The sequence below is a fragment of the Kryptolebias marmoratus genome, linkage group LG3, assembly GCF_001649575.2.
Source record: "Kryptolebias marmoratus isolate JLee-2015 linkage group LG3, ASM164957v2, whole genome shotgun sequence".
NCBI classification, from domain to species: domain Eukaryota; kingdom Metazoa; phylum Chordata; class Actinopteri; order Cyprinodontiformes; family Rivulidae; genus Kryptolebias; species Kryptolebias marmoratus.
Window position 1 is genome coordinate 20,260,668 of NC_051432.1, and position 69,489 is coordinate 20,330,156.

General features: G+C 40.8%; 5 protein-coding genes, 1 long non-coding RNA gene and 1 other non-coding gene across 12 annotated transcripts in view; 3 read left to right on the forward strand and 4 right to left on the reverse strand.

Moving 5' to 3' along the window:
* Nucleotides 1-899: 899 nt before the first annotated feature.
* LOC108247225 (nucleosome-remodeling factor subunit BPTF) lies at nt 900-37,718 on the reverse strand. Of its 5 annotated transcripts, none has more exons than XM_017435187.3 (36): nt 37,125-37,718; nt 34,802-35,624; nt 31,608-31,659; nt 31,314-31,482; nt 29,666-29,911; nt 29,247-29,441; nt 28,212-28,388; nt 27,944-28,119; nt 27,584-27,763; nt 27,089-27,270; nt 26,874-27,005; nt 25,893-26,022; nt 25,343-25,478; nt 24,596-24,880; nt 22,439-24,419; nt 20,759-20,883; nt 20,253-20,405; nt 19,932-20,082; nt 19,218-19,257; nt 18,756-18,981; nt 18,436-18,585; nt 16,388-16,518; nt 15,103-15,217; nt 14,639-14,856; nt 14,156-14,390; nt 13,746-14,029; nt 13,478-13,591; nt 13,008-13,169; nt 12,450-12,532; nt 10,062-10,287; nt 9,623-9,948; nt 9,180-9,353; nt 8,656-8,848; nt 7,956-8,040; nt 6,140-6,326; nt 900-3,385 (listed from the first exon to the last, which is right to left on the reverse strand). In XM_017435187.3, exons 1-36 carry the CDS (start codon nt 37,684-37,686, stop codon nt 3,349-3,351), a joined length of 8,841 nt encoding a protein of 2,946 aa, XP_017290676.1. In that variant the 5' UTR covers nt 37,687-37,718; the 3' UTR covers nt 900-3,348. The 5 variants fall into 5 exon arrangements, with proteins under 5 accessions (XP_017290676.1, XP_017290677.1, XP_024866100.1 ...); XM_017435188.3 differs by having other exon boundaries at nt 20,253-20,381; nt 29,660-29,911; XM_025010332.2 differs by having other exon boundaries at nt 13,752-14,029; nt 29,660-29,911.
* Nucleotides 37,719-37,937: 219 nt separating this feature from the next.
* On the forward strand, nt 37,938-44,540 carry LOC112451353. Its single transcript, XR_003040158.2, has 3 exons — nt 37,938-38,340; nt 39,231-39,432; nt 44,405-44,540. It is a non-coding gene; the product is annotated as an uncharacterized LOC112451353 (long non-coding RNA).
* Nucleotides 38,793-38,874, forward strand: trnas-aga. The gene has a single exon. It is a non-coding gene; the product is annotated as a tRNA-Ser (tRNA).
* nol11 (nucleolar protein 11) lies at nt 40,201-46,779 on the reverse strand. The gene is made up of 18 exons (XM_017435190.3): nt 46,612-46,779; nt 46,104-46,217; nt 45,806-45,862; nt 45,337-45,485; nt 45,102-45,159; nt 44,745-44,886; nt 44,396-44,602; nt 43,778-43,854; nt 43,233-43,356; nt 42,937-43,028; nt 42,539-42,604; nt 42,228-42,412; nt 41,988-42,113; nt 41,591-41,830; nt 41,397-41,475; nt 41,211-41,303; nt 40,926-41,033; nt 40,201-40,783 (listed from the first exon to the last, which is right to left on the reverse strand). The coding sequence occupies exons 1-18, from the start codon at nt 46,756-46,758 to the stop codon at nt 40,670-40,672; spliced, it is 2,178 nt and encodes a 725-aa protein (XP_017290679.1). The 5' UTR covers nt 46,759-46,779; the 3' UTR covers nt 40,201-40,669.
* A 366-nt stretch (nt 46,780-47,145) lies between these two features.
* LOC108247220 (beta-2-glycoprotein 1) lies at nt 47,146-51,380 on the reverse strand. The gene is made up of 8 exons (XM_017435180.3): nt 51,237-51,380; nt 50,774-50,950; nt 50,269-50,365; nt 50,030-50,106; nt 49,150-49,338; nt 48,311-48,490; nt 47,783-47,980; nt 47,146-47,412 (listed from the first exon to the last, which is right to left on the reverse strand). The coding sequence occupies exons 1-8, from the start codon at nt 51,310-51,312 to the stop codon at nt 47,348-47,350; spliced, it is 1,059 nt and encodes a 352-aa protein (XP_017290669.1). The 5' UTR covers nt 51,313-51,380; the 3' UTR covers nt 47,146-47,347.
* A 1,359-nt stretch (nt 51,381-52,739) lies between these two features.
* LOC108247204 (beta-2-glycoprotein 1) lies at nt 52,740-56,664 on the reverse strand. Its single transcript, XM_017435152.2, has 8 exons — nt 56,538-56,664; nt 56,236-56,415; nt 55,579-55,675; nt 55,396-55,472; nt 55,054-55,239; nt 54,774-54,953; nt 53,224-53,421; nt 52,740-52,991 (listed from the first exon to the last, which is right to left on the reverse strand). Exons 1-8 carry the CDS (start codon nt 56,605-56,607, stop codon nt 52,882-52,884), a joined length of 1,098 nt encoding a protein of 365 aa, XP_017290641.1. The 5' UTR covers nt 56,608-56,664; the 3' UTR covers nt 52,740-52,881.
* A 3,929-nt stretch (nt 56,665-60,593) lies between these two features.
* Nucleotides 60,594-69,489, forward strand: part of prkcaa (protein kinase C, alpha, a) — a 123,360-nt gene continuing 114,464 nt past the window's right edge. The window contains exons 1-2 of one of the 2 annotated variants that reach the window (XM_017435192.3): nt 60,594-60,952; nt 63,181-63,212. In XM_017435192.3, coding sequence (XP_017290681.1) covers nt 60,786-60,952; nt 63,181-63,212 — 199 coding nt within the window. In that variant the 5' untranslated portion in view covers nt 60,594-60,785. The remainder of the gene's footprint in view (nt 60,953-63,180; nt 63,213-69,489) is intronic. The other variant, XM_017435193.3, reaches the window with a different exon arrangement.

Below are 69,489 nucleotides of genomic sequence, written 5' to 3' on the forward strand. Positions count from 1 at the left end.
ATTTTACCTAAATGTAAAGTCCATTTCAAATTAAAATAATAGGTTCAATTTACAGGAGGACTTCTTTGCTGGTTCAAATAGTGAAAAATAAAAGTTTCTACTCCTCTAAAAGTCTACATATTTGGACAGCAGTAATGTACAAACAGTGAGTAAAGCATATCATCACCATCATCATCATCATCTGGTAACGAAGAGAGAAACATTCAGTCGATATACGAAGAGAAGAAGACAGAAGCGCCATCGTCTCCCAACTTTGCTTTCACAGACAAAATATAAAAGAAAATAACGGGATTGCTTTTCCATTTTTCAACAAAACAACCCGGAGGCGACTCCGTAATGTTGCTGCTCTCCTTGAGAAATTACAAAAATGTTCCCACATACGCTTGGAGAGAGAGAGAGAGAGAGGGGGGGAATAAAAAAATGCAGCTATAAAATTTTCATACAAACCCCAAAGACACAAAGAATCCAAAGTCCCCGCTCGGAAGTTTAACTCCTGCCACAGACCGCAAAATAACCGCGTTGATAATGTTCATTATCCAATTACTTAAGCATGCCTCTGGGATGGAGCGGAGAGACGGGTGCGAGCCAACCTGTCAGCCTCGGGGTTGGAGGAGGAGGCCGAGCCATGAGGAGGACTAATAAAAATAAACACAGGACGCCTCGATGAGACGAAGGGAGCTGCAGTAGGGGAGACCGGGTATAGTTGTAACATAGGGAGAGTTGTAACACCACCAGTTCCACCAATCAGGGATAAGATAGGAGTTACATGATCATTTCAGTGTTTACCCGCTTCCTCCCCAATCCCATATTGTGATTGTCAAGGCTGTAAACAGGCACATGCAGATACTAAGGAGAAAAAACGGAATTTGAGGTAAGAAAGTAAATTTTTTGACCATGACTATATTTTGTTTAGTACTTATACTGTTGCAGATAAAACCATATGACTTACATTAGATGAAAATGTAATTTCTCAGGCAAAATGTGATGCATTTTCCTGTGCTAATTTCAAACCGCTATGCTACTACAGCTAGCTAAACATGGCAGACAGGGTTGGGGTGGGTTGTAACACATCTTTAAAAAGTGTTACAACCATCCCCTTACATACAACTAAGAACATTTTGATTTTAATAATTTTACAGAATGCCAAGGCAGTGGATACGAAAGACTGATAGGCGTGTGCCTGCAGATGTTTTAAAAAAGGCATCTGATGAGGTCATAAAGAAGAGCAAGTCAGTCAGATCAGTTGCGAAGGCGCATGGGATCTGCCATGTAACACTGAGCAGATACTGCAAATCACTGCAGAAGCTGAGAGAACAGGGGTCCAGTGATCTTCCCAGTGTAGGTTATGAGGTGCAGGAGGAAGTATTGGCTGACTATTTGACTCAGGCAGCAGACCTGTATTATGGCCTGACTCCAAGTGAGGTAAGCATATGACAGGTTAGTCACTGGAGACAAGAGAAGAATTGAATACCAGCGTAGGTGTTTTCTATTCCTCTTTCTTTTTGGTCAGAAAATTTGCATATCGACTGGCAGTAACATATAATATCAAACACCCACAAACATGGGATGAGAAGCAGATGGCAGGGCCTGACTGGTTCACATTATTTATGAAGCGGAACCCTAGCCTGTCAATAAGGAGTCCTGAGGCAACCAGCCTTACACGGGCCACAAGTTTTAACCGCCAAAATGTGGAACGTTTCTTCAACAGCCTTGGACAGGTCATTGAGAGATACAACTTCGACAGGAGCGATATATGGAATGTAGATGAAACTGGCGTAACAACAGTTCAATCACCAGACCGTGTTGTTGCTCGTCGTGGTGTCAAGCAGGTGGGTGCGATGACATCAGGTAAGAGAGGTGTGCTCGTGTCAGTAGCATGCGCTGTGCAAGCGCTGGGAAATGCAATTCCTCCCTTCTTTGTATTCCCCCGTAAAGGTTACAAGGAACTCTTCATTCAGAGTGGGCCAACAGAGAGTGCAGGAAGTGGTAATGCCTCAGGATGGATGCAAGAGGAAGACTTCCTCTTATTCCTTGCTCATTTTGCAAAACACACAAAGGTCAGCCCAGAGAAGAAGGTTTTACTTTTGCTGGATAATCACTGTTCACATATATCTGTTAAAGCTATTGATTTCTGCAAAGAAAAGGGAATAGTGCTACTTACCTTCCCCCCCACTGTAGCCATAAACTTCAGCCACTGGACCGCAGTGTCTACGGCCCATTTAAGAAAATGGTGAACGCTGCAAGTGATGCCTGGATGTTCTTGTATTGTTCTTTTAATTCACTAAACCTCTTTTTGAAGCATATCACATGGTGTGGCCTCTGTTTTTGCTTCTTTTGTCTAATTGTTACAACTTACCCCAGCAGGTGTTACAACCTACCCCGGTAGCGGGGTAGGTTGTAACAAAGGAACACCGTGTATTTGACATGAACTCATGAGGTCTGTGATATTCTTGCAGAGGTTTGAATTGATGCCATTTGTAGTAAACAAATGTGGGTATTTTGTATAAAAGTTTGAGAACTCTAGCTTAAAAATTCTGTGAGTTAAAGGTGCTGGAGCAAAAAGTGTTACAACCATACCCGGTCTCCCCTACTTCAAATCGCTCTCCTTCAATAATCACCTTCTCCAAAACCACATGGGTCTCTCTTTTTTTTTTTTTCCTCCTTCAGAAACATCAAGCAGAGCTCTACATGGAAAAGGTAAAAAATACAGAAATAAAAAAGATGCAGTGGGTGGGATGATCTGTGATGTTGCTTCCCCGCTGGAAATAAACATGAAAGCAACTCTGCCTTCATGAAATGAATCGTCCATGTATGTTTTTATGTCGTTTCGTTTTCTAAGTGCGAGACACGGCGTGACCTCTGACACGAAGCTGCTTGACCACGAGAAGCTGCACGTTCCTGAATAACAAATCCTTCCACATGTGAAGCAGAAGCCGAAGCTCGACTCTGATGGAGACGTGACCGGATGAGGCTACAGAGCAGAGGAATAAAGAGAATAAAGGAAATAAAGAGTCGAACGCTGAGAGGTTAACCAGTGACGCTTCTTCTTTCATGTCGTCTCCAGCTTTCTTCTCGTGGTGGAGCTACATTTGTAGGACTGGCTGGTTGGGATGATTGAGGCCACGATTAAAAAAAAAAAAAAAAAAAAGGAGAAGTCTGCAGCTTCCCAGTTCCTGGTCTGAAGGGAGAAAAGGAGGCCTTTCGGTCCCTGGCAGAAGGTGGGGGACGTGCAGGAGGAGGGCCCGCTTTCCTCCAGACAGACCCAGACGACAGGTCCTAATAAATCAGAGGCGCGTCTTTAGTCTACGACACTCGCTTTTTTTTTTTTTTTTTTTTTTAGGGAGGGAGCTAAGATGCTGCTGACTGTAGCTTGTTGTTATGTGACCTAAAGAGAGGGGCAAAAAAAGAGGAGGAAGAAAAACTGTTGGAAAAAATCTTGTTGTTTCTGTTTGTTTGTTTTTTTTTCTTTTTTTTATTAAAAGCTTTACAATATGTGACAAAAATATAACTAAGGAAAAAATACAAAAAACAAGTATCGGATGCCAGTGGGTCGGACATTTAAATGCAGACAGAGCAGCCATGTTGGGAAATGGGATGTCGGTCCAACAACGTTTATACAACTTTTTTTATTATTTAAACACGTTTCAAACCCCGAGGCGGACGAAGCTTACCATATTTAGAACAGGAAAGCTAAACTAGATTCTTCTCCAATCTATGTTTACACTTTCTATCATTATTTTCTTCAGAACAAGAATAGTCCTTCACAGAAAATAGAATATGAACATAATAACATTATACATAGGTACAGGAAAAAAAAAAAAAAAAAGAAAAAAAAATCTAATGTTGAAAGCTTTTTATTTTATTTATTTTTTGTTAAACTGAGGTAAATATGTCAGCATGTTACGACCAAGAACAAGAAACAGTTCTATCAAATTAGCATATAAATTATGTGTGGAAAGCTTACGTTTACAACCGAAATCAACAGCTTTTTGTCCTGAAGTCAAGTCTAAAGAAAAGAACGAGAAGCCAAGCAAAACTTTGTTTCACTTCATATCCAACCCACACATAATTCAAACGTCATCTAGTGTGAGAGCGTAAAAAAATAGTTTTTTTCCTTCCAACATGGCTGCAGTTATTAAACAGTAGAAACCTCTTTTTTTCCTTTTGTTGGGTTTTTAAAATAATAATAATAATAACAATAATATTAATAAAAAAATCCTCACACCTAATGTGTGGCCTAATATATGCACTTTCTTACAAAGTTTTTGACGCCGTTTCAAACAAGTAAAAACAGCAACGTTCCGGGATAGAAAATTAAGTTTTTGTTTAAGAGTGACCCCGGCACCCTGGAGTTAGACATCACAATCTGCAAGAGAGAGAAAGAGTGGATGGGAGTCAATACATGCGGGTGACGTACATCGCCGCTTAAAGCACAGAAAAGGCGCAAGATATCACATGTTGCCGATGGAGATGAGCTCAGCAGCCGCCGCGCTGAGCCAGGAGACGTTTAATGCAACATGAAATGTGCTACAAATAAAATTAAAGCACAGCAAAACAAAACAAACAGCATCACTAATGGAATAAATGAATAAATTAATACTATATATAAAAACACACAGGTGAAGGTAAACAAGTGGGGAAATGTGTTAAGAATACAGATGTTTTTATTTTAAGTTTTAAGTGATTAAAGCAGTAGGTTTAGATGTCATTTCTACATATTTTTCTTACATAATTACATTTTAACTGGAGTGAAAAGTAGCTGAAATTGCCCCTTTATGGTTTTTTTTCTTGCGGGATTCGTTCTCAGCTGCTCAGAGAAGCTCAAAGGAAATAAAGCTCTAGGAGTCATTAAAGCAATAAATACTGAGAGAACAGTCAGCATTCTTACAGAGTTAAAGGTAAAAATGGATGCAGGTTGTTAGAAATGAAAAGAATTGTGAGAAATAATCCCACAAAACAGGCAAAGTGGACTTTAAACACAGGCCTTGCAGAAAAAGACCTTTTATTACTTTAGAAATAAAAAAACAAAACAAAATATTACTCTTAAATCCAATACCTGATGAAGTTTGGTTGCATGTTTAGGGTTTTACAGAAACGACCATAATTTAAAAAAAACTCAGAGGAAGCAGAAGGAGGTGACAAAAATCCAAGAGATGAAGGAATTAAGAGCCTATGTTGTTTTATTAGGATTGTTCTTTATTAGAAAAAAAAGAAAGGTGTGTATTTGGTTTAATGTCACCACAGCTGATGACTTTTAGGGCTGCAAGGGGCAGAAAATGTCCGACAAACATGGGAAGGTAAGCCAGGGAATTTAGGAAATATTCCAAACTGGAAGCTTTTCATGGGAATTGCAGCAATTTTTGGGAACTACCTGGAAATTTGGGGTAATTTAAACAAACTGTCATATCCAAACAAAAGCAGATACTTTGTTTGACACTTAGTTTTTGAAATCCAATGACCTAATCTGCATGAGCACGACTTTTAGAAATTCATGGATTTTGAACATTTTTATTTCAGTTTTTGTTGCTGCAATCATTTGTAAATTCATTTACACAACTTTGAATCAAAATAATTATATTATATGATGATTTTTATGTGCTTTGTCATTGCGTTCACATAAAAACAAAACAAATATTAGTTAATTGTATATCCCGGAACAAAAGAATTATTGAAATATCTACATTTTTGTTCAGAAAATCTAAAATTTTGTTCAAAGAGCACCGAACAAAACTATTTGCATGTTAATTGATCGTTATTTTGGCTTCTTTATGTCATTTTATCTAAATAAAAACAGACTGAGTTACAGTAAATTGCATTTCACCACATAACTGTGAACAAAACTCTTTACGTTTTATTATTTTTTCATTATTTTTTATGGTGTGGTCCCTCTCACAGCAAGAAAATCTGGTTGTTTTAGTCAAGATTATGCTAGAATATATTTTCTGTTAACCTTTAATATTTTTAATAACCAGCTTAATTACCAAAGAAGGTTTCCAACTTTTAAGATTTCCCAGAATTTAGCAACCCTAATGACTTTATTTGTCAGTTTTTGCTCTTCCTTAATTCTGGAAGTTAAGTTGTGTCCCCTTTCTTTTTTTTTGTCTTTCTCGTCAGCGGTTTATAATCGCCACCGTCTTACCTGCTGGCTTTGAAGCCTTTGAGCTTCTGGACAAAGAAGTTCTCCAGAACCTCGGCACACTGGTAGAAGGGCGAGTCGCTGGGATTGTAGTAACGGCAGTTGTCGAAGATTTTGGTCATGTCTGCTACAAATTCTGTCAGCTTGACGTACTCCCGCTTGTGTAACCTCTCCTCCATGGTGGACAGGTCTGAGAGGAGAGAATCATTCATTTAGTGGGTTTGTTTAACTGCCTGTTTTGTCAAAGAAAAATGGCGTAATGTGTGCGGACGCACCGGACACAATTTGGGGTTTTCTGACCGACTGTTTTGCAAATCAGCGAGCTAGCTTTGAAACACCCTCAGTTTATGTGGTGTCCACTGGACAGACAGGAAAATACTGCATCACTTTAAATGTGACAGCAAAAATCCAAAAGCCCTGCCAGAGCTGACCTCGATCTTCTCACACTTCCAGACAAGTTACTGAGTTGTGACCTATTTATCATTCCTGAGGAGAGCATCATTTCTCCACAGGAATGTTTGAAAACAAGGCAAACATCAGAGCTTTTATTTCCAGGTTTCCCCCCACGAAAAGCAGCTCTCAGCGTCGGCAGCCATGTTAAATCAAATTACAGACCCCACCAAAGAATTTACGAGTGCGTTAGCCGAGGCTTCAGATAATCAGCTGGTGTTTGTGGGTCGCACCGCTCGGCTTCCCAGGGCCGCGTTTCAAGCAAACATATCTGACTCTTATCCTCTTTGGCCCCCCCACCCAACAGGCTAACAAACCTCACAGTCGATATCAAAGACCTCCTTCTTCTCTCGTCACCAGATTTCATCGCAGAACCCTCCATAAACTACCAGCGGCTGCAGCCACACCAATCAAACGCTCCTTTTATTTTTGATTTTTCTGCAAACCAACAGGGTCCTGCTTTTTGGGCGGTGTTGGGGGGAGGACTAGAGTTTCCAGGGTCGGGCCAACACATAGCGAAGTGTGGGGCAGGTTTCTTTCCACAGGGAGCCCGGCGGGCCCCCGAGCAGCTCATTAACGGTTTGTTTGTATGGAAGTTCAAAAAGGCCCTGTTGACGCAAGTCGCCGTTTACATGGTCGGTTTGATCTGAGTCGGAGGGCTTCCTCCCAGTCGGCCTTCTGTGTTTTAATGTTTGAGATATAAAGCATGGGAGTTGCTTCAAAAGTTTCAAGCAATTACGAAATGAAAACAGTATTCTCCGAAACGGAATACTCCCAATTAAATCTGAAATAAACTCAATATTGGTTAGTTGCTTACCTTACGATCCACACAGTGCACAGGCAAAGGTATGTTGGTGTTTTAAACAGTAAAACAGTATTATATAAACTGAACTGAGTCAATTAGCGGACCAAAATGAAAACACAATTAAAAAGAGAAAAGATAAACACACCGAATAAAACCTCAGTGCTGAAAATGTTTGGCTTCAGAACAGCCAGCTATGATTGATCAGTGGAGGAATCATTCTCATTTTTACTTTTTAATGTATTTTTATTGCATCACCTTGCAGCTCAACATATTAAAGCCACTTTTTTTCAATTTAAAAACCTATAATGGGCTTTTCCTGTTTTTTTTTTTTTTTTTTGGGGGGGGAGTATTTTTACCCAATACATACGTATTATTTTAGAATACAGCCTTAAATATGCTAACAATTTCAGCTTTTTTTCCCACAAAAATGTAGTAGTTAAAAAAAGTAGTTAAGTAAAAAAAAAAAAAAACGAGGAATTGAAATTTGTACAAATTCAAACGTGAACCTGTAATAAGAGCACAAACAGAAGGTGTATACACTAATATCAGTGTTATGTGACTCACCCATTGGTTCCTTGATTACCCTGTAATAATCAGGGGCGTCGTTCGTATCCACTGGCTCCAGGAATGGCCATGCCATTTTATGTGCCTGCAGAGAGCGAGCGAGGGACAGGGGGAACAAAAAAAAAAGAGACAAATTCTTGAGAAAGTTGAAACCAAAGAAAAACAAACAGCGCCATGAAAATTACACTGAAAGCAGGTGGGTCAACACAGATGTTCTACTCTAGTGTCCCTCCCGTTTCACCCTCACACACACACCGCTGGATGACGGAGAGGAGCGAGAAGAAGAGAGGGAAGTTCGAGACGAAGAAAAGAAAACACTCGGCTCAGGCAGATGTCCAAGTAGGAAAGGCCGACCCATCAGATAAGACGGACACAGAGGACTTTTGTTTGCTGCTCTTGCACTGAACTGGGGTTTCAAGAAGCAGTGTTAGTGTTGGGCCGACCGCAGATGGTAAAACTACTGCAGTGCCGCTGCCTCTTTAGCTGCCGCTCCACTGGTTTGTGTATTTGCTTAGTGTGTGTGCAGGGATGTAGTGAAAGAGCAAATCTACCCAGGAAAACACTTTATGGTTTGCAGAGCTAACTTTCACCTTCCTCATTTTATGCACTTGGACCAAATTGGAGCTTAAACGTTGGGTCTCTCGCCTCCGGTTTGCAGCTTTAATTCGCCGCCCACAGCAGCTGCAGCCCTTCTGCTCACCTGTAAGGAGCGCAGGATCCTCCGCAGGCCTTCGTGGTCCTTATCCGTGAGTGGAGTGAAGACGGTCATGGCATCCTCTGTGGACTGACACTGCGGGCACACGTACTCGTCGATGTGGTTGGCCTCGCTCTGCAGGATTCCCACACAGCGACCGTGGTACCAGTTCTGACAACGGTCACAGCCGATGTAAAACCTGGGAAAATAAAAAAAAACAACAAATATTTACTTCAACATTTGGCTTGAAAATCACCAACAAGGTACTAGCGTAGAAAAAAAGCAATAAAGTAGTTTTACTGTGATTTTGTTTTTCATATTTAACTAGTATTTGTTGATTTTCAGATGAACTGGAAACATTTTATTCTGACTTTTGACCTAAAAATCACTTTTTTTTGACAACAAAGTGTAAAATACCACATTGTGTTTGCTACTCCAGGTAGCTTGTTCTGTCTCTTTCAAAAGGACCCAAACTTGCAGGAACAGAAGAAATATGATGTGTGTGTACAAACACACACACACACACTCACTGAGACTCATCGTATGGAGTCTGACAGATGCAGTACAGCTCCTCCGGGCTGCTCTCCTGACCCCGTTTACACTCCACGCAGATGTAGTCGTCCATCTTCTTCGCCTCCTTCTCCGTGATGCCCACACAGTCGCCGTGGTACCAGTTAGTGCAAAGGTCGCAGCCAATATAAAACCTGCACACAGGACCAGAATGATGACGACAGCTACAAATTCCTTCAGATTATTAAAACGATTAAAATGAACATTTAATACAACTGTGCTCTTTGTTCTGATGTGGATGAACATGCTTCACAAAACGTCATAGAGGAGGTTTATTTCTAAGGTTATTAGTTAAATTGTTCTTGAGAGTTTCTCTATTGCAAGGGTGCTTTTAATCCGACCAGTACTTCCATGTTTACCAACACAGTTTTGTCATGATTTACTTGACAGAGCATTAGCATACTTTGTCTCATCGTAGGGCGTCTTGCAGATGCAGTAGAGCTTTGTATCCTTCTTGCTCTCCTTTGTGCTTGTCGTCGAGATCATCTTCTTCTTCTTGGACTTGGCTGCTGCTGCCATCTCCCTCTCGTCTTCCCGTTTCCTCTTGTGCGAGGAGGTGACGGTGGCGGTGAGGTGGTGCTGTGAAGAAATGCTGTGTTTGTGGACCAGAGTTTGCTGTTTCTGGCTGTGGGCTGCGGCGGCTGCGGCCACCTGAGCTGCCTGCAGGGCTGCTGCTTGAGCCTTTTCCTTCTCCCTCCGCATCCGCAGCAGGTCCCTCTTTAACTCCTCCTGAGGAGGAGCGACGCAAGGACAAATCAGGGTATGAGCCAGGGTTAATTTTATTAGACGTTTTGAATAAACATCCAGGGTTCTCCTACTATCTAAGTACCACGTTTTATCACCTGAGCTTCGAGCTGCAGCTCCTTGTCGAGAAGCGCCCGCTTCTTCAGGATCTCCATCTTGAGGCTTTCTTTGTGTTTGTAAAGGAGCGTCGAGAGCTTGCTAGCGTTAGCCAGCCTCCTCTTGGCCTCCACAACCTCCTCCTTCTTTCTTCTCTTGGCTGCCTGCCTCTCATCTTTGTCTATTCGGTCCAGGATGTACTTCATCACTTGGTTGCATACAATCATCCTGTGCAGATTTGGAATTAAGGAGTTGGGAGAGAAAGAGACAGGAATTAAACTTTGTGATATATTCTCTTCATTTGTTGAAATATGCACTTTAGTCCAACTTGTGCTTAAAATATGTTTGTGCTATAAATAAACAGACACCGACACTGCAGTACAGCAGAAAAACACTTCACATATAATGATAAAGTTGTGTATACATCAGTAAACTGTTCTGCTTGAAGCAAACAACAACAAAGAATCACCTAAAAATAATAAAATCTTATGTGAAAAACTGACCCATTAGATATACCTTTTCAGACATGTAGGCATAACAGGCCTAATAAGAGAAAAGAAACTAACAAAAGGAAACTATTATCACATAACTGATGATAAAATTTAGTACGATCAAGTCACAAACACTGACACACAAACAATGCTTCCATCTGTCAACAACATACAATCTGAATGACCACATAAATACAAAAACAGACAATTTTTCACAAGTAAGAACTGGCAGTCTGTGTTCATGTACAAAAGGACTTTTGTAATTATGAAGCCTTGGGCTTGATTGTGGTTCTGACCTCATATTTTATTCCTATCTGGCTCAAAATTATTGCTTTCTTCTCCATAAACCAATTAAAATTAACATGTAAAAACTACAGAAAAAAAAGTTAAATTGATTAAAAGGCAAAAACAGTAATTGACAATAAAAAAAAAAAAAAAGTTTTTTTTTCTTCTGTAAAGATTCGTGATTTAGAAAAATCAAGTGTAAAAGCAATACTAATGTAATGTTTTGGGTCTTTATGGGTTAAAATGCAGAAGGATAAAAAGTTATGCGCAGGGTTCTTAAGTCTGTCGTGATTTATACTACTGCAAATTAAATAAAGGCTAACAAAATATTAGTGATAAAGAAGAGGGGAAAAAAAGAAGATCATTCACAGATAAAATCTCCACTGTGAACAATTTCATAAGCGCAAATGTCAGCTTATGACAATAAATCCACATAATTTATGGGCCTCCGTTCCCAGCGTGTTCACTTGTGTTTGCTAATATTCACAAATAAGATCAAAAGTTGGTGCCCCGTCGAAGCGTGCTTCGGTGCGAATAACACGAAGACGTACGCGGCTGCCGAGGTCAAAAACAGGCCAACACACCGAGGTAAACACAGCAAATGCAGCATGAAAGCAGAGGGGAAAAAAAATTGAAACTGCGCACGGAAAAAACACAAGCTGATGTCAACGTTCTGCATTATTCCAAACAGAGATGTTTTGAAGGAAAAGAGGGAAGAAACGGTTGACATGAAGACATGGAAAAAAGCATGAAAAAACAAGCAGAAAGGAACTACAGACAGCTGCTTTAGTGATGTAAAGGTATTCAGGATTCAGTGTTTCAGGTCTGTGTGAATGAATCCAGTGTTGACACAAAGTCTGTGGACATAAACATATGGCTGTCAAGGTCACCCATTGGTCAGATTTAACTCTATCTGCTGCACATAACACAGGCAGGTAAAACACAAGTTTATTTTAAACATCCCACTTCAGTCCATCCTTTCTGCATTTTATAGGTGTCAAATTTATCCTCAAACAAGAGAATAATATCTTTAAAAAATTTGTAGTACTTTTCAGAATAAAAAGTTACAAAGTACAACACAAAGAGCAAAAACCTTCAAGTTAAAATACAAATAGATACAGAAAAAGTATCTCCACACAGAGATACAAACGTCTTTTTATTCAGTCTTTCACCAGGATTCAAAGATTTCTAGCTGAATTATTAGTCAATAAGTTTTTGTTTTGCTTTAAAGTTACAGCATGCTAACAATTTAGCTGAAGTTGTTTTTACAGAAGTGTTTGTACTGAAGGTTTATATTTTAGGGACACAAACAGGACACAAAGCCACCAGGGTTATAAACGTAAAGCAGGACAGGACTGACAGGGCACAGGAGAAGAACGTGGACACACGTAGAGGTTTGACTTCAAAATAAATAAATAAATAAAAAAAGGACTTTCCCTCACATGGATGAAACACATTTTCTGTGTTGGTACAAACTTGCTGCCACCAGACAGGCGGCTGACTCACCTTCTCAACGATCCACAACATAAACTTCTTGACTTCCTAAATGACACCTTGACATAAACACCCCTCCAACATTTTCACACACGCAGGAGGAAAACTCTGGATACAAACCTCTGATTTTCTTCTCTCTCTGCAGGAGTCATGGTCTTCTTCTGCTTAAGGTGCTCGATCACAGCGTTTTGTTTCATAACCACCTAAAACAAACACAGGAAGATAATAAGCACAAAACGCATGTTTTTAATAACAGGTGGAACATTTAAGGTTTGAGATAAAATGGTTGAACTGTGGACAATTAGACAGTGTCCAAGAAGAAGCAAAAAGAGACACACTTGTTCCTATAGATGGTAAGAGGTAGCTTAAAGGGAATTGGTGTTTTAAAGAATATACGGTTTCAAACAAAACATAAAAGAGCTCTTGGGTGACATTAATTAAAATTTGTCACTAAATAAATAACAAGACGGCAATGGTGTTTAGATCAACTACTATTAGTAACTAAATATATAGAAATAAAATATATATTGAAAACAAAGAGGCCGTACAAATATACAAAGATAAATTAAATCACATATGCACAGTGGTGTTGGGAGAGATAAATGAAGAGAGTGAGTGGACTGAGATGACAGGCTGGCTTTGACAGCTTTCTACACACACACACACACACACACACACCTGTTTCTGAATAATGTCGCTCTGGTTGGTCGCGTTGAGGGCGAGCTCTCTCTTCGCCTCGGCGGCCTGTCTCTTCCTCTGCTGCTGCTGCTCTCTGAGCTGCTGGATCCGCTGCAGTTGCTCCTGGACAGACGCTGCCTGGATGGTAACTACATTTCCGATCTGGACAGAGATTCGGATGTGGAAATCAACCTGTGCGCTTTTATAGTGAGTTGGAATCTTGTTTAATTTCAATTCAGTTTGGTTTGGGTTAGCGTGCTGCAGAGGCTGGGCTCAACAAGAGTCTTGGTATTGGAGGAAAAAAAACCTGGTCACATTTAGTACCATAAAACATATTTAAGGTAAATTACTTTGTTATATAGAAAAGCACATTTAAAATTGATCTGTTCTTACTTTACAAAGATCAAAGCTCCTTAGAAAGGTCCTAGAAAGATAGGATCTGTTAAGCAAAGCAGGTTTTGATCCAGTACCTGTCCACCCTGAGCTGAGGTGGTCCCACTCTGTTGTATCTGGATGGGAAGCTGTAGTTTGATGTGCTGCGGCAGAGAACCTCCACCCTGCTGGGTTTGTAGCTGGGCCAGAACCTAAATACACCAGAAGGTATTATATTTAACAAAATAAACTAGAAAAAAAAGGGTAATCTGCTCTATTTATACACTCAAAGTGGCTGAGTTGCAGAACAGCAGCTCATCGTAACAACTTTAGGTGAGAGCCCGGTTAAAGTCCCTGCAGTCGTACCTGTACCTGCGGCTGCAGTCCAGGCATGCTGATGATCTGGGGCGTCTGCTGCAGCTGCAGCTGGGAGGCTCCCCCCTGAGCTTTGACCTGCAGCGAAGTGGGAGACTGGATGGGCAAATGGGCCTGCGTCTGCGTGGGTAACTGGTCCTGAGGAGTAGCCGATGGCAGGGCGCTGGCAGCGGACAGCGGGGATGCCCCTGCCTGGACCGGAGCAACGGTCTGCTGCCCAGGCTGGGTCGGGGTTTTGTTGGGGGTGGAGGTGGACTGGCTGGAAGCTGTAGTGGCTGGACAAAGATTAGGCGAAGGGAAATGTCAGGAAACTACCAAGAACATTTAAACTATGGTTGCTCTAAATGTTGGAAAAATTCAAATAAATAAATAAAATTTAAAATTCGTCTTTTCTCCCTTACCTGTGCTTGATGCGGGCGTAGCTGCGGAGGCTAGCGGGGTGAAGAGGAAGCGTTGCACCTGGCCGTTGGGCAGTGCTGCCTGCATGAGCTGTTGGCCGGGTCCTGGAATGATGGTGACGCCGTGAGGTATAAGCTGCAGCTGGCCGGTGGTCTGACCCTGGCCTTGAACCATCACAGTCAGAGCCTGAGCAGAACCACCAACACCAGCCTGTCGGTCCGAACCAGCCTGCTGCTTCTGTCCGAAAAGGAGCACAGACAAAAGGCTTGTCAGTCACAGCTGAAGTGCCTCAGAAAGTTTGATCAGATCCTCTGACGTTCTAATCCTTTTTTTTTCTTTCTCATTAAATCTCACATCTCATAACTGATGCACATATACTAAATATAATATTACATACCCCAATGACCTTTATAAAAGATTTCTTCAATCAATATTCCCTAAATATCGGGGTAACAAGCACCATTTTGAGCTTCTCCATCACCAACCTGAGTGAGCTGTGTCAGCTGGGCCATGGTGAGTTTAACCTGGCCTTGGCCTGGTGTCCGCGGGGCGCCGGGCGCCGTTTGGCCCGCTGCCTGTCCTGCCGCGTTGGGGCTGGCCACTCCCTGACCAGTTCCTGTGGCGACAGAGCTGGCAGCAGATATTGCCGTGGAAACTGGCTGGCCCCGGATGATCTGTGTCACTACTTGTTGTCCGCCCTGACCTGTGGGAGAAAAATAAGACAAAATTAGAAACCAGGCAGCTGCCGTGCGCACACGGTGGGTGATTTTTCCACTGATAACAAGGCTGTCGTATCTTTATGCACAAACTCACACAGAGAAATTGTGTCTTACAGAAAGAAAATGAAACAGACTATCAAATATACAAACACTGTTTATTTATTTTTACACAGTATTTGTTGAACTAAGCAATCCGAAATGAATATCAAAACACAATAAGGGTTTACTACCTTGCTGGACAACGAGGGGCGTTCGAAGAATCGTCTTTCCAACAGCTCCCGTCTGCTGGATTGGGGTTCGGATCATTGTCATTCCTGGACGAATCTGACCAGTACCTGACAGAACCTGGAGGATATTTTCATAAAAGAAAATAAAGACGAATGTTTAAAAGGCACCAAGTGCTTTTCAAGTTGTCAGAGTTAATAAATAAAAGGACTATTTAGATTAAGAATTATATAAAAAAATCATTTGCTTAGAAAACAAACAGTTATGGCTATCATCATCTTTGATGTCTAAATAGAAGAGGTGTATCGGTTCACCCGAGGTATGAAGGTGACAGTTCAGTGCAACAAGGAAAAAAAAAACAAACGCCAAATGCTACTATTTTATTTTTAAGAAACAGACTAAAACTCTCCCAGAAGCAGAGACAAATAAACAAACCACCCTTGTTAGTAGGAAGGGTCTAAGTCATGTACAGTAATGCAGGACATGAAAGGTATCCAGAATGGCATCTCTTAAGAAATTATTATTATCTAAAAAATAAAATACAACAAAGACCAAGGACCAATTGACCTAGAATTCATCAAGAATAAAAAGCAACAGAGAACTGAAAAAGATCTTCAAACCTAAAAATAAAAAAACAAACAAAAATAAGTGAAACACTCAAACTTCTCAGCAGGCTGAGTGCTGGTGTGAGAAAATGATGCTTGATATCAGGGATTCTGAATAAATCTACTAATGGCTTTCCACAGTACTTTTCAAAGCATTGTTTACGTGACACATTTGCTTGCCATACATGGACCTCTCGCCTCCCTCCTCTGCAGCTGTCTGCGATCAGTGGCACCGTGAAGCAGATTTGAATTAAACATGCAGGTCTTTGCTCCTGCATGTCATTTTGAACCAGCCACGTTTTGTCTGGTGCAGAGTGTTTAAACAGCATCTTTCTCAGCTGCTTTCTTGTCGCGGCTGTTAGCAAAATGCGGGTAAATAAAATGCAGTGACTGGCGTTTTCTGCATCAGTACCTGTCCGAAATGTTTGTACCGAACCGTCACAGCATGGATACATGCAATGTTACACCCCTATTGAATGCAAATGTTATTATTTTAATACATTTATACTGAAAATGTGTAAAGAGAGAGCATGCACAAGCTGCACAATAATTTGAAAATGTGTTAGTGGTATTTGGTTTACAAAACTCAAAAGGACCAAAAGCAGTAATGTGAACACAATGAAAGTACCAACAAAAACAGAAAAACAAAAACAAAGGTTTTGACTCTAAAAACCCGGAGTTGTACCTGCTGTTGGGAGCCGGGAGTATTGGGCTTGATATTAAGCATGGTAGTGCGTGGCTGGAATGTTGTGAAGGTTTGGGAACCACCTGCTGTACTGGACGGGATGATGCCCAACACTTTCTGCTGAACCACACCTGCAGGAAAAAGGGGGGGACCAGAAAGACACCTGGATGTTCAACTCGAACTATGACAGAATTAAAGACAAATATTAGTGAAAAGCATCTGAAGCCTAAATTAGTCAAGAATAAATCAAAACTGGGTAACAGTTCGATGAGAGAACATGAACTTATCAATGAAAACTGCTTGAAACCTATTTTTCCACCAAATATGGGTTACATTTACACGTCTGCCACAAGAAACCTAAATATCAAAAGCACACTTATTTACACACAGAAACACTAAATATTCAAAGAGCTGTAATACAATTACAGACGCTACAAGCAAGTAGTTGTTCAGATGTTCTGTCAAAACCCGACTCCATCAGTTATTTGTAGGCGTCTCACTCTGCTGAAGGGCCAGCGTTAAATCACAGTATTTGTAAATATTAGTTGAGCAGGTAAAAGAAAACTCTTCAAAGGCCGACTGAAAGCTTAGTTGGGTTTCCCCCAACATGCCTGAACTCCCACATAAATTATGCATGAATTGCCATTCTACATCTTAATGCTTGAATCTGACAAAGAGGGCATTTCAGATTCGCTCTCTGCCTTCGTGAGCTCACGTGAAACTGATGAAGGAGCTGGAAACCACCAGTGTGATTTTTTTTTTTTCTTTCTACCTCCTTTCTGAGGTCCTGCGGCCGTAACCAAGCAGGTATACCTATACATCAAGGGCTTCCCCTCTTCAAACGGAGATGTTAAGCCCGCTTGTAAGGCCAGAGAGTTGCTGCTCTGGTCACACATCAAACACACTTTTCTATGAACTGGTTGTTTGAAAAGCTCGAGGAGTCGGGGGTTTTAGTGAGTGGAGAGGTATGCTTTTATTGAAAAGGATGGAGAGAGGGGGGAAATAGAGAGAGAGACCTACTATAGAGGGCTACCTGTCTGGGAAGCAGACCTCAGGGTAAACTTGTTTTCCTACCTAACTTCCTTAAGCCATTCCAAAACAAACAGAGCACCAAGCAGTCATGCTGGATAAATACACACGTCTATTAAATGGTTACACTCCACCTGAACTTAGATTCTCCTTCATGGTGACTTCAGAAGAAAGAAAAATAACTTCCTTTGTATCCCAGGTTTAGTATGGCCCTCTTTATTTATTGATTGCAGCTTTCTCTTGAAATAATTTAAAATCTGTGTTATATCCTAACCCCTAACCACATACTTACATCTTGTTAAAAAAATTAAGATTTCCTGTTCATTTCTTGACGTTTTCTAAACTCAAACGAAGTTAAACTGACGTTAGCGGCAGTAGAAAACGGCCCACACAGCTTCCACGTGATAAATTACATTAAATAAGTGTTGAGCAACATTTTTCCTCCAGTAATTTCACAAGCTGTCCTTTAAACAAACCCTTTGTCTATTCAAGCTAAATAATGTGCATGTAAGTTCAAACAGGTTAAAGAATATATGGTTGAAACACAACCATAATAAAGCTGCAGCATCTGTGAGACTGACTGAAATTATGTGTTGAATGGAGTCTGTATCCTTAAATCAGAGTACCAAAGTTTTCTAATTTGTTGGGTTTTTAGACGGGCTAAAAAAAAAAAAACACATTTACTTTGAGAAAGTGGCAATAAAGTGCAAAAGGAATGCCTAAATGTGCCAAATGTGTGGACTTTTAAAATAACTAACTAAAGCTATGCCAAGTCATGTGTATGTGTGTATTTCTGGCACACCTAATTGCTTTCAGTGGCTTTTAGGTAACGAGCCGGACCTAACGAGACCTCACCGACACGTCTTAAACATCTCAGGTGTGGGCCTGAAGCGATGCAAGCAAAACAAAAGTACACGCATCCTGAGATGCTTATGGAAAGAAAGAAATATCCACACAGACTAAATGCAACTTGTATCCTCCGTCTCTCTTTGAGGTGTGCCTAATAAATCCGGTCATACCTCCTTGCGTCGATGGCACGTTAACCGTGACGATCTTGCTGTTGGCAGGTAGCGGCAGCTTGGTGGTCACCACCTTTCCACTGGCCGAAGTTCCTGTTATGTGTAATGTGTGTCCACCAGATGTGGCTACGGTGGTCTCTGCACCTGCTCCTAATAAGGTGAGCAAACACACAGAGTAATGAAATATATTGTTACCACTGTGAATCCGATGCGGTCACGATTAAGTTTCCAATTAAAACCATCGTGGAACACAACAGTGTGTACAAAACATTTTAAAATGACCTGAGACGGTTTGTTAGGTCAGCCCTTCCCTGATTTACCTTGTGAGCTTTGACCCTGTTTGACCCAGGTGGCAAACGACTGCTGGAAGTTTTTGTTCTGCTGGAATGTGACGGGGGTGCCCATCTTGGTGGACAACACCACTTTGGCGCTGGGGGTGCCCTGGCCTGAAATGGAGCCGACGATGACCTTCGGCGTGGCGGCAGGCGTTGCAGCAGCTCCTGCTGGTGTAGCTGTGACTGACCCTGATTTCTGCTCGAGACGTTTCTGAGACGAAAAAGAGTTTCATCAGCACAGAAACACAGAATGACACAGACTTCAAAGAAAAGTTAACACATTAATTATCAACTACTATAAACACAATTACTTATCTTTTTAAAATGAATTTCAGCAGAAAAACATTAATTCCACCCACAAACGTTCAGCTCAAATTAATCTAGAGCTCATTTATGTAATTTGTAAAAAAATCAACACATATCAGCTGAAAAAACAAACAAACTTACTTTTGCCTGCTCTGCTGCCTGAGCTTTCTCTTTCTCCACCCTGGAAAATGAACAAAAAACACGTAATATTTGCAAAACATCAGAAAACTTTAAAATCGGTTTTAATTTGTATGTAAAGAAAGCTATTTTCAGGTCATCTAAAGCAACGATTCCCAAAGTTGGGGTCAGGACCCCAACGTGGGTCACCCAACACCAAGTAGGGGTGCTTAGATAATCTCCAGATATAAACTTACCATCAAAATCCTAGTTTTTATGATATATTTGCACCATAATTGTTACAGAGACCCTTATTTAACAGGGTCAGTAGCATTTCTGGATATTTAAACAGCCAACAGATGGGCTCACACACTTTTGTCACTAATATTTTATGGGTCGGAAGCTGAAATGTTTGGGAACCACAGATCTAAAGTACCCAATTCAGACATTTCCAGAATGAAATTTAAATGAATTTGAGCATCGTTATGAAGCTGCTTTAAGAAAGACTTTAGCAAATATAAGTTTGACACGAGGAGGTGATTTATCACGAGCAGAGACAGAGAATCACACTTCTGTGGATATTTTTTTACTCTCAGTGTCTCCTGTTTAACTCCTGTTTCCCTCAGGGGATCAATAAATTATCTTTCTATTTGACACTTTTCTGTTCATTAACTGCTCGAACATTAACACCAAAGCAGGTGTGAGGTTGTCGCACACACTTCCCTGAGACCCACTGACCTTTCTGAGAAGGCTCGTATCTCCCAAAGGTCCAGCTCCTCTTCGGGAACCCAAGTCTCTATCACCACCGGGCCCGTCTGTTTGGCGGGCTCGGGCTTCTTGGGGCGCAAGGCACTGGAGCGCAGACCTTTCCTCTGAGGAGTGTGCGTTTCTGAGATATTTAGACGAGTGGGCGGGAAAGTGAACTGATGAGAACAGGTTTACATAAACAATCATCCGTAGCTGCTTTTATATTACACAACCTCCAGCAGACGCTTTCCAGTGGAGCAATGAAATACATCTTCATTTAGGACTGAAGAAAATGCTTAACTGCATTTTTACCTTTCGGAGTCTCAGGAACCCCCAGGGGGCAGATGATTTTCCGGATGCAATATTCGGAGCGAATGCCATAGGGTCCCACATCCCGCCGCTTTATGATCTCGGTGGTGGTGATTTCAGTATCTGACGTTTCTGTAGCAATGAGTGGGGATAGGGCTGGGTTGGTACGGTGATGAGAAGGAAAGCCCGGAAAAAAAAAAAAATGGAGGAGATGCACTCCAACTTATGAAACGTGACACCCAAATGAGACTGGGAATAATCATTTTGTTCTGCATTAATCTCTGAGTCAAAACAGGGACAAGGATAAAAATTAAAGTATATACTGGAACAAAACAAGTTTAAAAAGCTTTCTTCTCTTTTTGCCACATTGCGAAGACACTAATGTGTCAGTTTTTAACATTATATGATGCAATTTATAAATCAAAATCCAGCATCTTTATGACTTTGTTTCTTTTTCCTCCAGCAGGAACAACATTTTTATTGTATGCTTTGGAGGGGTGGAGTTCTACCTGTTCGCGTCGTGCCAACAGCAGCAGACGGTTTCACGGCCATGTCGTCCCATCGCAGACAAGCCCACAAAAGCCTCAGCATGAGGCTCACGCCAGCCAGAGACTTCACCGTCTGCAGCCGGTACCTGGAGGAAGTATTAGTCATAAATAGGAGCAGGTAAACATTTCCAGATCTCCAAATTACTAATGTAATGGTTTCTGCTCTTCGCCAGCGTAGAAATGACTCCCTTTGGAGTTACAGAAAACAAACTGGAGCACAATCATGGAACAGGAAGAGGTAGCTCAAAACAGACTGAGGTTGTTGGCCAAGTTGTTCTGTCCCTACGTGACCATTTCCAGGAAACCAACAGAAAAAAAGCTGCTTTAATTTTGAAATAAATCACTTTATGCTTTGGTCTGGGTGTGGGAACAATATCTTTGCTCGCTAAAAAAGAAAATGAAACAACCTTTATTTCACAAAGTTCATGTGGTCATTTTTAAATTTACAGTGACTGGAGGTCATGTCAGTGAATACTTTCTAAAAGAAGGCACATATATATCTTGTCTGCGTCGTTAAAAACGGGAATGCTTTTCCGACAATGAATTTGGCCCCGAAACACGATCATTTAGCACATCTTGAACATCTAAAAAAAAAAAAAAGGTTTATTGTTGAGCTGCGAGCGCGAGTTGGTAGATATTCACTTTCCCATGAATAACCACAGACGGAAAAATATGAACAGGCTGCAGGGCTTGGTCAGTACACAAAGTGAACATCGTGACACCTCGCCGACCACCGAATGATTCATGTCTGCTGCGGGACTCTGAGGTCTGGTCAAAATAACCAGAAGTCCCTGTGTGACACCAGCCTGGGAGCTGCAGCATCACTCTGGGCCAAAGCCACAAATGGCAGAGCAGAGGGAGAAGACAAATTATAAATTAACACAGGATGTGTTGCTGTGACAAAAACAGGAGAGGATTAAAAGCTGAATGACAAAGAAAAAAATATAACAAATGTTGCTCTTAAGACAATGTAGGACGATTAAATGTTCTACATACAGAAACTAAATGTAGTTAAAGAGGGACATATTGTATATTGGAGAACTCCTGTGGTAAAAAGAAATTTTGTCTCTGAGAAAACAGCCTCAATTCTCAGCTGAATGTATTTCCCACTGCATTATGTTTTCAGTCATTATTTTTTAAACACGAGACATCTTGCCAGAACTAAAACCAAAGATGGTTTCTAATTATGGACAAATCCTGGTTTTACCATCATGCTTTAATTTCTTTTTCCACCAGGACACACTTCTGCTGACTGTTTTTTTTCTGCTCCAAAATGTCATAAAATCACAATATGTCTATTACAAATATTAGCTCTTGATTGATCAATTATAAAACAAAGGCACAAGTAAATTAATCTTCATTTAAAAGCACCAAGAAATCATTTTTATTAGGCCATTAAACACTGATTTAGACTTATCCCAAAATCCCAAAACCAACTTGAAATGTTTAAAAATTTATCCAGAAATTTGAAAGTTATCCATTAAAATATTGTACATCCAACTTTGTCTAAACCTTACCCTTTATATGACATGAAGGGGATGTTTTCAGTATTTTGAATGGCTCGACACGCCACAAGAAAAGTACAACAAATAATGTTCAAACAGAGAACATGAGACATGTGAAACAGGACTGGGAATTTACCTCCACGTGATGCCGAATGTGGGTCTGGGTGAAGGGTACGGCCAGATGTCCTGGGCAGGTTTGGCATTGTAACTAAACACGGGAACCTCCCGGAACCCGCCTCGCCTCGCCAGCACTTTCAGGTCGTCATGGGGCAGCACGAAGATACTCCTCCGGACGCTCTTGGTGACAAACTTGCGGTACGAAGGAAGAGCCGAGTCGGAGCGCATTTTCTTTGTGCGGGAGAATTTGAGGAGCCGCACGCGGCCCTTCGTCGACGAAGAGTCTTCCTGGCTCACAGCGATAGAAGATACGGTGGTTTTACCACCAGTGTCAGTTCTTGACTCGGAAATGCATGCCGACTGAGTTGTTTTCTGCTCCTGCATCACCACTTCGCTCTGGCTGTCTTCTGACTGATCGTCGAGTCCGGAGGAAGACATTTTGGTCACTGTTGTTTTGGTCATGGTGGAAAGGGTAGACACTGTGCTGCTCTCCGTCGTCACCACAGATTTCGCAGAGCCTCCGGAGGCTTTCAGCGGCCCCTTGGGTATCCCCATCTCAGTGGAGACAACTGTTGTGGTGGAGGTGGAGGTTGTGGTTACCTGGGTAATGATGGTCTTGAACTGTTCTGTTGACCCACTGTTACTATTTTCCTCTGCAAAGTCGTCGCTCAGACTGGACTCCTCTGCTGAAGGAACAGGAGAGGGAGGCATTCTTATGATCTTGACCACAGCCGTGGGTTTGGTGCTCTTGTTCTGCAGAAGGCTCAGAGTATTAGCTCCCACCGGGTCCATGTTGTTTTCAAGCCTCGTCATCTTAAGCGGAGGTTTGTAATCCTGGTCTGACATCGTTACCCGTTCCTCGACCATAGAGTCCAAACATGGATCTTTGTCTTTAATCACTACTCTGTTATTTATGGGGGTCAAATCGCCATTTACTAAAGGCTTTTGCTGGCTGCAGTCTTTCAGTGAGACAGACAGTTTCTGCTCCTCAACTTTACCAATGCTGTTCAACTTGGGCCTGTCCGTGAGCACACCGTTATTTAAGCTCATTACAGAGTTGCTCACTATGCTTTCACTCCCCAAACCATCATTACCATTTACCTGAGGCAGAGGAGAAACTGGCTTGGAAGTGCCGTCTGATACAGTTCCGTTGTGTCCAATGCTCTGCATACTGTCTTGGTTCTCCTCTGGCCCCAAGCCATTCTCCTCCGTGCCAGAAAGCGCAGAGCTTACACCTTCTGGATTTTGCTCCGTGGGCTTCGAATGAGATGTGTTTGGACTGTTTTTTTGGTCAAAAATACTACAAAGCGTCCTTACAGAGTCAGACCCTGCATTTTCAGTGTGTTCAGCCTTGGTTACATTTGATGCAACGCAGGCTGCTTGTTGCTCGAAGGAGCTCTGAATCCCCCCAGCTTCTGTCTCTTTCACATCACCCTCTTGTCCCGAACTTTCTGCACTGGTTTCCTTTGGCCCCGTAGTCCTTTCCTCCGTTTCTTGGTGCACGAAGGGGGTTTGATTTAGCAGTGAATCTGAATTTTCACCTGTACCTGTGTTGCAATCGTCTTTGGGAGTTGAGTCTGAAACCGGGGAGGGAGGGGCGTTGGAGAGCTCAGCTGCACTCTCTCCTTCTTCTCTCAGAGATTTCTCCTCCACCTTCACAGCTTCCACCAGTGTGCACTGAGTCTGAGTGAGAGCGTGAGGCCGGAGCGGCGACCGCGGCCGAACCGGGGTGCTCAAAGCGGGGGCTGTATAGGATGAAACTGGCGCAGACACCAGTGGTTTGGACGCAGAAAGCTGCTGTCTTTGCCTCTCTTCAATCATATGCTGCTTGACTCTGCGCTCCAGCAGGCTGTCCAGCTTGCAGGTCTTCACCTTCTTCTTGTAGGCGACCCGGGTAAGGAAGCCCTTGCTGACATCAACGACATCGTAGTTGAAAGGTCGCTGAGAGCCATCTATTGCCTCCGCCTTAAGGAGAACCTTATTCTCTTGAATATTGGACACTAGAGAGAAAATGAATATAGATTTTGACTCACATTAATGTGGAATTAGAACAATTAATATACAAATCTACAAATGTTCACTTAAAGGAAAGTAATCCCTTCTATATTATTGTCCTTTTTAAGTTTTTAACATTGTATTCAGTAATATTTATAGTAATTTGAAGGTAATCTTATACCTTGCTTTTCTTCTGATGACGTCTTTTTGAGATCCACTTCCATATTTGCAGGAGACTCATCTGCAGACGGCTCTTTCTTGGTCTCCTTATCATCCAGTTCTTCTTTCTGCGTTTCCTCCGTCTTCACCGTGGACTCCGCCTCTTTAGCAAGCGGCTTGGGGAGACATGTGGAGTTTTGATCTTTTGCTTCACTGCTTAAGGCAGCACTGTCCTGAGTTCCTGCTGCAATTATACTGGGCCGTCGGCTCAAGTCCAGCAGAGAACATTTCTTGCCCAGTTTAGCAGCTTTAGAGAAACAGGAGTAGAGTAAAATGTTATTTTAAGAACTGTTTATTAAAAAAAAACACAAGTACATAAATAATTTAGCAGCACAATCCGTATGTTACTGAATGATGAAACCTTTGAAATCATTAGTAGGACTTGAAAGATGACAAATCACAAAACGGAAAAAGAAAAAGAAAAACCTGTCCTGTCTTTGGCTGCTGTCAAAATGACTGAAAGCTTTTTAAAGTTTGGACATTCCTGACAATAATTTGATTTCCTCTTCAAAAAACCTAATATCCTAAATAACTCTGACAACTAAAGACATCAATAGAGAATTTTCAGCCAGCCAACACCAACAATATTATCATTACGAGAACTGAATGAGTTATATATTTATTTATTTTGTTCTGAATTGCTAAAAAGAATAGGAAGAAGGAAGGAAAAAAAAAACATTTTATATGGTCAAAGACTTTTGTTCTAGACCTTCCAGTTCTTTGCGGTAGTTGGTGTTGGTGTTGCCAGGAAGCTTGGGCACAAAGTGCGGCACGTAGGTCTTACTGATCCAACTCCAGCCTCCATAACCTGTAACACGATACTCCTCCCCTTTCTGCTTCCACACCTTTATACAGGACAAGACGTGCGGAAAAAGAAGAACACGGAAAAAAATAAGAAGGTCTAACACTTTGATGTAGAATATAAACAAAACTCTTGATTTAAATCCCCCCATGCTTTAAGAAAACACCTAAATGTTCAGATTACTAAGATAAATGACTCTCGGCAGTGGACAGTATCAAAAAGCTGTGATTCATTTTCAAGTAATCTCAGTTTTATTGTAGATATAATGAATTATTACTACCTCCATCTTATTACCTATTATGATTAAACAAAGTTACAGATGTTGGCTTATTATTAATCTGATTTTACGTCCATCAGCATTAGATGTGAGAATCTAAACATGCTCAGCTGTAAATGTATTACTTTAAAAGCAGGCATATTAAAAGTCTGCGTGGTTTAAAAGGATTGTTGAACCTACCTGGTGCTTGATTGGAAAGGTGTATTTGACCCAGGTTGCCTGTTGCATTGTCTCCTCATCTTCCAGCTTCTTCTCTCTCTTCTTCACTTTCTCTTTCTCTTCACGCTCCATCGATGTCATGCGGTTTAACCTAAAAACATTTTTTTTTTTAAATTCTCATTATTGGGGGAAATCTAAAATGGTCTAAAACATCAAATAATAACTGATGAAATGTTTATGAGCGAAAGACAAAAACACGAGTGGGTACTGGAGGATGATCTGTGAAAATTTCTCGTCATCGTTTGCTGCAAACAAACTTCTTGGGGAAAGTGAGCAAACACTTAGATGAGACCACAGAGCCTCAATAATGATCTGTCGCTGCTGCTGTTTTCATTTGCTCTTAAAACAGCCAAAATAAACCAAACTTGCAGTCTTTTCAAACAAGTTTTTTTTTTCATTGCTTGCTTTGATGGTTAAAATTCGCGCGCACACACACACACACACACAAACCCTTATTCTAACCTTGTGAAATCCTGGACAATCACCTCTTTAGAAAGGCCTTGAGGTGCTGAAGCATTCGTAGTGGCAGAGGTGGGTGGTGCTGGGCTGCTTGTGGACCTGCAGTCCAAATATTTTGCCTGACATCTAGGGTGGGCTTTCCGAGCCGATTTGGTTGTGATCGTCCCTTCCCCTCTAAACTGAGCGCACATTCTTATGGATCTGCACTGAATGCCTGCTTAGGTCAAAAGTATCTGAATGTTTTATATTTAAACTGTCAAATGAGTGCCATAGAAGGAGGATGGAACTTGATTAATCTAGAAGTTTATCTAATTTGGGGATATTTTTGTGTAGATAACTAACATGCATAATCATCAGAGTGGTAATTTCTTTTTTTTTTGGTCAAAACACTGTTTACCACTTTTTAAAAGTGAAGATCGACACACATACAGTTTGCATACAGTACACACCCACCCATGCCCACCGTGTGCAGTATTCATCTACCTCGTATGACCCAGTGAGTCTTTCCAGACAGGCAGCAGAGCCACAGGTTTGATGGCACACTCCAGGATGGCCAAAGCCAGAGCAAACTCTCTGGCCTTACTGCACATCTGAACGGCTTTGATCCAGTTGGTCCTACAAACAAATATATATAAATAGATATTTAGACTATATTTACACAGTTTTTAAAGCTGTTCAGTTCTCTGTTCTCGTTCTACCTGTGTGAGGCCCAGTTAGGGTGCATGAACGGTGCTGGAACATTGTTCTCGAGCTGGATGATGGTGAGTCTCAGTGTGGAGATGGTCAGAACCTTAGAGCCGTGAATAGACCCGTTCCACTTGAACTCTCCCGCTGTCGTCATACAGAACTTGTGGGAGAGATGTCGCCTCTTGTCGTGGTCCTAGAAAAAGAGAAGAAATGTGGATTTCAGCCAAAAATCAGGTCTAAAAATGAAAGGTTGTTCCTTTATACTATATAACTGGTTAAGAACTGCTACACGTAGAAGTTCAAGCCTGTCAGACATGTTTGAATGATTTCTGAGGTTAAAAATCATTTGTTCATCTACTTGGACGTCTTGGCGAAAATGATAAAACAAACCTTAGAGAAAAGGTAAAAGCCTTGAGCGGTCTCTCAGCTACTGAGCAACAATACAGGGTACATTTTGTGATTTGATTAAGAGACAATTATTGAGAAAAATGAAACCAGCTACTTGCCTCTCGGTGCTGGTGCTTGTTGAGGGCCAAGAGATTGGAGCTGAACTGGTTGTGGTAGACGCGGTACTTGCCCTCCTGACCAAGCTTGAAGTACTGGCTGAGGGTCCCCTTCATCACCACCTCCTTGCTGCTGCGTGTGCTGACCCGGGTGATGTCGCCTTGTGCATTGACTACCAGCACCTACAGAAATAATCAAATAAATCTGAACTCCGTACTGAATGACGACTGAATAAGACCTTGATAACTCTATAATTATTACTTTGTGGTCATTCATTCATATGCTTTCAATTTTTATGGCGAGCCGGTTAGGCTCTATGATGTGTTGTTTTTTTGAGGAGAATAATATTTTTTAATCCTCACCTCTTTGCCCTCCTTGAAGCCCCTGTTGGCTTCGTGAACAGCAGCTGCAACCTGTTGATTTTTCAGCTGACTCAGCTTGCTGTCTGGATTCCTCAGTCGGGTCACCATGCGAGTGGCCGAAGACCTTTTACTGCTGAGATTTGTCGTTTCCCCACTGGTCGAGTCTTTGCTGTCCCCTGAAAGGGCAGTGATCGGTTCAGTCAAACGACAAAGAGCATAAAAGTTTGGTCTGATTTTTTTTTAACAGAGATGGAAAACCAAAAAGGACCTGCGTCATCGAGGCTTGCCAGAGACGACTGAGAGGACCTGTCTGCTAAGTCTGGGGGTTCGGGGACCCTGGGTGGGACACCGGTTCCTAAACTGCTGTTACTATTCTCCTCAGAGGGATGGCTCAGGGTGGGGACGCCATCTCCACAAACGGGGACGGAAACTGACGATGGGTTTTCTGCCAAACATTCAGAAAATGAGCATCAACGCTACAGTCCATTAGATGCAGAAGGTTTGCATGTTTTATCAGTGCTGGTTTTACTTTCTTGAGTTAGAAAAGCAAGTTGTTGTTTTTTTCAGAATTGCTTTAACCAGTAAGTTACTGAGCACAGAGTAAAATCACTGAATTATAAAACCACACAAAAAGTAATCAACAAAAAGTAAAAACTGGTGCTTGACGAAGAAAAATAACTGTGTAAATAAAAATAATATGGCTGTAGCTCCCCCTGCTGATAAGTCTCAAGTAATGCATGACCAAATAGGGTAAATCACTTTACAGCAAATATATGCAAAAAAACCCAACAAACTTGTGCACATTTGCTCCCACTGAACACAAAACTAAACGAAAAAAATCTAACATTTTTAAAGAAACATAAATTAGGAATCTTTATTTTGAAAGCTATAGCTAAGAAGAAAATTATCCGATCGAAGACGCTCACAAGCAGCCACAGAAATGCTTTTTGTTGGTGAATGTTGTTGTTCTGAGCCCAGTTTTGGCTCTGCAGATTGTTGAATGATTACAAATTTGTTAAACAAGACGAGCTTTGCAGCTATTTAGAGGAAGATGGAGTGATAATTAACACTTTTAAGGGCACAGGAGCTGTAAAGGCTCCAAGGCTGATGCCAAATTTCCAGAAATAACAATTAGATACAACAGATGGAATAGGAGCCGCATGCAAAAAAAAAAGAAAAAAAAAAGAGAAAAGGAAAACGCAAATGAAATTTGTTGAAATACAGCAGATTAATCCTTGTTTGGTAAACTCACAGGCTGTGGCAGTAAAAAGCTGATAAGGTGTAATTTTACTAGTAAACGTACCTTCGGTTTTGTTGGACGCCTCCACGCTGGAACATCCTTCTGACCGAACCTCTACAGAGGAAGTTACGGGCTTTGGAGCCACGGTGGCCAGACCGGAGCTTACAGTAGAGGTTTGCGTTGGAAAAGAGGCTGGTGGAGGTACGGGTCTGTCTGGGATGCTGTTGCCTTCCTGGCCAGCTGGGGATGCTTCACCGACTGCAAAACAGCAGCATCAGTGGGAATGTTGAACGTAATCCATGAATGAGTTTGGAGAAAATAAAGAATCTCTGAATGTATCTTAACTTCTATGGTCATTCTTATAATTGCTTCTTTTATAACATCATCCTGTTCATTTACCTCAAGGCTCAAAAACATTACTTTATGCTAATACATTTTGTAAGAATATATTTCTTTTTAAATATAAGCATAATTGCCTCTACTTTTGACACAATCCGGTTTTTCCTGTGCGACCCCTTCTTTAGTTCCTGGTTCTTCCTTGATCTGATCTTTGACCCCTCCATCCTGCTGTCCCTCGTTCTTCAGGTTGGCCTCCTCGTCTTCCTTCCCTAGTTCTCCCTCCTTCTTCTCCTTCTCCAGCCGTGCTCGCTGAGCCTCCTCAGCAGCTCGTCTCTTCACCTCCTCCAGCTCTTCCTCCTTTTTAGCGCGCAGTCGCTCCAGGATCTCCTCTGAATGCGAAACGAGTGAAGGAAAAACAAAGAAAACAAAAAAAAAACCCAACACTTTAGTTAACCCGTTTTGTTTCGTGAAATTTTTAGGAAAAAGAACACTAAAATAAGAGCAAATGAGACAAATCGGCTTTTATTGTTGAGTCAAACATAACTGAGTGTTGCTAAACCTCATTGTTTCATATGTTCTGTATATGAATGAATGAATGAATGAATGAATGGATGGATGGTTGTGTTCGACATCATGCTGAGTAATTTGTGTTCCCTTTGCTTTCTTCCAAATAGGAAGATTTTCATCTGGCATAACGAGCAGCTCAGTATGCCAAAAAGAAGGCAATTTGCTTTATTACTAAACACAGAAAAAACAGCTTATTGTTACATCTTTTCTCTTTTTATTATTATAGTAAAATTATTCTGTTTTTCATAGAAAACAGCAAAAAACAAATACTGATTTGCAAATTCAGAGGAAGATCTCCTAACAAATGCCAAGTCACTATGTCCTAAACTTGTGTGAAAAGTGTATAAAGAAGAGATTTTTAATTGATAATTAATTCAAAGCCTCAGCCACCTAAAGTTTGCTTTTAGTCTTTTGGGGATTTTAATTCATTTTTATGAGTTGCTGACAAAAATCAGGAAAGGCTCAACAATCCACAAAGTAATCCACTTTTTTTTGTCAACTTAAACATTTGCCTATCTTTGTTGTTGTTTAACTGAGATTGCTAAAGACATCTTTATTTACTTCTAATGATGTAAGATAGTGAGTAATGTTGAGAACAAAAGAAAAATAAACACTGAAATGAAATAATAATCTTCCAGGTTTAAAACACTGTTTGTATTGTCTGCTTTAGAGGGAATTCTGCTTTCAAAAAGCACCTTTAACATATCTACACACATCTGATGCTTGTTAAAGTGCTAGTTTCCACTCGTGCTGTGGCTTCATCGAGTTACCACTGCATAAAACAACACTGCGTAAACTCCAGTGTTATTTTCCTAAACATAATCGTTACGATCAGTCGCTTCAAAGGAAACCACACACTATAAGAATGATGTGCTGATGATTTGTACAATACACAAGGTTTTGGTGATTGTGCATGCAGAACAGGAAAGATGAGAGGCTGAAGCATCAAGTGGAGGAACTGGGTAAGATTGAAACCAGAATAAGGTTTCATAGAAGCCAAGCCGATTCCTATGGCGAGCCCAGCTATGAGGGGTGGCATTCAGGACTGCTGGCAAGAAAGCAAGCAGAAGTGTGCGAGATGAAAAACCAGAAGGGAACGAAACAAAAATCTCTTGGATTAAACAGATCCCTGTCCACCCTGTCAGCAATAATTAAACTCAATCACAGAAGCGGCTCAGATTCCCGGGATCTATAAAAGAAATAAATAAATAAAGAGTTCTTTACCGTTGGCAGCAGTGAGGAAACACTTGTTGCTGCCACGAGCCTTGTTGGTTAGATCCTCGGTGATATCCATGTGAGAGTGCACCTCATCTCTTATCTCCTCGAGCGCTGCGTAAAGGTCGGCCTCCCAGAACTCCTTATCCACGCGATCTATCAGCTCTGCTAGCTGGACCTGGGAGAGAAGGGAGCTTATGAAGCTTTTAACAAATACAGGCCATCTCCACGCAGTTATCCCGATGTTATAACAAGCTCACTGGATCAAAAACTACTATTAAAAGAAAAAAAAAAACTCCTTACCTTGGTGCTGTAGTACCAGATGGTTTTATCCTCCTGCTCACCTTCCTCTTCACTGCGGGTGACAAAAAACATTAAGGGAAGGGCAAACAAAAGTCTAAGAAGAGCATCGAAAACTGGAAAATTCTTCTTCTACGTCTGCTCTGTAAATGCTGCGGTACAGTTGTATGTAATCTATTTATTAGTTTATTGTTTTTACTTCCTTATTATTTTCATTTTAACGTCAGACTTTGGAAGCTCCTAAGCGGTCAAAAAGTGAGGACTTGTTCTTGAGGCTAAACACTGAGAAAACCTGAGTGTTGCATATTATGCAGCATAACACCACTGGATGCCACAACAGTACTACTTAGTTCACGTTGGCTGAGGCCGCTCTGACAGGTTTCTGCATCTGTATTTTAGAGCTACAGACATTTAAGTAAAGCAGAAGCAAAAAAAAAAAAGTGCAACGCATTAAAAGAACAACGCTTCTGGAAAACATCTTGTAAGTCATTAGACTCTTGTCATGTAGAATATGAAATGTAGTTATAATTACAAAGGGAGATAAGCTGATCCTCACTTTGAATTGGGCTTCACTGTTGGGTTAAATTGCCGTTGTTTTAATAATAAAAGTATAAGTTAAGCTACGAAGACAAAAGCAAACAGACAAAAACTACAACTTAAGATATTTTGATAAATATTTTTAAACAATCCCTTCTTTGTTGTGTAAAAGAAAGCATCACATCTTCAGGTGACAATAAATAAGAAACAAATCAAAGTGCAGGACATAATCACCCTGTGTCTGAAAAAACAGGGTCCATGTTCCCATTTAACTGTCAAGCAAGTCTGAGGTGAGATTTTAAAAGATTTTCCGTTTACTAGTTTGAAGAATATGGTCTGAGCCGCAAAGTGCCACAGTAAATAGACAGGCAGCATGTTTACTATTTTAACACTTGTCACCTAACTAAACTTATTTTAAGATCAGTCACATCCACCATAAGGCAGCAGCATCATCCCCAGGCAAGTCTGCCATAGATGGTCAGAAACAAAAAAGGACTTCTGCTTAAATTTAAGTAGGAGGTCATAATGCTATGGCTGATCAGTGTAGGTGTGCACCATGCAGAAAAGGTAGCACAGGTTCAGAAACTTCTGCAGTGTGCCAGTAACACACTTGTCACTGCAGACTGCAGATAAACTGTTTAAATCCTGGACGCTTTATTTATATCCACGTCACTCTGAATTCAACCACAAATTGAGATAAAGTCTCTGCAATAATCATGTTTAGAGCCAATGTTTCAACCCTTCACACCCAAATAAAACAGATAGAGATGTGCTAACAACATGTGGCAATGCACTGTCAAAAGTTTGTTCTTTTATAATCTAATGACCACAAAGTGCAACATCTCTTGTTTTTGTAGCATCTGCAGAGCATCCATGACATTATGTTGTGTTATGGTAAAAAAAAACTGAGTTGACAAAAAGTCCAAGTTGGATGGATAAATGGCAAAAATTATATGACACCCTGAGAATAATCCAGAAAAGAGAAATCACCTAACATAAAGATTAACTGGGACATTTATAAGTCTTTACTAAGTTGTCTCTGAACGCTCACACATTCATTAAAGGCTATCAAATGAGTACAATTTAGCATCACAAGTCTGAACAGCAATTTCCCGATAATAAATAATCTCAGGGTCTAGTACGTGCATCAATTTTCTTCAACTTCAGTTTCCTCTGAAACGCCTCACTTTTAGAAACAATTTGGAAAGAATAGATTCAAGATGTCGAAATGATCCAGAGCTCCATAAAATTCCACATCACAGTACTGTGATAAGCTTGCCAAAGATGGTGAATCTTGTCTGATATAAAACTATTTTGTTAACTGTCACACTTTACACATATGACAATGAAAATCAGAGGCAACAAAGATGGATTTCCGCTGAAATCTATTTATAAAAAAAAAAATCGATGCACCTGTTTTTCACCAAGAGACGCTGGTGTTTCGTAGCAGCAGCTCCAGGCCGGACAACTTTTTGTTTGGCACAGTCCACAGCACAAAACTTTGAAGCCTGAGGCCATATAACAGTAGTGTCTATTCAGCAGGCTTCCTTAAGGCCATGCACACGCACACACACACACTCATTCAATCACACAAGCTTTTTCTTTACACGTTAGTTGTGAGCAGACAGCTTCTTAAGGGGGACTGAAAATCTGCTTTGAGCCAATAAAGTGAGCAAAACACAACCAAACTCAAAAGTGAGAGAGAAAAACCTCAAGCCACATACAGTAATTTAATAAATCTTATTTTTTTTAAGTGATCTCTACTTCTTCACGGTTTATACAGCAAGGCTAACTGCTGCTGCTGACCCAGCACCCATGCCATCTGTGACTGCTCGGTACCAACGTGAGAACATATGGGGTCTGTAACTCCCAACCAGAACCAGAAATGCTGGAGGTTGGAGGAGGAGGAGGAGGGTGCCTCCAAGGTAAAAAAGGGGCATTATTACATGAACAAGAAAAACAGAACAATCACAAAGAGCTTTATAGGTACTATATGTGATGTATCACAATGTTACAAACCACTTCTAATCAGTAAAGAAGGAGCTGCACTGAAATAGAAGCCTGTACGTAAACACGTGGGTGACGATTCTGGAGACTCTGACCTAAACTCTAGTAATATGCCACTCTTGTCACCGCATGCTTCCTCTAATCTTAGCACACAGCGAAACATCACAGAACCTAACAACCGCTTGTGTTACGAGCCCATTAACTCAGGTTATGACAAAAGAACTGCAAACTGAGAGACCAAAGCGACGGAGTAAATCTCAAATAAAAAAAACAAGCAAAAAAGTCAAACAAAGTTCTTCACTTTTGTGTAAGTATTTTTGAGATTGTTTTTGTATTTTAGCAACTCAGATTAACATTTTTGTTTCAACTGAAGCTGCATCTTTTCACTGCAGTATAAAGATGCAAAATATTAATGCTGCAAGACTCTGGATGGCTGTAATATTTTTGGGCAACCAGAAGGACTGCCCTGCACGCCCACATTTGATTTTGATATAGTAGCAGAGATGCAAAAATCCACAGAATGTTATGTCAATATTGCGAAGTTGAGTTATTAAATCACTAAATGTATGTTTGATGAGCATTGCGTTGCTCTGTTTTAAGTACAAAAATGTTGAATATTACACAATAATCCTTACGAAACGCCGCAAACTTACATAACAATTCGTCGATTCAGGAACCAGTATTTACGGTGGTGTCGGTCATACCCAACCGGCAGCTGACGAAGAAACGGTTTGGTCTTTTGCACTTCGGGGATACAGTCTGCCACACCGGGTACCTTGTGTGCCACGCACACCTCGCACTGCCACTCGTCCTCTGGCACTTCCTGCAGTGGAGGCTTCACACACTCCAAATGGTAAACGGCAGAACAAGTCTCACAGCACAGCAGGTCGCCAAGGCGATGGCACACCCTGCAGTGGTCGTCGTAGGCAACTACCCCTTCGGACATGAGCTCCTCCCGGGCGATATTTGTTGCCAAGAACTGGTCCACCAGAAACTGGAGGACTTTAATTTTGTTCTTTAATGGTTCGTATGGGTAATCCTCATTCTCCAGGAAAGGCAGAATATGCCGGTATTCCGAGTCACTCTCACAGTATGCGCGCACCACCTCCGGCCAGGTCATGCCGTCCACAAAATACAGAGTGGAATTAACGGAGTCCTTCACGTCAGCGGGACCAAATGTGGTGTTGGAAGTGTCCTCCTCTCTGAGAATAGCTTTGAGCAGGGAGATGTGGGTCTCTGCCAGCAGCGTGCACTGTTCTTGGCTGGCCAGGGCCGCACAGAAATCCTCAAAACGGAACGGCGAGAGACGCAAGACGGTGCCAAAGTTGCGCAGAACCTCGTAGACGGCCGACACATTGAGCAGCTGAGCGGTAGGAACCAGGAGATCCTCGGATGTCTTGGGAAGCTCCAACGGAGGAATGTCCTTTGCCTCGAGAATAGGAGAGCGCGGCCGCATGGCCCGACTCCGTTTCCGGCCTGCAATGAGTAAAAAGAGACGAGTTTGTCTTTGTTTTGGCATATAAAATAAAGGAAAATGCACAGTACTCGAGTAGTAGTTGTGAAAAACATGTGCATGTGTACACAGCATTTAGTAAAATGCACATTTTTGAATACAGTCATGGACAATGGATAAACAAACTTCTGTTTGTTTCAATAAACCTAGTCTTTCAGTATAAAAATGTATTGTTTAATACAGTTTGGTTTAAACTTTGTGTTTTCTTCTCATTGTGAGACTGCAATATCTCCCCTGAGGCAAAAAATAAGTCCCATACACCCCACAACCTTAAATACAAGCAACATCATAACAACTCAGAAAGTGGAGGTAGTTTATTTTTAAATAGACATAATTAGCTTGCATTTATAATACTCTGTGGTTTAACAGTGATGCATAAATGAGACAATGATAATAATAAGGGTGTAGTAGTGTAACCAGCTTTCCACAATAAATAAAATATTGAAATGTGATGAGCAAAAACAAAAGTTGATTATAGCTTTAGATTCAGACAGGCAAAGCCAAGAAATAAAACCTTATATACAACAGAGAAAAGCTTTAATTTATAAACTTATAGGTCTGCAAATTCAAGTTTATACTTTTTTTCCCCCATTTATCGTATCACTTAAAGTAGCTGCCTTACTCAGTACAATCCACTAAATTAAATGAAAGTATTAATGTACTAACATTATTATCCATAACTGTGAGCTACAGATTTAATTTCAGCACCTGATAAACACGGTGTGGTTACTATGGTAACCGTGCCCCAGGTACCTCAGGTGATGTTCGCAACAAGTCAAATAAATAAATAATTAAATAAAAAAAATCATCACCTCTCTTCAAAAACGTGTCTGCCATTGCGCAAAAGTATGAAACTTAAATATGTTATTTGATTTTGAGTTGAATAGGACTATGAACGTAAATGAGGGAGAAACAAGTGCACTATTTTGTTGATTAAATATAAAGTGAGGCCGAAATAATAATAAAAAAACGCAGTTCACATGCTGTATTTTGATGCACCGACACGTTAGTGCCAGAACTGCACTAATGTGCAAAAAAAAAGTAATAAAAAAAGTTTAAACCAAAGAAAATAAAACAAAGCAGCAAAAAAACAGTGAATGCATCCGGTCTGTGCATGCTTATGTAAACAGTTAAAGACAACGCTCGGGTAAAAAAAAAAAAAATATATATATATATATATATATATATATTTTTTTTAAACACGCGCAAATTCCCACTTTTTAAAATAAAACCAGGAAAAGTGCTGATCCGACAAAAAGTCCAAAACATAAGAGCCGGGTGTTGCATGGAGCAGATCTGCGAGCTACAGCCGTCAGGAGGGCACACGGTAAACAAAGGCCTGTTTCTGAGCTCCATTTTGAACAATGCGGCTTGGATTTTGTAGTGAGCTAAAAATAAAAATTGCACTTCAAGTAACGCGGACGTGCTTTGCCAAACTGCGCGCACTTGCAGGCGAGACGTACCTGGAGTGCTCTCCAGCGTGCTGTGGCTCCTAAAACTACTCTCCGTACAGTAGCTGGCATCCTCATCATCCGGTAGGTCCTCCAGATAGTCAGAGTCGTTTCCCAAGGCCTCCTCATCTTCAAGATCCGACGACGGGTTGTCGTTCAGCTCGTCTTCGTCGGAGCGGTAACTTAAATTTTCATCCTCCTCGTCGCTGTTGTCGTCGTAGACCACCTTGGTTTGAGGCCGCCTCACTCCGCCTCTGCCGCCGCGGCCGCCTCTCGACCCCCTGCCTCTGCCTCTGCCCCGTGATGTCGCCGTAGCCGCCGCGGCGGAGGCTCCAACTTTCTTGCGGCCGCGAGACGAATTAAAGTTCTCTCGCCCGGAGACGTCCGTATCCACCTCCAGGGAGCCAATGCTGCAAGCCCCGCCACCTCCTCCCCGCCCCCGGCCCCTTCCTCTGCCTCTTCCCCGTCCACGCATCCCTCTAATCCTGCCGCCTCGAGAGCCCCGGACTGGCCCGGGTGAACCTTCCCGCATCACGGCTGCTTGTTTGGGCGGCCTTCCTCTTCTCCCTCTCATTGTAGGAGAGAGGCTCCTGTGTTCCGCTTCAATCTCGGTGCTCGAACGAGCCACGCACACGGGAGAAAAACGGGGGGGCAGAAAATACCGGGTCTTGGGACGGTTCCCGATTGGTCCAGACCCAAGCCCCGGTCTCAGTTTGAAGGTGGAAAGCTCAAACTGAATGGCCGGTGTCCCGCTCTGGGTCGCCTGCAGACGCCATTTTTCTTCTCGACTCTCCCTCCGTTGAAAACACAGCAGGCCTCAAAGCTCTGTAAAGTTACACTCAAAGCAGTAACAATCAGACCGGAAGTCGCGCTTTTTTTCTTCAAAATAAAAGTGACAAAAAAACTATATGTAACGAGAACCACACGTCGCCTCAAGTACACAGTGAACCACATTCGACACGATTTTTTCAGGGAGTTAACTTGAAATGAATTAAACATTCCACTAAGACGCTTTGAGCAGTTTAATTTTAACAATTTTTTGTAGCACTTCCGGAACAGGGGCTATCAGTTCTAACTTGATGCTCGCAGGCCTGAGTTAATGTTAGGTCACGTGACTCTTTTCTACTACAGACGCAATAACCGTAGTTCATAAATTTGGTTATCCCTGCAAACGCTAAGCGTATTTAACTAGCGTTTTGCTGATTCTGGTGCGTGGACTCAATTGCAGGTATATTGTAGTAGAGTGCTGTAGTCCATGTTCATCGTGCGTTTTCGGCCGCGTCGCCAATGTCGTCACTAGCAAAGCGAAGAAGATACATCCGACATTAAGCTCCGGACTTCAATAAGTTGGGAAAAGTTCTTGCCACTCACGTTATCAATAATCAACACGAGAATAATTTTCTAACTGTGTTATTTTAATTTTCACGTCATGAAAGCAACTCAATGTGCCTCCGTGGACTGTCAAGAAATCACGTATGATGCTGAGGCGTTAATATGCGCAAAGGGCTCGGACTGCAGCATTTGGTTGAACTTTATTGTTTAAATCTGATAAACGTTTTTATTCAACCGAGTTTTTCAGCCTTATTTTTTATTTTGTCCACAGTGCTCTCGAAGACAGAAACATAGCTAGATTTGAATAGTTTCGCTTTTAACACCTACGGGTGGTAACATGGGATATATGTTGTTGTGGCCGAGTGGTTAAGGCGATGGACTAGAAATCCATTGGGGTCTCCCCGCGCAGGTTCGAATCCTGCCGACAACGTAAATATTTATTATTTTCTTCTTTCTTTAGTTATAAATTTAGATAAGAGTACCAATTATACATTGAGATTTTTGTTCAATTGACCCTCCAGTCTACTTCTGTTTTGTAGATCTGGACGAGGCTCAGTACCTTGTTCCTTGAGGCATTTTGTGGGGGGAACTCCGGTCCTTGTATAACCAAAGTCTGCATTCTTTGCACAAAGTCGAGCTTGTTCTCGGTGTGGGTTGGACTCCTCTAGGGCTGTCCCTTATCTCTGATCCTGCTTGTGGTGTTCATGGACAGGATGTCGAGGTGCAGCTGTGGAGAGGAGGGTGTCTGGTTTGGGAATCTCAGGGTCTCCTCTCTGCTTTTTGCAGGTGATGTGGTTCTGTCAGCGTCCTCAGGCCATGACCTTCAGCGTTCACTGGGACAGTTCGCAGCCGAGCATGAAGCGGTTGGGATGAGAGTCGGCTCCTCTAAGTCAGAGGCTGTGGTTCTCAACCGGAAACGGGTGGGATGCTCCCTCCAGCTGAAAGGAGCTTCCTTTGCAGGGCGGCCGGGCTCAGTCTTAGAGATAAGGTGAGGAGCTCCGTCATCCAGGGGGAGCTCGGAGTAGAGCCACTGCTCCTCCTCATCGAAAGGAGTCAGTTGAGGTGGTTTGGCCATCTGATTAGGATGCCTCCCTTTGGAGGTTTTTCAGGCAACTCCCACTGGGCAGACCCAAAATCTGCTGGAGGGATTATGGATCCTCTCTGGTCTGGGGACACCTTGGGGTCCCCCAGGAGGAGCTGGAGAGTGTCAGTGGGGACAAGGAGGTCTGGGTTTCCCTCCTGGACCTGTTGCCCCCGTGACCCAACCACTGATAGGTAGTGGAAGATGGATGAATGGATGGAGGAATTTTTTTAACATTTTGGCGGGTTAAGTGTTTTTTCTCCACATGAAGGCAGTCCTGCACCATATATCCCTGTCATCATGTTGCTTTTTGTACATGGTATTCTGTCTGCCTCCTGTTACAACCTACAGAGTACATATGTTAGGACTCTGAACGTTCAGAGGCTTAAATCTGAGTTATATCTTCTAATAAGTAAAACAGATTGTTGCTTTAGAGCGGTTAAATTGGTGGGGCTTTCAATTAACTAACGATATGTAGTTACTGTCATTTTACATTTCTTTTATTTTTCCACTTCAGAGCATTCTGCCTTCATTACAAAGCATGTTTGAAAATTGGCAACGAGAAAATATAATTTTTTTGTTACAGTACACTCCCACGGTGAGCAAAGCATTGAAAACCAATTTACTAATCTTGTATCCCGCAGCATCTTTGAATAAAAAATAACACCACATACGAATTGTTTATGTTTTATAGTTATATTTGACATTCAAGGCTTTTATGTGGAAAACAATAAAAAGTCAGGACTAACACAGATTTACAAATATTCAGGTGTGTTACGACACACACAAAAGAAACAAAAATACTGACTCTTGAGGCTGATGTTTCAAAGTTGAGTTAATAATAAAAAAAGAAATGTTTAACATAATGTTGCATGAGGTGGCATTAGCCTGTATCTCACTAACCCATAATGTCAGTAAATTAAACATGCAAAGAAATATTCAACAGCTTAAACTAATTTAAGAATTCATACACATCTGCAACTATTGCAATGTCTAAATTATATCAGTATTTTTTTCATGTACAGTAAAACTTTTGTCACAGGAAGTAGTTGTGCCAAAACGCACTTTGGGTCAATATACAACCTTTAAACCACTTTGTCTGAAATGTTGAAAAGTGGAAATAAACTTATTCTATACACTTATTTTAAAATAGCTCAATGACTTCAATGGAGTATTGTCCCACGTCTTTCTTCACCTTCATCTTATTGAGCTCCTGGAGGCTGCCCTCCAGCTTTCCAAGCTCATAAAACAGCTTCACCTGAACACAAACGGAGGAAACGTGTCACATGTACACGTCCAGTAATGTGCATAATGTAACCATATCATCTTCCCTCACAAACCCCACATGCCTCCAGTTATTGAGTGGGAAAAAAAGTGATTTTTATTTCTTTTTTTCTTACCTGGGACTGAACAAAACGTTGAAGGTTCATCACCAAGCCTTTGGACTCTGGGGTCATCACTAGCACCGTAAAATGGGCGTCCAACAGCAGGCAAACCCAATCCATGATCTGCACTCAAACATACAGAGTTTAAAACTAAATCTTTAACCAGCACAAACATCTGATTCGGTGCATCCAAAATTTGTGATTTGGGTTCACCCGTATTGTTATTAACAATTCACAGACATGTCCAGCCAAGTGTGACCATCCGATTTATGAATTTATGAAGCCAGACGTGAAACAAACCTGATCCAGACTCGGCGATCTGAAGCTGTGCATCTGTGGGAGAACGTCTTGGGAATATTGTAGGTAAAGAAACTGCAAGTACTGGAGGAAAAGCTGATCAGATAGAGGAAAAAAAACAGCGATTATAGAACCCAAATTTAGCAACATCTGGTTGAATTTAGAGACTGAAATCTGACTCTTACTCACAATGACATGTTGAGAGGAAAGGTCCTTCAGGTGTGGGAGGAGGAAAGTGTCGCTGTAAGCAGTCTGCAGGACCTCGTTTCTGTGAAGCTCGAGTTAAGGTCTCATTCTGTCCTAATGCAACACTTTGTAAATCAAATCATCACAGGTTAATCTGACCACCCAATAAAAGCTAAATGTGTCAACAATAAGGATACATTAAAGCGGCTTTATGGACTCCTACGGGACAAATGGGTTGTGGTGGATTTTGGGTATTTTCTCTGTTTTTTCCTCTCGTCTGTTGGCCACTGCTGCCGTCTGACTGATCTTTCTCACAGAAAGTCGGACTGAAGCCGTTCTGCAGGCCAACCTGGCCTCGCTCTGTTGAGATTAAGGTTTCCATGAAAGAGACACTTTCAGGCTCCAGACTCAGCTTCTCTGCATCAACATCTGGCAAACTGTTAAAAAACAAACAAGTTATGTTATTAATTTCATTATTTCCTGCTTTGGTTCTGGCTGCTGATAAAACTGGGTTTTATTTAGCTTGATACAGTACAGCTAACTCTAAAAAGACAATATGGCAACAGCAACAGATATTAGTTTAAGCAATTTTACCTGATAAAAACCTTGAGGCAGGCGCAGGTGATAGCCTCTGGGATGTCAGGGAAGAACTGCAAGCAGAGCTGACACAGAAAATAATCCTTCTTCTCAAGGGCCAGAGGCAGAAGATCAGGACAGACGCTGTTGAACGGAAACAGCACATGTTAACACTGCTCTTCTGCTTTAGAGAAATATTTTTAAAAGATGACCCAACATTTTCCACACTGAAGACCAATATATATTTTATTTACTAACCTGTGGCAGAGGCACTGAGTGTGCACAAGTTGTGCTAAGGTGTTGGGGCAGTAAAACACCGGGTCAGCCAGGCTCCGGGATACAAGACTGGCTGCTATCTGTCCTAATGAGGGCTGCAGCTCCTGCAGGTCCTGCCTGGACAGGAGACCCTCTACCTCTTTCTGGACCTCCTCTGCTGGCGCTGTCTGCATGAGGAAAACAACATTTTATACTTTCTGACACATCTGGAAAACGTTATATCCCCACCTATGATTGGTGGTAGAATGCAAACGCTGTTATTAGAAATGATGACTTTTTGTTTCCACTTTTACCTTGATCAGTTCTAGTACTTGGTCAGTTGTTAAACTAGGAGTTGACTGGGTTCTACGCTGTGTTTTCTGGATTGAAAAAGAGCAAAAAAAAAAAAAAAAATTACTGACAAATAACCGACCCATCACTCCTCAGGTTACAATCAAAGACAAGTAGATTGATTTGCAAAATCCCAATTACATTATTAACATTGAAATGAGCTTTGATATTTTACTTTTAGCCATTAGAAAGGCTTTTTTACATAGATGCAACAATCTACCTCTGTTCATTTTAAATAATTTTGTAAAAGTTACACCACCAACTCAGAACTGTCTTTTATATCCTGTCTGTCCACATTAGAGTTGTAGATTTGACAGGACTATAAATCTAAGCAACCATTTAAGTCAGTAATCCAACATACAGTCTTCCTGGTCTCCATTGTTTTAGGAGGTTGACGTTTTTCTCCATGCAGAATGTTGTTCCAAGATGGCACCAAAGCTGGAAGCTTGAAATCTGGTAGTTAAAAGTAAAAAGCGAGGAGTGAACACGAAAGGTTTCCGTGCAGAAAAAACAAGGATAAACATCAGAGAACAATACTAACAAATATTAAGTATTATAATAGTTCAGGATGAACTGATTGTGCTCCATGAGTTCACTCTAACAACATCTGCTTTATAAAGCTGTAATAAGTTATTACAGCAGACTTCTTTCACCTACCTTCAGTCTTGGCCTGCTTTAGTTTTCCCAGAGCAGAAGCGAGGGAAGATTCTGGACATGCGAATGGGATAACGGAGAGGGTTTTTCCATGTGGAATAAATAACTTGTTTGAAAAACTCCAAAGCTACATAAGAAGAGAGGAAAAAGAACAAAATAATTACCTCATATTAAAAAGGCAGAAGGACCGAGTTCAAAGCTGACTACAACTAGTTTATTATTGCAACAGTTTTTCGGGGTTTGTAAACTGCTGTATAGTTGTGAGGAGGAGGAGTGAGCCTCCTCACAGTGGAGAGGAGACGGGATGCTCTACCAAAGTCATACAGTCCTCCATCAGCACTCAGCAGCTGGGAGGACAGGGAACCTTGGCCTAAATTCGGTCAGCAACGAACGTTCCTGAGCGTGCGTCAGATTCACGGTCATCAACGTGGCTGAAAGTCACCAGCATTACTGCTGCTGCACCGGCGCCGTTTCATGAAACAGAAACACGAAACTAAAGGAGTCAAACGTAAATAACCCATCTCCGGCTTCTAACGACAAATTCCTACCTGTCGGTAGAGTTTTCCTGCCATTTCTTTCCCGGCCTGAAGGGTCTGAAAATTTGTATTCCAGATGCAGAGAAAATCTAAAAACAGAGAGACAATCAGGAACGTCAGGCAGGACGCAAAAGACGAGTCATTTTTTAACCCTCAGATTCCCTAAAACCTCTTCTATTTGAAGGCTTTAATGGCGTTTACTTGGCATACAGTTTAAATGGAGCATTTTCAGTAATAACCAATGGCAAAAAAAAAAAAAAAAATACAATACAAAAGGATTTATTTTGATGGCATGAATTTATCAATGAAATAAAGGGGAAAAAGTGCAGAATTGTAAATTTAAAACAGTCTTGTTGGGACCATTGTTTCTGTTAACGAGCTGCAAACTCATTAGCAAATAGGTACAAGTTTAAAAAGACAAATTTCAACATAATATATTATTTTTTCCTAATGATTTATTGGTTTCATAAATATTTACTCTACCTGTTCTGAAAAAAGGCAATATTTAGTTTCACTAGTACATAGTTCTGGAGCAAATCTCTAATAATTGTGCTAAAACCTATTGAATATTTCCCTCCCGTGTTTATTTATTTATTTATGTTTTCACAAAGAGATTTAAATTGCATGTACCTTTACCAGGCCCAGCAGAGGGGTGTGGGACTCCCACCACAGCGATGTGGGCGTCATCCAGGATGATGGCTGAAGCCGCCTCCAGCAGCTCCCCACCCACAGGGAGGCTCAGCAGCAGACTGCGTGGCAGCTGGAGAGCCTCGGCCCGTTCTTCAGCTCCCGGAGCCCGAACAGAGACCAGACTCTGGTACACGTGACCGTTGGGGTCTGCACGCCACACAACCAGACAGGGAAAATAAAAAAATAAGAGCCACAGTCACGAAAAACTGCTCGGTTTGATCTTTAAATAGATACTTGCGTGCTTAATTTCTCTGCTGTCAGACACACAAACATTAAGAATCAGGCTTACAGAGGTAAAGCAGGCAGATGTGCTTCTTCTTGTAGGAGGCAGAGAAGCTGAGCGGCGAGAGGCCCGGCTCCTCCCGCTCCAGCCGGTACCTCTGTAAAGAGTTGGGGTTCAGTCTGTGCAGGTAGAGGAAGTGATCTCCTTTCTGTGGGCAGACACAGACAGTCACTCAAACAAACAGGCTTTAAAAACGATATGTAGAAAACAAACAATTCAGGAAGAAACCTAAACCAGTTACAGCACTATTACACCGTCTCCTGTTACAATGCTCAGGACTGAATAGTGTAATAAAAGACAAGAATTAAATATTTATTTTAATTTAGTTTTTGCTTTTAAGTTCCTACTAATAGTATTGTTTACCAGTTCAGTTGTGAAAAGGACCAGCTGTTGTGTTTCAGCCACTATGCTTGTGCTCCACCTACAGACAAAAACAAAAACACAAACACATAAGACCAGAAAAACGGTTTTAAAAAGCACGTTTCAAATCTGCACTACAACTCCAAATTTATCTGGAAGTGACCCAAAGGGCACTGCACAGTCCCACGTCCCATGCGGGAGAAAAAAAACAAGCTACTCGTTGTCTCATGATACACACCTGATAGCCTCGTCCTGTGCCAGGACCTCCTCTATGGGCTGCTGGGGAGCAGAAAGCAGCGAGTCCATCAGCCTCGCAGCTCCTCTCTGAAACAGCACCACAGGTTCTCCTCCTTGTGCGCAGAGTACCGCCCACACATCAGCTGACACCTGGTTTAAAACGATTACACAGGAGGCAGAAGTTAGACCACGTTCAGATCTGCCAACAGCAGTTGAGAGCGTGGATAACAAAGTTTTGGGCTGGTTAGTACACCATAAAGAAGAAGAATTTTAACAGGAACGGACACACTAAGATCGAAAGAACTATGCGTATGAGACCTCAAAGGTTATAAAACACTAATTAGTTATGAAAGAGTATCTGAAGTGTGTAATACAACAAAAAATACATTTTCGAACTGAGCGAAATGTGCTTTACGTCGCAATAAACTCCTTTTTGAGCTTTTCTTTTTATTCACTACATTCAGACTTACTGTTGCTTTGAAGGCCTTGTCCAAAACCACGTCCTCTTCTTTCCAAATCCTTATCACCTGAAATCAAATTTATGCAGACAACTCTGAACTTCATAACTCAGAAGAAGGATTAAGTCACAAACTATTCTCCATTATGACGGTTTGCGGTTGTGCGGTGTGTCCAGACACGATCAGTGATACACTAACTTAATTTATTAATCTTTGGCATGACGATGATTATAACACGAAGCGGACAGTGTTTCGTGAACCCAAGTCGTTCTCTCCCGTCTTTCCAGTGTGGAGAACCGAAAGGACTTACCTTGTTGTCTGACACTGCGACATATTCCCCGGTTTTTGCGTTGTAGACTGCTGAACAGGTCAGTGTTTGTCCTTGTCTCACCATCCAGCTGCCCAGGGGCTTCTGGTCTGACACCTGGAAACAACAGACATGACCAATAAGGTTCATCACAGGAGCACATCTGAAGGTTGATTCTGCATTACAAGACGTAGTTTATACAGAAAAGCAATATATGTCAGCCGAATGTCCGCTTATTATAAGCTAAAATACTGTTTAGTCCTATCCGTGAAGCTAGCTAGTTGCTAATATTTGTCATAGCTAAACATGTCCTAAAATATTAAATGAATTCTGCCTGCTTTCAAAGAATATATATTAAGTTAACTATATGAGGGCTGTGTCATGTGTGTATTATTAAAATGTTATGACTAAGGTACTGTTGTTGAAATGAGTCCTGGATGCTAACACGAGTTCATAGCGGTGATCTTCCCCGGGCCACAGAAGTCTCGTCCACCCGCAGCCTAAATGTTACCTTGTACAGAGTCACGGATCTGGTTGAGTCGGTGACGATGACATGGTCGCTGTCCCTCTCCTCTTCGATGCCCCTCAAACCCGAACACGACCGAGTTTGAGCCGGTACGAGCCCGCACAACGTGTAGCCCTCACACAGGGCCGCCATGCTGGACGAGAAGGAAGGGAATCTCGCGAGAACGGTCACTCGGGCTGAGCGCGTGGTTCAAGCGTTAGCGCATGACGGCCGCAAGGGGGCGCCGTTTAGCTCAACTAGTTGAGTGACGGACTCGTTCCCGCGGATCCCGGTTCGATTACCGGTCAAAGCTCGTTGATTCATCTTATTTTGCCCACATTTTTGTTTCCACTACTATTAAACATGATGTTATTGGTTTTCTCATCGCTTTTGCTTCTTTTTTGAGTGGTATACATACCAAATAATTTAAGTTACTCTGCTCAGTTCTGCTTTTGGGTCTTCGTCTTTCACCATGTTCTGCTAGGCTCATTGTATTTATTACAAAAACCCAAAATAAAACATAGTCTTTATCATAGATGGTATCAGTGCATTAAAAGTTTATTCCCTCAGTGAATCAATTGAAAACAAGTGGTCCAAGAAGGTAATGGTTGCTAAATTTATGTTGTTTCATATAAAAGAACAATAACAACAACAAAAAAAGTTAAGTGAAACCATTATAATAGGTAGAAGTGATTTCTTCCATTCTGCTGTGGTCTCATCAGAAGAGGAATCTGTGACCGCTTCAGCACTGTTCAATCTCTGATGGAAGCGAATTCGAATGAAGGTTGTAGTCAGTCGAGCTGGGTTCTGTAAAAACACAACAAAAACACAGCAAGTTAACACATTTTACTGTTGCTATAAACAGCTGAAAAATGCAGAATTAAGTCTGACCAGAGGGTCAATTAACTAGGGATCGTTATCTGCTTCAGACGTGAGAAATCTATTGAAAGCCTATTTTTATTCTCTCTCTCTTTGTTTCGGCCTATAAAAGGTTTAACTTGCTTAAACCATTTCTGCTTTTTCACAATAAAATGAAAAAAGAAAATTCATGGGAAAGAAAATATTGAGTTTCCTATTATCAAGATTTAACATCCCCCCCCCCCATTCCTTACAGTTTCAGTTTGACTGTGAGTTTTGAGGAGCAACAAAAGAAAAAGTGCAATAAAACGCGCATTACCCTCAAAGCATTCTGGGATTTTCAGAGCTCCGTCGATGCACTGTGTTGACAGAGCATAACCGCATTTCCTGGCTTTGTTCATGCAGTACACTGAGACGACTTCTTTGTGTAAGACAGTGTTGGGTTGGAAGTCTTCGATCCACATTTTTCGTCCTTTATATAATATTCTTCCTCTCTCGATGCCAACCGTACAAGGAGCTGTGAGTAAAACAGACAAACAAAAAGGAGAAAAAGCAAACAGTGTCTGAGGAACGTGTGCGTGTTTGAACACTGGCCTACGCAAACTAACTGTGCGTGATGCCGCACAATATATGAAGAAAATACAATCGAGACCAGCGAGAAAGGAATACTAATGAGTCAAAGCATTAGAAATTGACCGTAAACAAAAGTAACATGCGCTCAAGAACAAAAACAGGAAGGAATTTACCCTCAAACTGGAACTGCTTTTAGAAAATACACAAAGATTGATAAGGCAAACTCGCTACCATCAGGTGGTGTTGTGTTAAAAAGCTGTAAAATCGCCCCCACCTTTGCAGGATGGCATGTCAGACCACCTCCCGTTCTCCTGGCAAACGATCTCAGTGTTCCCCTCGATCACGTAGTCACCTTGGCAGTCGTATTTGACTCTCTCCATGTAGCTGAACTCCCTCCTCTCACTCTCGGACATGTAGCCTCTTTCAATGCTATCTGGAGGAGGGCACGTCACCACTGCAGGAGAACAAATTTGGCTCATTCTTGTGAGAATTTCTTTGTATGTTTTCCCCATTTCTTTGCACAAAGTGCATGAAGTTAAAGTGCATCACATCACAAGATTAAAACAGCTTTAATATTTATAATCAAGGAGGTTTTTGCCTTTCAGTTCTGCGAAGTGCAATTCAGTCAAAATCACGTATACTGTTTTTTTAAAGCACTAATCTGTAATTATTTGATTTGTTTATGACATTATTTTGGTCTGTGTTGATATACTGAGGAGCCTTAGAGTTATTTTTCACCTTCTAACCCCACATAAAGCAGGTCTTTCTCCTGTACTGCGTTGCCAAAATTAGGAACATCCTGTCTCAGAGTATTGTGTATTAAATTACCTTTAGGCTGGACTCAAGATTATTATTAGGATGTCCACACAAGAAAACATATCTAAGAATCTTACAACAGACTTACTAAAACTGAAGATTTGAAGCAGTTCAGCATTTTGTTGAATAATATTTTATGAAATGATCTTTTATAGAAACAACAAAGTTCAACCTGACTATCAAATTCAACAAGGACTTGATTGTGTGATTTACTTTGTCTCGAGCATTTTCTTTCTGTAACCCCCTAACGTTTGCTGTGAACTGGCCCCATTTAAAGGAATTAAATTTGACTTTCACCTCGACATTCAGGCGTCTCGGTCCAGGTGCCCTGGAGGGTGCACTCTGCGGTGGCCTTTCCAAAAAGTGCGTACGGAGGCAGACAGGCGTACGTTGCCGTGAGGCCGTAATCAGTTGTTTTTCCTCTGACCCTCCTCTCGTAAATGACCATTCCAAACTGAGGGATTGGAGCCAGACCACAGGCTACGGCTAACAGGAGAGACAAAACATGACAATTAGCATATATTTCATTATACTCCACTGTTTTGTTTTCATTCTTCATAGTTTCTGAGTACCCTTGCATTTTTACATTTATTTAAATTAGAATTGAAAGAGGAAGTTGTAAGCAAGCCAGTAATTTTTTTTTTTTTTTTTTTTTGCTTTTTTTAAATTTAAGTGTCTTGAAAGAAAAACTTCAAAAACATCTTTAAGCTTTTTAGCATCTCTACCTGTTTGTGTACACACACACCTCACTGTTCCCAAAATATCTGGTCAAATTTTAATGAGACTTACAGAAAGTAATTATTAAATGCACAATTACAACTGTCAATCAAATTCAAGATGGCTGCCACAGCCAGCCGACCTTAAAACACACACACACACACACACACACACACAAATGGTTATAACTCAGCCAATTCTACAGGTATTGAGTTTAAACTTGGTGAGGTAGTAGCTGATAGTGATCCCTAATATATATTATGAACTTGATTTTCAAAGTTTGACCAAAACAGCTACAATTCTGTCATTTCTCACCAGAAGATGAGTTTAAATCTGTGGCATGAAGGGTGGTGGATGCTAGGTCTTTAATTTTTTCTGTTTTTATTTCAAAATAAATTACCTATAAATATAAATATCACATATTTGGTGTGTTTGTTGGATATTAAGACAGATGACATACGTATGCACAGTGGTGCAGATGTACTCCATGTTCCGTTGGCTTGGCACACTGCAGAACTGGCTCCAGTCAATATATATCTGTTCAGAACCAGAATGTTTAGCTAGCTGACAAAATATATTCTGACATATCATTATCTCACAAGATGTTTTTTTTTCTTTTGTTTACACATACACAATGCTGTTTTATAATAATACCAGGAAGACATGTGCCAAAATAACATTTAAAAATATTTTCTTTACCCTTTATTGCAAGTGTAGTTGATCACGCTCTGGTAAACTGTATCCTCGTAGAACATGTCTCCATTGACAACCACATCGGGATAGGGACATTCCTTTGCTGCAAGAAAAAAAAAAGAGCAAGTAGGTTTAGTGAATTGGTTGAACAATGCAAACTATAAGTAACGTATTTATATCACAGTAGTTGCGAGCAAGCTGTGCTTTTTCTAATGACTCACCACAAAATAACAGATTACCTGCAAAGTTTTAAGCATAAAAGGTATAGATTTGAATTCATTATCCTATATAATAAGTTTGTAATGCTACAGAATGACTCATTTTACGAGTAATAATCGTATGAAGATCTTCTAAAATCGCATAAAAAGGACAATTTAACAAACAAAAAAGTACAACAAAAAACCCATTAAGAATAATAGTTAATATAACTAAAATGATGCAGACATTTTGCATTATTTCCCACAAGATAACCAGTAAAAAGGAACTTCTTTCTCGAATAACGGAGACGCACGCATGCACTTGAACTTGGTTTTTGTCCACTCTCCGCTGACTGTGCAAACAATCTTGCGAGGGCCCGACACGGGAGTATATCCCTGCTGACAGGCCAGCGGTAACTCCACACCGGGGCTGAAGAACCTCTGGATCCCAGTCAGCTCAATGTTACCTTCCAGCTGAGGTCTGGAACAAACTGCACATGAACAAGGATTTTTATTAAAACATTGTGTACACATTGTCAGATCGACTAGAAAAGACTTATATTATTCAGACAAAATTTATTGCAGACTTTATGGGAATATTCACAGAATACAAAGAAGCAGAATACAACACATATTGCTTTAAATTGTGGTGCTTTAAACAGAATCGGTACAGAGTACTCTTTTGAAAACAAATACACAGAGATGGATTTTAGTTTAAACTATAAAAACAGTAATAGAAGTAAAGTTATGTGAAAATGTATAAAAATACAACAATACCATTAGAATGTTGAGATGCTACAGTCGTCAAAAGCAGAAACGAGCTCAGCAGAAATAAAGTCTTCACTCGTTCCATGATTATTTTTCTTTTTGTAGAAAAGTCCAGACGCTCCTTTGTTCCCTCCGGAGGGATCTGCTTCAGATCCCGATTCTTTGCCCCTTTTCACAGCTGTTTGTGTTTCTCTAAAAGTAAACAGATAAGAGCAGCATGAAGTAATGTTCTCTCAATTTTACTGGAAATGAAAACCTCAGGGAGAGGCCTTTCACATACTGCTAAAATGTCATGAAACAACAGGAATATATTTGTATTTGTTTCCTTCATGTGGACCATTAAAGATAAAAACAGCAGCTTGTTTCAGTCTCGTGACTTTTAACAGCCAGCACTGTGGCATACAGGTCTTATCTTATCAACCCGTAACTTTCTACAGTTGTATGTGTTGTTTATGTTGGGTAAAATGTTTAAATTACAACAATTTTCTGCACTCTTAGTGAAGATATTTCTTTGTTGCTGCGACATGAGAGCTGGATGTTTGCAGCAGAAGTCAAATGTAAAAGTTACTTTCATATGAAATGTTTCAATAAATGTATCTTATTTCAGGAATTACATTCATTTAGTTTATTTGCACTCATGATAATCTTCTATATAATAAAACTAGCATCCCTTGAAGGAATGCATATTGCCTACTGACTGTGTGTGGGATGACTCTCAGCTACCACCACACCAACGTTTAACTCATGTTGGCTGAGGCTGATTAGCTGTGGTGGCCATCTTTCATCAGGTTGACTTTCAAAAGTTAATGAGGTGTAGATGAACACCTTGCGTTTTTTGACAATCTGTCCAATGGTTTATGATTTATTTTGCTAACAGACAAACATGGTTGGTGCCAAAGTTTTCAACAAAGATCTCACATGATCTGTTAGCACTTGCAGTATGTGTTGGGGGTAACTATCAGCTACTACCACACCAGATTTGAGCTAAATATCTGTATAAATGACTGAGTTATAGCAACTATTTGTGTTTGCTGAGGCCAACTAGCTGTGGCAGCCATCTTAAATCAGGTTGACTGTAAATATACACCTAATACAGGGATGGGAGGGTTACTTTGAAAATGTAATGAGTTACAATTACAAGTTACTTCATCTAAAATGTTTCTGTAGTGTAACTCTTTCAAAAGCTTTATTAAAGTAATGGAACTAAGTACTTGAAGTTACTTTTTAATGGTAACAATTGTGACGCTGGATTTTCAAATATTTAAACCTGCAGTGATGACCTTACAGCTTAAAATCCTTCAAACACATGAAATAACATCATAGATGTTTAACAATGTAATAATAATAATCCACTAACAGCCACCCGAGGTCTGACTTTAGCACCTCTTGTGAGAAAGAAGTGAGTAAATTTTAATCAACATATAGCCTTTCTGTTTTCACAGTAAATATTATGTAAATTGTTACCATGGATAATTCTATAAATAAATCATTTTAATTACATAATTTCTCATGTTGTTGTAACAGGTATCTTTATTTTGTAATTCAGATATGTAACACAAAATACTTTTCTGTGATTTTTATTGCAAACTGAAAACGACAAACAAACGTGGGCTCTGCCTCAGCACATTATCCTCTTATTTCATCGTTCAGTTGATCACGAAGCGCTCGCAGAGCTTGTTGGCCTTGCAGTCGGCGATGTGGCGCACGTTCTGATCTCTGATGGAAGACTTTTAGCCTTTAAGTTGTACTCTATTTTGCCCGGTTCTAAAAAAAAGAGAGAAACAAAGAAATGTGTTACATAGTTTAATAATAACAACACGTCTTACCATGGAGACACCAGCAATCTGTTTGATTCATTTTGTTCCTTAATACAAAAAAAAATCTTTAAAACATGCTAATCATGTGTGTAAATTTTGCCCAAACTATAGGTCTCCCTGCCTGGCTAATATAACTACTACAGCATTTAACATAATTTATAAAGCTGGGAGGAACTCACCCTCAAAGCATTCTGGGAGGGGGAGGTTTCCGTCGTTGCAGGTGCTGGCCACAGGGTAGCCACACTTCTCAGCTTTATTCTTACAGTAGAAGACGACGTGCTCTCCGTGGAGCACTCTGTTGGGTTTCAGGTCTTCGATCCAGATCTTCTTGGCGTTGTAGAAGATGCGTCCTCGTTTAATGCCAACCGTGCAGGGAGCTGCGTGGAAAAACAAACTTGGGTGAAATGCCTTCATCAGACATCACAAATACATGATGTGGAAAGGAAACGGATATAAAATATGTATTTTTATGTCTTTTAAGTGTCTGGAAACTGGAGACTTTCATGCAAATCCTTGATAGTAATATAATATAAGCATCGAGCCCGAAGTAAGATCTGGGTTTCTTTTTGTCTGTCAATCTACTTTTACATACTTTGTACTACTTTAACTTCATATATCAAAACATTCATAGAGATGGGTGCTTTGACTTTTTGTTTTTCGTAATGTAATGGCAGAATTTACTATAGGGTAACACCTGTTGTTTATAAGTCCTGATAATGTTATGAATTCTGTTCCAAGTCCCATGGGTTCTCACAGAATGAACTTGTTTATAGAAGTGATGTTGAATTTTCTTCCCTTGGGAACCAGACTGACTAACTCCTCCTTCTGGTCCAGTATTTCAATATCTTTAATAAAAGCACCTATGTTGATTGGGAGAACCAGAGCTTTGATTTGGAGCGTCCCTGTTCAGAACTGCTCTCTATATTCTGTGCACATTATATAAATAAACCTGCTTGAGTGATTTCATCTGACAGTGCCTGGAAATTCATTTATTGCTGCCACAACAGTAACTTTAATAATTTAAAAAATATTTTACTTTATATACAAATATGTTCCCCATAAACATACACTGAAATCTCTTCAGTTCCTTCAGAAACATTGTTTTCTTTGAAATTTGTTTCAGTGTATTTGCTCTATTTTTGTCTTTTAGTTAGCATTTGTTACTTTTAGCTTTTAGCTAGACTTTCACCTCTATAACTTTAAGCTAGACTTTCACTACTTTAGCTTTTTAGCTAACCTTTTGCTATTTTTAGCTAGCCTTTTCATATGTTTAGCTTCTAGCTAGCAATTTGCTACTTTTACCTTTTAGCTAGTGTTTGCTACTTTAGCTTTTAACTAGTGTTCGGTTTCATTTAGTCTTTATTTACTTTTTTGCTTTTTCTAGCTTTTAGCTAGACCTTTGCTACTTTAGCTCTTAGTTAACATTTTGTTGCTTTTGGCTACTGTTTTGCTCCTTTTACCTGCCTTTTTTTTAAGCTATTTTTAGCTAGTGTTCTGTTTCATTTACTCTTCAGTTACTGTTTTGCTTGTTCTAGCTTTTAGCTAGTCTTTTGTTCATTTTAATTTTAAGCTACAATCAGTTTTTTAGCTTTTAGCTTGCGTTCTGCTCCTTGTAGCTGTGATAAAGGCTTCAGTTTTTTCAGCAGACTTCAGGGAAGCCAGTTAGCCCTCAGCAGACACGCTGCATTTTTCACAGACAAAGCACCGCTCAGATTTCCCCGTGACTTACCCCTGCAGACGGGCTTCGATGACCAGTTTCCTGTGTTCTGACAATGGATCTCAGCGTCGCCTTCCAGAGTGTAGTGCTCATTGCAGGCGTACTTCACCTTCTCCTTGTACCCGTGTTGTCTCATCACAGCAAACGTGATGATGCCGTTCCGTACGTTCGTCGGGACGGAGCAGCTCACCTCTGACAAACAGGCAGCGACAGAAGGGGGTGAAAGCACACGTGTCCTTACACCTAAAACCATCCAGATGATGTCAGTTTTGTGCATCACATCTCTGCAAACCTCGACATATTGGTGGCTCAGTCGTCGTTCCGTCGGCCTTGCAGGACCCTCTCTCAAAACTTGGCGCTTTAGGTGGATTGCACTCATACGTCCAGCCTTGTCCGTAAATGGTTGTGGTTCCCATGACAGCTTTGTCGTGGACGATTCTCCCATCTCTCGGTGGCTTGGGGAGGGGACAGTTCACAGCTGTGTGTTCAAAAGAAAACCTCTGTTTACTAAGAACTGCAGGAACATAAAGAAACAAATTCAACTGCAGCGCACAATAATGTGCTACAAACTGCTCTTCATAGAAGGCCGTGCTTGTTTTCTATTCAGCACTACGTTCTTGTATTTCTGCTGCACCTTTGCAGAGAGGAGGTGGATGACTCCAGGTGCCATCATGCAAACACCTGCTCTCATTGGCTCCTAGAAGGACATACCTAATGAACAAAATGGACCAAAAAGGTATATTATTGCGGCGCAGTCCTGTACACATAATCTCTAATGATTAGTTTAGAGGTGAATTTTGCTTCTCTCCACTTTTACCCGTCATCACACGTGTAGTTTAGGACACTTCGAAATGGAGCCTCTGTCCTCCCCATCGCAAACGGCTGCAGAGGTCGGGGAATCGGACACATCTTGGCTGCAGAGGGGGGAAAAAAAGGTCACAGCACAGAAAACGTCTTTTGTAGGTTGCATAACATTATTACATGTCTGCTGGACAACCAACAGGGAAAAGAAAATGTCCTAAGTTACTGATTCTTGCTCCCATTTAAAGTGTTTTAGCTGATTATTGTCTTTTCCTTCAGAGCTTGAACAGTTTAACCTTCATATTAGGTTGTGGTTTGTGACACTGCAAAGCATGCTTTTATTTATATTTTCGTCAGTCGTGATTTTTCCTACTTAATGAACAAATCTAATTATCTAATTATCAGTAGGAAACAAGCAGACGGAGCAATATTTGAACCCGGTTAGGTGACAATCAAACCAGACAGGTTGAAGTAAAACTTTACAGCTCAACAATCCGATTCCCCTCAAAACTGTAAGGAACAAAGAAACACAGCAGCACTTTTCTTTTTTTTTCACCACAAACATTATATTTCAAAGTCAGTCTTTTCACCTACTTTCTGCATACTATTATTGTTTCGTAAGACACCAGCGACGAGGTTAAAAAATAAAATTAAAACCACAATCTGAACTCACGGGCACATGCCAGATTTGACTCTGTCCATTGTCCCCCAGCCATGCAGGTTATTCTGGAAGATGTGGCTGTCGAGGACAAGTACCCCTGTTCGCACGTGAGGGACACCTCTTCCCCGACCTCAAACACGCGTTTCAGAGACGAAGTATCGACTCCATCAGGGACTGGAGGACGGCCACAAACTGTGTTCACAAAGGGAAAATAAGACAGCAGCTAAAGTGGTGGGAAACTGTGCAGCACTATGTCAGAAGCACAAGAAGTTCATTTGATGCAGAATTACAAAAGGTAATATGTTCAGCTTTACCCTTTGCAGATGTCACAGTTGTGCATAAAGCCGAAAGGCCGAAAAGCAGCAAAGCCAGCGTTGGAGCCATCGTCTCCTGTTTCTGGGTGGGGAGGGAGCTGCTGGATAAGAGCCACCGGCTGATGGGACAGAGATGCTCTCCTCCAATCAAAGGCCAGTTTTAGCTTTTATTGATCTGGCACAAAGGTCACGAGTCCCGCATACAAACACGTTTATCTAAAGCTGATTGAAGACTTTGATTTGGTACAGGAGCAAACAGCAGACAAGCAGGATCACGTGCCATGGTGTTTCCCGAAGTGCAGAAAGAAATTTACCGAAAACGCAAAATGGTTCGACTGCATGTCGTTTAGGAAAACAGGCAGTTTGGTCCTTGGGTATAAAGAAGGCATTAATTTATGCAGCATTTCAATAAATATTTAATTGAAAAAAAAAAACGGCATTGTATTCTTCAGAAATGAAATAATCAAAATTATCCAACAAACCACTGATTTAATTTAATCTGATTACCAGCAATGATATGATGCAGTTAGGGACCAGTGTCTGAAAAGAACCCAAACCTAAAATTTGTTTCTTTTTTACAATTTTATTATTACTATTTTGTTATTGTTGTTAGTTTAACATATTGCAAGTGCATTTAATCAAGATTATGGGAGAAAAAAAATGATTCTTTTCTTTACAAAAAATAATAAATGACACAAACAGAACAAACAGCAACAACACGTTCAGTTACTGTGATAAAAATATAGAATCTAAAACAACATAAACGACAAACAGAAGCCAAGTGAAACAAGGAAATTTTTTTTCAAACTTTTAAGTTCAGCAAATACTATCAAACACATGCAGCTGCTCTGCACACACTGCACAACTGTGGCCAAAGTTTAAAGTTCAAACGAAATACAAACATTTTGGACATTTTGAAATACACTTCCCCAAAAAAGTTGGGCTGTTGTGTAAAATGTAAATAAAAGCAGAACGCAATGATTTACAAATCTCTTAAACCCATATTTGATCCACAGTGGAACACAGTAAACATATCAACACGTTTTTTAAAAAAAGATGGAGACAGGAGCAACAAAAGGCTGTAAAAGGTAAGTGGTACCAACAAGAAACAGCTGGAGGAGAATTTTGCAACTAACTAGGTTAACTGGTAACGGGTTAGGCAGAGGACTGGGGTTCACCAAAGACTGCATCTAAAACTAGTGGAACAGTTTCAGAATAATGTTCCTCAGTTTTCCATGGAAAACTGGAAAGACTTTTTTTTTTATATATCCCATCATCCAGAGTTTATAATATTATCAAACAATGTCAAGAATCTGGACCAAAAGATGAGACTAAAGGTCAAAACTGGACACCCGTGCACTGAATTAAAAACAGGCCAGATTCTGTTCCGGACGTCACTGCAAACACAGTTCGCTGTCGCTGTCAGAACCGCAGGTTAAATCTCTACCAGGCAAAGAAGCTGGATGTGAACACTGCCATCTCATTTAAAATGGTCTGATGAATGGAGAGGAGAGGGCTGTTATCAGCACAGAGTTCAAAGGCCTGCCTCTCTGATGATATGGGGGTGCATTAGTGCCTATAAAATGGGCGGCTTACACATCTTGCAAAGCACCACCAATGCAAAAATGCGTATACAGGTTTAAAATAACATATCCAGACGTCTGTTTCAGGGAAGGCCTTTCACATTTCAGGAAGACGATCCTAAACCGCATGCTGCATCCGTTACAGCAGCGTGGCTTCATGTTAAAGAGTCCAGGTGCTGAACTGACCCGCCTGCAGTCCTGACCGCTCACCAACTAAAGAAAAATATTTGGGGAATTAATGTGAATTAAAACATCCAGCAGAGGCGACCCAGGACTGGTGAACAGCTAGAATCCTACATCAGACAAGAATGGGTCAACGGTCCCTCCAAAACCTCCAGCAGCTGCTCTCACATCATGGGAAACATGGTCCCATATGGTTACTATGTTCCATTATGTTCATGAAATTTCCAAATAATTGCATTCTGTTATGTTTTTTTTTTTTTTTTTAATTTGCAGAACTGGGAGTTGAATGAACCCGATCACTGTAAAACGTGTGTGAGACACGAGGACATGTCTTGTCATGGCTTCAGCCCATATGTGTCTGAATTTTCCCCTTTGGCGCACAAACTTGCTTTGAAACTCGACTTGTTATTATCCTGGTAAAGTCCTGTGTTTGTCCTCGGGGCTTCAGTAGTTTTCCACAACACCAGAGAGACGCAGGAGGCACAAAGTCACGGCAAACAACAAGAAAAAGACGCCTATATTGCTGTAGATCTGCAACAAATAGGTCAACGTGTGGCCGTTTATTCCAACACACTGTTAGAAAAGTAATCAGCTTTATGCTTCATCTAAAGCACAAACAATTCACTCAGTTATACTCAGACACACAACTTCACCGTGCACGTCTGCATGCACAAAAAGCTTTAAACATGTGGGAGGTATTCGGGTTCAAGCTGTTAAATAAATCAACATATGACTCATAATGTGCGCAGGATCTGTGTAATGAGCCTGTTTTTCCACACGATGACGCCTCAAACCTCGGATCCTCCAGCGGGACCGGGAACGGGGGCCTCCTCCCTCTCAAAGCCCATCCTGTTCGTGACATCAGCCGGAGCGAGGAAAGGAGGAAGAGCAGCGGGGGAGGAGTCAAGCTGCGCGATGGCACAGGACACCGCGACCGGAAGTTGTCATTTCAAAGTAAAACAGACCAAGTTCTTCGTGCCAGGGCTTTTTAAAAAATTTTTTTTTTTTAAGACGTTAGATGTTTGCTTTTTTTTATGTCTAATGACCAAATGAGAACCACAACAGCAGTAAATCACAGAATTAAAGCATAAACTTCATAAATGCTTTCAAACGGCTGTTTGTAAAAATTGTAAAAAAGAGATGAAAATTCGTCGATGGGGTGATGAAATCCATAATTCATTTTCTTCAAAGGTAGAAACGTGAATAATCAGCAAGGCTCTACTGATTCTTTTTGATACTTTAATAAAGGTTTGATGTGTAGCTTTCATGTATTGTATGACAGAACATTAAAAGCTGCCCAGATACATGAACGGCGCTAAATGGGACCTCAAAGCTGCTTATATTAGAGATATAAAGTTAATTAAGAACACACTGCATTTTTAATGGTGGTTTTTAATCACACAGTAAATAGAAAGGCGCTCTAAACAAATATTGTCAGTAAACCGTGACTGTTTTGTACACATTTAGGTGAGTTTTAGAGGTTTAATCATTGGATCACAGCATAGCTGAATGTATGAAAGTGACACTTGCATAAAATATCAACACATTTCGAAGCATTAAACCAAAATGCAACATTAAACATAAAAGAAAATAAGAATAAAAAAGATTTGAATATACATAGCTAAAGTAGGACCATTTTTCTGTTGCTTATCCTTTTAATTGTTTATAATCGCTCCACAGAACCTAAAATCTGTGTCTTTTTTGCTATATTGTTATTATTAATATTTATTTGGCATATTGCAATGGCAATTTAAAGTGCGTTTAATCAAGTTTATGGAAAAGATTGTAACAATGACTTGAAAATTACAGATGAAAGTTGTGGTAAAGACAACCATATTCACTTTATTTCTAAAATGTAAAAAGGGGGGCAAAACAGGCAAATTACACAGCAAGCTCATTCCAGCAAACAGATACAAATGAACAAAAACAGTTTCACTTTTTTCTGTTCTTTCTTCTTTATCAACAAAAAAAAATTCTAGCAAAAATAAAAACAGCAACAATACATTCAGTTACTGTGATAAAAATATAAATATACAAACAAAATGAAACAAGATGATTTGTTTTACTTTTGAGTTCAGCAAATATTTTCAAATCGTTCCCCGCTTCAAAATATCTGAACTATCCCTTTAGGACTACCATAGGAAAGGCATATGGCTTTGTTAGGAATAATAGTAATTAAAAAAAAGCACAGCGTTTTTTTTTTAATTAAATTTTTAAAAACGGCTTTTACTTTGAAGGCGTTGACCGGACGCGGTAGGTCTCAGGGCCGCCATCTTGACGGTAGCGGAGCTGTCAGTGTCAGTGGAGCAGCAGCCCTGTGGCAGCTACAGGCAGGGAAAGCCCTCAGACAGTCAGCACGGTGAATACCGCCGCTCCACACTGAAGGGAACTCCTTTAGACAGACTGACAGACAGAGAGCAAAACAACAACAACAACAACAAAGCAAACAAACACCCTGCGTTGATTTGTGCTCCAGGTGGACATGGCTGATGTAAGTTTGATCGACACGTCCACCGAGGACGTCGCGAACAGGTTCGCACGAAAAGGAGCCCTGAGGCAAAAAAACGTCTACGAAGTGAAGAACCACAAATTCACGGCCAGGTTCTTCAAGCAGCCGACTTTCTGCAGCCACTGCACGGACTTCATCTGGTAAGCCCGCCGCCTCCTCCTCCTCCTCCTCCTCCTCCTCCTCCACCCTCCTGTTGCATGTCGGATAACTTCATGATGTAACAACTTCTGGGCTCCTGAACCCGCAGTTCGGCCCCTCCGCACTTTCCAAACACCTCAGCCTCACCACGGCGGGCTTTTAAGCCCTGGTTTCCTCCGATGCGTCCCTTCCAGCTCCTCGGCGTGTCCGGATCGTGTCCTGCTGCTGGATGGGAGGAGTTCTTCCTGCTGGCTGGGAAAACAACAATCCTCTCATTCTGCACACACAAAACCATGCTGGAAGACTGAAATACAGATTGGCACAGTTTACTAGGTTTTATATACATACTACAGATGACCAACTAGTTTATTACATCATGAAATATAAGATTGGAATAACCTGATGACACTAATTGGCATTTCTGCACGTTTTAAGTTGACTTTTTTTTGTTTTTACAAATACCAAACTCTTATGAAGAGAGAGAGAAAACAGTTTAATTGAAACACTGAGCTATGCAAGCTTTTGCTTTTTTATTTTTGAGAAAATTAACAAGTTTTCCGCTTTAAACTAATGTAAACTGATGTTAAGATTAGTCCAGACTGTTGGATGTTTAATTACCGAATGATTTCTAATGAATCATATCAAAAGGCAAATTTGCACTTTTAATTCTCGGCCTTATAAAAACCAAAAAAACTAAACAAACTTGCCACATTTTTGCAGAATGATCAATATGTGTTCAAAACAAGCAGCACTTTCAGCTTCAGGCATGAAATGTGTTGAAAATGTTGAATTTTCTGGTGGATTTCAGAGGCACATACGGCTGGAGGTTGGATTAATGAAGCAAACCGATCAGTCTGTTTTCCGGACAGGAGAACTGCTGAAAACACGCCTTTTTCTGTATTGTATTTGTTTTGGTCAGAACTCCAGAGGTCCTCTGCAGAGAAACCAAAGAGCTGCTTGTGGCCCCAGAGCCACAGGTTGCAGACCCTCCCTCTAATGTAAAAGCAGTGATTAAAACCAAATTTGTATTTAGTGTCTTATTGGGGTAATTGAGGATAATTAAAGGGAAATAAGTGGAAATAAATGAGTTAGTCATAAGTTGTCCCTTTATTTGTGCAAAAAGATCAAACAAAATCATTTCTTCCTGAGTCATCGTCCAACCAAGTGACAGCTAGTTTTTCTTTTCTGTTATGTTCATGTTATTTGAGTTGTTGCACAAATTACTGCAGTGCAGCTACTGGGATTGGCCCGGTTCTAGGACTGGGATGACTAATATGTTCCCTTTTTCTAATAGACACAAAAAAAATCCACCACTGAAGCTGGCGGTTTATGTACTTGGGAAGAAAATTCTTGCTTCAAGATTTGTTCTGAGGAGAGATTTTAGGCAGTTACTGTCAGCGTAAGCACACAATAATACATGTTTTCATCTGACACGCTCCTAAAGTCTTTGCAGATTCCTGGTAAAAAAAAAAAAAGTATGTTCCAGAATTTCCAGAATTTGGATTAGTTTTCACAGTTTTAGTTTTTTTTTTCTTTGAATGTGAGAGGAGTGATTTAGCAGGCAGCCTGGTTGGAGCTACGCCCACGTTTCCAGCCCTCTGCTGCTGCTGGTAGTGGGTGTGTGTGATCTCAGGCCCTTTATTGCCGGGTGTGTGTGTGTGTGTGTGTGTGTGTGTGTGTGGTGTTTGGCAGGTTTACACTGTGACCTGCGGTCCGCCTAACACCGCTCCTTAGCGCAAAAACCGCACACTCGACGTGATTCTGAAGGCAAACAGCTCGTTGCTTTTATTTTCGAGCTCGAACCCTGCCCTCGTGCGGGAGGCTCGGCTGTTTGAAATCTCACTGCAGAGAGTAAAAACACAACGACATGCTGAGAAACATGCAACAAATGCCCAGAGGACATGTGGACGCATGAAAACCTGCCTATATGTGACTGAAGGACGCCTGACTCCCAAACTAAAGATACTGAGCTGAATGTTTGACCAAAACTGCTACAAACTCCGTCAAACTCTTACCTTGAACCTGTGGCATGAAAGGCACAGTTAGTCTGAAGTTATTAATAGTTGTTGTAGTTTTGTAGACATGTCAAAACTTCTGCAACACTCTCATTCAGTAGCTGCGTGTCTTCTCAAAGGTGTGAGTCCCTGCGCTGAACATCTGTGTTTAAACAGTAAAGAACTGCTCAACTCATTCTTCTCTTTTTCTCTTTGTGTCTCTTTTTTTTCCACAGGGGATTTGGAAAGCAAGGATTCCAGTGCCAAGGTAAAGCAAAACGGGCGGAAATCTGTCTATTGTGCATGACATTTACAGTGGGTTCTGTGTAGGTTTTTGCTTTTCTCAGTCTTTTCTCTGCAGCTCTTTGTCTGATAAGTCTTTGGAATGTGGGATTTCTTAAATATTGTTAGGGTGACAGTAGCTGTTTTTCTTCTCTTTCTTTTTTTTTTTTTTTTACCCCAAGAATAATATAGAAAAATAAAAAAACAGAAGAGAAAATCAAGAAAACTGACCATTACAGGCTGTTCTGCTCGTCTAAACGCAGATTTACAATACATTTATGTGACCCAATAAGAGATGCTTTCGCTGTCCGTGAGAACACAAGCAGTTCTTTGTTACTTAATGTTTAATAAGTATTAGCAGATGCTAACAGCTAAAACTGGAATTTAACGTGCTCCTTAACTGCTTATCTCAACAAAATATCTTCTTTAAAATATAAATTATTTAGTAAGAAATAAAGCCTGCAGAAAGAGAGGTTTGTCCAAAAGAGAGCAAAGGGTTGGACTGAGAAGACGACAAACTCACATTTAATTCTGTTTTTACAAAATATTTCCATAAGAAGAAAAAGAAAAAGGAAGTGCAGCACAGTTCGCAGACGTGGACAGATTCCTCTGCTTGAACGAGTCTCATCATCTTCTGCATCTTTGAGGATGGTTTCCCATCATCTTTTCTGCTCGCCTAATGCGGAAAACTCCGCGGCTGCCAACTTCTGGCTGAAAGTGCCCACGTCGCAGAGGAAACGAGCTCGCTGCAGATCTAAATTTGGACATAAAATGGAGAAAATCTTAATTATTAAGTTATTGTTCGGAGTTTGTCACCAAAGGGAGCCAACTCTGGAGTGTTACTGTTCCTAAAATGTTTAAAAAGCTTTCACGTTTGCTGAATTTGTGACGTCTTTCATGATTATTGTGTTAAAAACTTAAAAGTTCACGACATTCTTTGTGAGGGGATACTCATGTAAACGTAGAAGCAAACTAGGGAGGTTCCTTTTGAGCGATTTGTGGTTCAAAACTCCACAAAACGTATTTACAATCAACACTTTATCAGTTTGCATTGAACAATCTTTGGCATCATCTTTGGTCTGATTGCAAAATATGTCATTGGGAGTTCATTTACAGCTGGTTGAAGTTTTGGATACAACCTGATTCAAGATGGCTGCCACCGCTAACTTATCTTAAAAAGCAAAAAAATAGTTCCAAGTTTTACAAATGTGCTAAAATCTGAAGTGGTGGTAGCTGATAGTCATCCCCAACACATGCTCCAAGCAATACACTTTATTTAAAACGGTAGCATTAAATGTTTGAGTCAACCCTGTTTGTCTGTTAGCAAAATATCTCATGGAACACTGGACGCATTTTAAAGAAACTTTCTGAAAATAATCATTGGGTAGTCATCTACAGCTGATTAACTTTAAGAGTCAATTCATTTCAAGATGGTTTCCACATTGGCCAACACAAAACTGGTTGCAACTCAGTCAGTTTTACAGGTTTTGAGCTAAAATTTGACGTTGTGGTAGCTGAGAGTCCTTCACAGCATGTGCTCTGAGCGCGACATCTTGCATCATGTATCTTACTTTCAATGTTTGACCAAAACGGCTACAACTTGGTCACTTCCTGACCTGAGACGATGCGAGTCTGGAATGAAAGGCTGCGGGTGATATGCATTCATTTAAGGCCTTTAATTGTTTCATATGTTGTTTGTTTTCGTTTGTTCGTTCCTTCTCCGGAGGATCGGTTTATTTTGTGTTCAGTTAAACGATCTAATTAGAAGGGTTTCTCTTCTGAAGTGGTTCACTGGAGCAGGAGACAGACAGCCTATTGGAAAGCTGAAGATAAACACTTTATTAGAGAAGTAGTTTGATCTCACTGATTCAGCATCACCTCTCCTGAGAGCGAGGCATCCAGAGGTCGTAACTGAATCATTACCGCTAAATGTAGAGGGTTCATGGGTGCAGCGTGCAGTTTTCATGGGCTCACGAGAAGTGAAACCGTATAGGAACATGCATATTAGCCCATGTCTACATGTAAATCCATTACCCCGCCACCCCCGGAACATGACAGCTAAAAAAACCTGACGCCCACGCTTTAACGTGATCTCCTCTCACAGAAGTGAGATGCACCCTTCTCCGAGCTCTCGCCTGAAACCAGACTCGGTAATGAGTCAGTCTGAGGTGTTGGAGTGTTGATAAACCAGCATGTTTTTTCCACAACCTAACATTATCGTCAGCATGTTTCTAAACCCCCTCGTCTGTTTTCACAGCTACTTGTCATTTTCATCTTGCCTCATTGTCACCGTCACAGTTTTTTGATACAGGAGATAATGAACTGAGCCGATGGAAAGACACAACAAAATATGAAGTGCTCCGGACCTTTTTCCTTCTGCATTCTGCACCAAGCTCACTTCTGAAAGGCTGAATTCTGCTTTTTTTTTTTCTCTCCCCCCCATCATAAATCCATGCCTTGACCTGTTGCATAAATAATGCTCCTGCCTTATCGAGATGAAGGTGATTGGTTACTCTGCAGCTATTCAAAGAAAGAAAGGTTCCCGTTTTAAAGGTGCACTCGGTCATCAAATATTAAACTTAACTCCCATAAAATGAGGGTCAGATTCTCCAGTGGAGCCCGCGAGCCTCTCAGCCACTGCTTGAATGACACAGTGATAAACGGGAGAGTGGCATTTCTATAACTAGAGTGACATTTAATTTTCAGCCCCGTAAATGTCTCTTTTCTAAGAATAGGCCGGGGCGTGCAGTATTACATCATTAAGTGAGGTTTAATATAAACCTAAATTGAAAAGGTTTGATCACTTAAAATTAAATGTCAAACATTCAAGATCCCCTTTTTTCATGCACATGACTTTTTTCTTTTTTTTTTTTTTTCTGGTTTCAGGACATTTTGTAAATAAATATGTAAGAAATACATCACTATTGGTCAGCTGGAATGCCACTTTTATATCAAATGGTGCTTTTGAACTAAATGTTGACAAAACAATTAAAGGCCTGACATTTGTTGGAGGAATGCATATCGCCTGACACCTTTCATGCCAGAGATTTAGACTAAGATCATCTTATGAGAAGGTATAGAGTTAGACAGTATTCTTTTTGGTCAAACCTTGTGAATCTCGCGCGATATTGCGAGATGGGTTAGCCCTCAGAATATGGGTTTTGAATGACTCTCAGCTGCTACCACACCAAGTTTTACCTCAATATCTGTAAACTGGGTTGATAAAAAAGGACACCTGAATGTGTTTTTTTGGTCTTTTGAAAGCTTTGAGGGCTAGTTTTATATATGCTATTACTTGTTATACAGAAAATAATGAATTACATCAGAAATAAGTAAATTAACTGATTGGGTGAACCAAATAATCTCTTCATACATTAAACTCTAGATTGTTTTAATGCTTGTTTACTGTGCAACACAATTTAAAGAGTATACTTTTCTCAATATGACCAAAAAAATGAAAGCTATCCAACATTGTAATATTACACTTAGATTAAAGTGCTGCAGAAAAGTCAGTGTTTTGCAAACAAAGAAACAGCTACCTTTTTCAGATGTTATCTGATTGTGAGCGCATGTCGTCCCCCGGTTACTTTTGCTCAGGAGTCCTATTTCAAGCGTCTGGCCTGCTGTTTTTGTGCAGCTCTCAAATCCCCACTTAGATGATGCTGCAGGACAGCCAGGCCATTTGTACTCATGTCACTCAGCTGATTTACCATTCAAATGTCGTGAAGGTCTGATTTTCTCAGGAGGCCAAGAAAGTTAGGCTGATGGGGGGTAGACTGAAGGTTTCTGTTTAGTTTTTAGTACTCAAAGTTGTGGTTTATCAAGGTTTAATCCTCCAGAGTTAATCCCGTTCTGTGACCTGATTCATATTCAATCAGCTAAATATATTCACAGCAAGTCACTGAATTTAGTCGGACACTGAGCGAACCCAGGTGTCGGAGAGTCGAGTGCTCTCTTTGAGGACACCTGTGTTTATAATTATTAAAAGAAGTGTGAGTATGGCGATGCTCAAGTTATCAAGGTTTCTACACCAAATGGCCTCTTCAAGGAGGATATAGATTATATTGTTATTAGAGATGCGCCAATCACAGTTTTCTGATTCAGACTTTCAGTTTCATCTTATGATTCTGATTTTTAAGATTTCTTTCCCACACTGTCCCTCCAGAGTTTTGCAGTTGTTTTTTAGTGATCATTGCTGTCTAAAATGTCTGATTCTGCGGCAGCTTTTTCAGTTTTTTTTTTTACATGCCAAGAGCAAATAAATGTACAAAATTTACACATGACTGATGTGAACAAAACAAAGCCGTGGTGCCAAGGTCCAGCCGTGACGAATGAAGTCAACGAGTCTGCTGAATACGATGAATTACAGGCTCTGTGTGAACCAGCGGGTGATTTCCAATGTTTTTCACGTCTCTGGTGCACATTTATGCAAGGTAATTAACTTCTATTGCTGTGACAGGCCGTCTGATTTAAGGTGACACTTCCCCCTGCCGACAAATGTAATTTTTTAATTTTTTTATTCCTGTTATTTAAGAGGGATCTCCTTCCTTGCCACTCGTCATCACTTCTAGCCGGGTCACAGCCTAGCTGACTGAAAAGGAACGCACCCAACTGTCCTGGGCTGGGAGTGATGCAATCATAAATTAATAGGAAGCAAATTTGATGAAGATGTGTGCAAGAAACAACCAAAATAGATGCTGATTTGGTGGAACTGTATTTTAAATCTACGATCGCATCACTTTTAATTCATGGAAATGAAATGGGATATTTTTGTCACCTGGTGGTTTGTTTAGCATTTTCCATAGATTTTCTTCACCGAGAACTATTTTGTTTTGTCTCTGTTGAAAACACTTCCTGTGGAAATAAACCATGCTGTGAAAGGTTTAAGACCAGGTTTGCCGTTGTGCACTTTTCTGTAGACACCAGACTAACCGTTTCCATCGACTGTAAGCTAAAACATGAGACCATTTGTAGAGCTCCGTCCCGCATTATTGATCCTTTCTGAAATTATCTTCGTAACTTGCTTTCGAGTCCATCTAATTGTGGTAATGCTTATTTGAAGCAGCTTTACTCAGAAACGCACGTTTCTGCTGGCTTCTGGAGAAAATGATCGTAAAACTAAAAAAAATCAATCCTGAAAACGGCTTCTTTCTGCCGACTATTATTTCAAATTTGGAGTAATTTCCTTCAGAAGCTACATTTGAACAAAGAGAAGAGATAAAAAATGGATGTGAGAGCACCAGAAGGCTTCACAAAGTCTCATTTTTGTTATCCTAAGAAAAAGGCGTTTCCTGCAATGTTTTGGTCTCAAAAGTCTCATTTTCTGATGGTAATAAAGACAGTTTGTTGGGTGCCTTGACATAGTTTCATTGCACAGTAATTTCTTGAAAATTATCTACATATTTCTCAATGGCTTACTTGCAAATTATCACTACCAAATTCACCTGAGGCCTTATAATTTTCTCATCTCGTATAGCTAATGAGCATTGCTGTTTTGAAGAAACCCAGCCTCCCAAGAGAAAGAAAGAAATCACAAACGCACACACACACACACGCGCGCGCGCGCGTGCTACATGTCTAGCCAAGCATGGTGACTTTGATAACCTTGCTTTATTTGCTTGCTTTGTTTGTAATAAGTGCATAATGAGAAATGAAAATTGCATAAAGCCTCCTAAAGAAAAAGAACTGCCTGATGACATTAAGATGAAAACTGGTGATGAGATCAGTCCAACCTTATTCTGTGCGCTTTTAATAACTATAAGTGTTTGATGTGTTATATCAAACTTTGAAGGTGTTGTAATCTTAGCTACAAATGTTTTCTTCCCTCATCATCCAGTGATGCTCATTAGCCTTGTCAAAATCACACAGCTCAGTGTTCAGACCGCACTCAGATCTTCATGTACGTGTTGGTTAAAGTGCAATTTCAGTAAAGCCCTTTGTTGACTTTCTGTAGCCACTTTTCACACGGCTTAAAATGTGTAAACGCTTCTACTGCTTCTTACTGTTTAGCTACACTTGCAGTTTTAAAGCTGTTGAAACAGCTCGGGATTGTTGTATCCCTGCATCATTTCTTCGACACAAAAAAGTCATTAGAAGCCTGAAAACATCGGGGCCAACAAACTGAAACGATAAGGCTGATTCGATAAAGATTTGTTCATTCATGCATTAATCTATTCAAACCTGCAAATATCAAGCTTAATAAAACTTGTTGCTGACTTATGTTATTCCCCACAATAAGTTTTCATTTTCAGAACAGTTCATTT

What these genes read in the sequence shown, in the direction of transcription:
- LOC108247225 (XM_017435186.3), bottom strand. Translation starts at nt 37,686, where the DNA reads ATGAGAGGGAGAAGAGGAAGGCCGCCCAAACAAGCAGCCGTGATGCGG. An exon ending in GGCAAGCCTCGATGACGCAG is followed by an intron (nt 28,120 to 28,211) that starts GTCCTTTTTGGT and finishes CTGCCCTTTCAG; the next exon opens with GGGACAGCAAAGACTCGACC. An exon ending in GGTAATCAAGGAACCAATGG is followed by an intron (nt 6,327 to 7,955) that starts GTGAGTCACATA and finishes CTCTCCTCTCAG; the next exon opens with ACCTGTCCACCATGGAGGAG.
- nol11 (XM_017435190.3), bottom strand. Translation starts at nt 46,758, where the DNA reads ATGGCGGCCCTGTGTGAGGGCTACACGTTGTGCGGGCTCGTACCGGCT. An exon ending in GCACAGGACGAGGCTATCAG is followed by an intron (nt 45,160 to 45,336) that starts GTGTGTATCATG and finishes TTTTGTCTGTAG; the next exon opens with GTGGAGCACAAGCATAGTGG. An exon ending in GTCCATAAAGCCGCTTTAAT is followed by an intron (nt 41,476 to 41,590) that starts GTATCCTTATTG and finishes CGAGCTTCACAG; the next exon opens with AAACGAGGTCCTGCAGACTG.
- LOC108247220 (XM_017435180.3), bottom strand. Translation starts at nt 51,312, where the DNA reads ATGGAACGAGTGAAGACTTTATTTCTGCTGAGCTCGTTTCTGCTTTTG. An exon ending in AACTACACTTGCAATAAAGG is followed by an intron (nt 50,107 to 50,268) that starts GTAAAGAAAATA and finishes GGTTCTGAACAG; the next exon opens with ATATATATTGACTGGAGCCA. An exon ending in AATCCCAGAATGCTTTGAGG is followed by an intron (nt 47,413 to 47,782) that starts GTAATGCGCGTT and finishes GTGTTTTTACAG; the next exon opens with AACCCAGCTCGACTGACTAC.
- LOC108247204 (XM_017435152.2), bottom strand. Translation starts at nt 56,607, where the DNA reads ATGGCTCCAACGCTGGCTTTGCTGCTTTTCGGCCTTTCGGCTTTATGC. An exon ending in TGAGCCACCAATATGTCGAG is followed by an intron (nt 54,954 to 55,053) that starts GTTTGCAGAGAT and finishes CCTGTTTGTCAG; the next exon opens with AGGTGAGCTGCTCCGTCCCG. An exon ending in ATCGAAGCCCGTCTGCAGGG is followed by an intron (nt 53,422 to 54,773) that starts GTAAGTCACGGG and finishes TTTTCCACGCAG; the next exon opens with CTCCCTGCACGGTTGGCATT.